At 61.6% G+C, this 66,393-nt stretch overlaps 5 protein-coding genes and 1 long non-coding RNA gene across 10 annotated transcripts; all 6 read right to left on the bottom strand.

The window, feature by feature from the left end:
- Positions 1-7,069: 7,069 nt before the first annotated feature.
- Positions 7,070-10,530, bottom strand: LOC125628682 (thialysine N-epsilon-acetyltransferase). Of its 2 annotated transcripts, XM_048833940.2 has the most exons (6): positions 10,219-10,511; positions 9,477-9,528; positions 9,148-9,231; positions 8,373-8,474; positions 7,983-8,023; positions 7,070-7,609 (listed from the first exon to the last, which is right to left on the bottom strand). In XM_048833940.2, exons 1-6 carry the CDS (start codon positions 10,279-10,281, stop codon positions 7,256-7,258), a joined length of 696 nt encoding a protein of 231 aa, XP_048689897.1. In that variant the 5' UTR covers positions 10,282-10,511; the 3' UTR covers positions 7,070-7,255. The 2 variants fall into 2 exon arrangements, with proteins under 2 accessions (XP_048689897.1, XP_048689899.1); XM_048833942.2 differs by lacking the exon at positions 9,148-9,231 and having other exon boundaries at positions 10,219-10,530.
- Positions 10,531-11,215: 685 nt separating this feature from the next.
- Positions 11,216-12,890, bottom strand: LOC125628678 (thialysine N-epsilon-acetyltransferase-like). Its single transcript, XM_048833936.2, has 3 exons — positions 12,420-12,890; positions 11,896-11,936; positions 11,216-11,678 (listed from the first exon to the last, which is right to left on the bottom strand). Exons 1-3 carry the CDS (start codon positions 12,862-12,864, stop codon positions 11,508-11,510), a joined length of 657 nt encoding a protein of 218 aa, XP_048689893.2. The 5' UTR covers positions 12,865-12,890; the 3' UTR covers positions 11,216-11,507.
- Positions 12,891-12,986: 96 nt separating this feature from the next.
- LOC125628661 (uncharacterized) lies at positions 12,987-14,069 on the bottom strand. The gene is made up of 3 exons (XR_012666235.1): positions 13,745-14,069; positions 13,215-13,266; positions 12,987-13,070 (listed from the first exon to the last, which is right to left on the bottom strand). It is a non-coding gene; the product is annotated as an uncharacterized LOC125628661 (long non-coding RNA).
- Positions 14,070-17,919: 3,850 nt separating this feature from the next.
- On the bottom strand, positions 17,920-25,319 carry LOC125628692 (thialysine N-epsilon-acetyltransferase-like). Of its 3 annotated transcripts, XM_048833955.2 has the most exons (6): positions 25,199-25,319; positions 24,807-24,861; positions 24,414-24,497; positions 19,655-19,753; positions 19,237-19,277; positions 17,920-18,129 (listed from the first exon to the last, which is right to left on the bottom strand). In XM_048833955.2, the coding sequence occupies exons 1-6, from the start codon at positions 25,259-25,261 to the stop codon at positions 17,959-17,961; spliced, it is 513 nt and encodes a 170-aa protein (XP_048689912.1). In that variant the 5' UTR covers positions 25,262-25,319; the 3' UTR covers positions 17,920-17,958. The 3 variants fall into 3 exon arrangements, with proteins under 3 accessions (XP_048689912.1, XP_074979978.1, XP_048689913.1); XM_075123877.1 differs by lacking the exon at positions 24,414-24,497; XM_048833956.2 differs by lacking the exon at positions 19,655-19,753.
- Positions 25,320-27,127: 1,808 nt separating this feature from the next.
- CHRNB1 (cholinergic receptor nicotinic beta 1 subunit) lies at positions 27,128-40,053 on the bottom strand. 2 transcript variants are annotated; one of them, XM_075123870.1, is made up of 11 exons: positions 39,473-40,053; positions 37,266-37,405; positions 36,334-36,378; positions 35,589-35,698; positions 34,630-34,738; positions 33,101-33,221; positions 31,000-31,191; positions 29,573-29,796; positions 29,299-29,471; positions 28,795-28,942; positions 27,128-27,468 (listed from the first exon to the last, which is right to left on the bottom strand). In XM_075123870.1, exons 1-11 carry the CDS (start codon positions 39,600-39,602, stop codon positions 27,328-27,330), a joined length of 1,533 nt encoding a protein of 510 aa, XP_074979971.1. In that variant the 5' UTR covers positions 39,603-40,053; the 3' UTR covers positions 27,128-27,327. The 2 variants fall into 2 exon arrangements, with proteins under 2 accessions (XP_074979971.1, XP_074979970.1); XM_075123869.1 differs by having other exon boundaries at positions 33,101-33,248.
- A 4,235-nt stretch (positions 40,054-44,288) lies between these two features.
- On the bottom strand, positions 44,289-60,128 carry FGF11 (fibroblast growth factor 11). The gene is made up of 5 exons (XM_048833935.2): positions 57,958-60,128; positions 50,594-50,704; positions 49,611-49,714; positions 46,788-46,986; positions 44,289-46,483 (listed from the first exon to the last, which is right to left on the bottom strand). The coding sequence occupies exons 1-5, from the start codon at positions 58,148-58,150 to the stop codon at positions 46,368-46,370; spliced, it is 723 nt and encodes a 240-aa protein (XP_048689892.2). The 5' UTR covers positions 58,151-60,128; the 3' UTR covers positions 44,289-46,367.
- Between the last annotated feature and the right edge of the window lie 6,265 nt (positions 60,129-66,393).

Consider the following 66,393-nt stretch of genomic DNA (forward strand, 5'->3'; position numbering starts at 1 on the left):
GGCATCATGGGACACTAGGCTGCCTCGGGGCACTGTGGGAGAGGAGCCCACCCCCGGGGCATTGTGGGACAGAAGGCCGCTTGGCACGATGGGTTGGGGCACGAGGCCACGTCCTGTCACGGAGGGCTGGCAGAGCCCTGCACATTTTTCTGGGAAGGCAGCCTCCCCACCCCCCCAGTGCCTCAAGGCATCGTCTAACAGCTGCCACGTGCTGAGGCTGAGAGGGGTGACCAATGACTCCCTTCTGGGCCCTGCCCCCGGCCTGTACAAGACCAACGGCCCCAGCCCAGCCCTTGCGCTGCAGCCGGGCTTGGAGATGAGGTCCGCTCTGCCTCTGCCTCCCCACGTACTGCGGCTGGGACTCGGCCTTCCACGGCACTGCACGTGATTTGTTGGAGGAAGAGGCAACACAGCTGCTGGAAAGGGAAATCACGCCTCGCTGATCTACTACAATTCTTTCAGGGGCATCAACAAACACGTGGACAGTGCATCTGGCATACCTGGACTTTCCGAAAGCCTTTGACAAGGTCCCTCACCGAAGGCTCTTAAGCAAAGCAGTCACAGGATAAAAGGGAAGCTTGTCTCATGGGTCAGAAACTGGCTAAAAGATGGGAACAACGGGTAGGAATAAACAGTCAGTTTTCAGAACGGAGAGCGATAAACCGCAGGGTCCCTCAAGGATCTGTACTGGGACTGTGCTGGCTGGAGTATGGAAGAGCTTCTGTACGAGGAGAGATTAAAAAGACGGAACTGTTTGGCTTGGAAAAGAGGATTACGGAGAAGGAGATGATACTGGTCTATCAAATCATGAATGGTGTGGAGAAAGTGTATTTATTTTCCCTTTCACATAACACAAGAACCAGGGTGACATACTCAAGTTAATAAGCCGCAGCTTTAAAACCAAACCAAAGGAAGTACTTGACCCAACCTGGGGAACTCCTTGCCAGGGGATGTTGTGAAGGCCAAAAGTATAACATGGTTAAAAAAAAGAATTAGTTACGTTCCCGGAGGATAGGTCCACCAGTGGCTATTAGCCAAGATGGTCAGGGGGACAACCCCATGCTCCGGGTGGCCCCAAACCTCTGACTGCCAGAAGCTGGGATTGGACAACAGGGCAACTTTCCATTGATCCAGCCCCTGTTCAGTTCCTTCCCTTGGAAGCACCTGGCACCAGCTCCTGTCAGAAGACGGGATACTGGGCTAGATGGACCTTTGGTCTGACCTTCTATGGCCATTCTGATGTGCCAGTCAAGCCATTTTAGAGTGGTCAACCCCTTCCACGGTAGAGTCCTTTAGAGAGGCTAACAAAGGAACCTTCAACCCAGCCCCTTCCCCGTAGCTGGATGCCCGTCTCCAACCTGCTAACAGGACTCTGATCTGCCCACCATCCAGTCCCCTCCCACCACATTTGTTTGTTTGTTTGTTTGTTTTTTTTGGGGGGGGGTCAGCTTTTTGTCCAAATCTGTTTCTTGCCCCCCTTCAGGGTGTGACTTTCCCGTAGACCTTCCACACCAGTTCCCAACCCATTCCAATGTGAACCCCCCCTCCAAAGAATCTATGGAAATCTGACATCTCCTCACTCTTTATTGCACAGAAAGACAGAAATTGCATGCCCAGTTGCGGGGCCGAGTGGCCACAGCTTTTGACCACGAAGACGACACCCAGGGCGGAGAGAGCCACGACGACAGCCAATGCCAGCAGCAAAATCAATACCAGCACCGTCTCAGGCAGATCTTCACTACCTGCAAGAGGAAGAAGGGGGAATAGAGCCAGACACAGTGGAGTCTTGGATCCACAGACCCTCATTACAGCTCATGGCTGTGCCCAGTGGTGTTTCAGGCTCAGAAGGAGCAATTAAGCCCCTTTAAGGTGTGAGAGCACGAAAGAACTTGGGGAAGATGACCGCCCAAGGCAGCCTGCTGCTTGGAGGTTGCCTCCAACAGGCTCAGCCTGTAATCAGAGAACGCCAGGAGAATGAATTTAATACCTAGCTCTTTTCATCTATAGATCTCCAGGTGCTTTAGAGAAGGTCAATATACTCTCCATTTTACAGATGGGAAAATGGAAGCGCGTTAAAGGGACTTGGAAGATCTGGGTGACCTTGCCCGTGTCCCCGTTCAGTGCTCTGTTCACTAGCCCACACTGCCTTTTGGGCACTCCAGGCCAGAAAGCCAGAGCACTGGTTGCTCTTTCTGCGTTCAGGGAAGCAGGACTTTGTAGATGGTATAAACAAGGGTACACCTGACTTATGTCACCCCATCTCCTCATAAAGGCACCTCGGAAAGGCCCAAAATATCTGCTAGCCCCTGGGGCCAGCAGCAGATTCACAGCCAAAGGCCAAAGGAGCCACTATGACCTCAGACATCCTTGATAACATAGGCTGATGAAATTCACCCACCAGGCGCTCCAGCCAGATCTAGGAGAGCTAGTTGAAACCTCAGTATTTTGTTTGAGAAATCCCAATATTTATGTAGGACTGGAAAGGTTCCTGGGTCATCCAGTCCAGGCAATCGCATCATATAACCCCGGTCATAAATTTATCAAGATCCATCTGAAGTCTCGTTAGGTTTCTCTCTGATCTCCTTGTTACTTCTATTAGGAGTTATTCTAGTACCCCCACTCGGATTGTTAGAAACCTTCCAATTTAAGATTATTCATGGACGTTTTTGTTCCAATTTGGAACAGAAACAGAGAAGTTTGAAAGTCCCCCCGCAACACACAGTGTCCAAAATTTTTGTTCTGGATCCTTGATTTTATAATCCCCCCCCCCCGGCCACACACAAAAAATGGTCTGTTCTACCAAGGTCGAAATGGAACGTCCTTGTGGAGTTGTGCTGGAAGATGCTATGGGAAACACGTTGCGTCTTAATAGGGCATGGAGAGATGTTCTGTTGGATGACTAAAGTGAGAGCTTTAGTCGCAACTGGTCACACTTTCCGATGGCCATTTTGAGGACCCCAAGTGCTGGGAGAATTCACCCTGATTCGGTCCTTAGCGTTGGCCAAGATGGCCGCTATCCTGAGGTCATGACGCTTGTTAACTAACCCACACAGGGGTTGTGACTCCTTGCATGAAAGAACAAGGCGTTATAAAGCTAGGACAGACAGGGAACAAGAGGGGGTCCTTGGGAAATGTGGAGAGGCGTGCATGCACCCCAGGATGTGTGGGGAGACAGAGGTTCACTGCTCGGGATCATAGAAGATTAGGGTTGGAAGAGACCTCAGGAGGTCATCTAGTCCAATCCCCTGCTCAAAGCAGGACCAACCCCAACTAAATTATCCCAGCCAGGGCTTTGTCAAGCGGGGCCTTGAAAACCTCTAAGGATGGAGATTCCACCACCGCCCTGGGGAACCCATTCCAGGATCACAAGTCCTGCGGTGCGTCACAGCTGCCCTGCTCTTGCCCAGCTAGATGGTTCGAGGGTTCACTGTCCAGCAGTAGTGGGAAGATATTCCATGGCCTACAATGGTCGGAGATGATTTCCAGATTTTTGCGTGCACACTGGGAAGCTTTCGGCACATGCAGCTTGTACCTGAAACGACCGCCGTTAGGAGCTAGCAGCTTTCCCTCCAGAAGCTCCAATAAATCAGAAGGCAAATAGCCCCGCCTCCAATTTGTCAGCACTTCAGGAGCTGGGGTTCTTGACTCACAATCTTCGTACAGAAGAGGGACCGGCAGGGCGCGGTTCTCTTCCCCTGGGCCGCCATCTTCCCAGCCTCCCTTTGTCTTCCCATGACATCGGCAGACACTTCGTCCGCTTCTGGAATGAGATGGGGTCTGGAAAGATCGTCCGCTTGGAATGCCACCGCTGGGTCCCTGTCAAGGTTCCTCCCCCACTCTGAACTCTAGGGTACAGATGTGGGGACCTGCATGAAAAACCTCCTAAGCTTATCTTTACCAGCTTAGGTCAAAACTTCCCCAAGGTACAAAATATTCCACCCTTTGTCCTTGGATTGGCCGCTACCACCACCAAACTAATACTGGTTACTGGGGAAGAGCTGTTTGGACGCGTCTTTCCCCCCAAAATACTTCCCAAAACCTTGCACCCCACTTCCTGGACAAGGTTTGGTAAAAAGCCTCACCAATTTGCCAAGGTGACTACAGACCCAGACCCTTGGATCTTAAGAACAATGAACAATCCTCCCAACACTTGCACCCCCCCTTTCCTGGGAAATGTTGGATAAAAAGCCTCACCAATTTGCATAAGTGACCACAGACCCGAACCCTTGGATCTGAGAACAATGAAAAAGCATTCAGTTTTCTTACAAGAAGACTTTTAATAAAAATAGAAGTAAATAGAAATAAAGAAATCCCCCCTGTAAAATCAGGATGGTAGATATCTTACAGGGTAATTAGATTCAAAAACATAGAGAACCCCTCTAGGCAAAACCTTAAGTTACAAAAAAGACAGACAGAAATAGTTATTCTATTCAGCACAATTCTTTTCTCAGCCATTTAAAGAAATCATAATCGAACACATACCTAGCTAGATTACTTACTAAAAGTTCTAAGACTCCATTCCTGGTCTATCCCCGGCCGAAACCAGCATATAGACAGACTATAGACAGACACACAGACCCTTTGTTTCTCTCCCTCCTCCCAGCTTTTGAAAGTATCTTGTCTCCTCATTGGTCATTTTGGTCAGGTGCCAGCGAGGTTACCTTTAGCTTCTTAACCCTTTACAGGTGAGAGGAGCTTTCCCCTGGCCAGGAGGGATTTCAAAGGGGTTTATCCTTCCCTTTATATTTATGACAGTCCCCATCCGCATAGGAAGGGGGGAAAAATACATCAGTTATGCCAGCATCTAGACACCTTGCTGTGCTTCTCTGTAGGCTCTTCTCTGTGGGTCCTTCTCTTCTCTGTGGGTCCTTCTGTATCGGCTGTTTTCTTCTCTGAGGGTCCTTCTGTCTGGGCTCTTTTCTTCTCTATGGGTCCTGCTCTTCTCCATTGGTTCTTCTCTTCTCTATGGGTCCTTCTGTCTAGCTCTTTTCTTCTCTGTGGGTCCTTCTCTATGGGTCCTTCTGTCTGGGCTCTTTTCTTCTCTGTGGGTCCTGCTCTTCTCCATTGGTTCTTCTCTTCTCTATGGGTCCCTCTGTCTAGCTCTTTTCTTCTCTGTGGGTCCTTCTGTCTGGGCTCTTTTCTTCTCTGAGGGTCCTGCTCTTCTCTATTGGTTCCTCTCTTCTCTACAGGTTCTTCTCTGTGGGCTCTTCTCTATGGATCCTTCTCTATGGGCCTTTCTCTTCTCTATGGGTCCTTCTGTCTAGCTCTTTTCTTCTCTGTGGGTCCTTCTCTTCTCTGTAGGCTCTTCTCTGTGGGTCCTTCTGTATCGGCTGTTTTCTTCTCTGAGGGTCCTTCTGTCTAGCTCTTTTCTTCTCTGTGGGTCCTTCTCTATGGGTCCTTCTGTCTGGGCTCTTTTCTTCTCTGTGGGTCCTGCTCTTCTCCATTGGTTCTTCTCTTCTCTATGGGTCCCTCTGTCTAGCTCTTTTCTTCTCTGTGGGTCCTTCTGTCTGGGCTCTTTTCTTCTCTGAGGGTCCTGCTCTTCTCTATTGGTTCCTCTCTTCTCTACAGGTTCTTCTCTGTGGGCTCTTCTCTATGGGTCCTTCTGTCTAGCTCTTTTCTTCTCTGTGGGTCCTTCTCTTCTCTGTAGGCTCTTCTCTGTGGGTCCTTCTGTATCGGCTGTTTTCTTCTCTGAGGGTCCTTCTGTCTGGGCTCTTCTCTTCTCTATGGGTCCTTCTGTCTAGCTCTTTTCTTCTCTGTGGGTCCTTCTCTATGGGTCCTTCTGTCTGGGCTCTTTTCTTCTCTGTGGGTCCTGCTCTTCTCCATTGGTTCTTCTCTTCTCTATAGGTCCCTCTGTCTAGCTCTTTTCTTCTCTGTGGGTCCTTCTGTCTGGGCTCTTTTCTTCTCTGAGGGTCCTGCTCTTCTCTATTGGTTCCTCTCTTCTCTACAGGTTCTTCTCTGTGGGCTCTTCTCTATGGATCCTTCTCTATGGGTCCTTCTGTCTAGCTCTTTTCTTCTCTATATGTTCTTCTCTTCGGGCTCTCTTCTCTTCTCTATAGGCTCTTCTCTATGGGCTCTTTTCTCTATGGGTCCTTCTCATCTCTATGGGCTGTTCTCTATGGCCTCGTCTCATCTCTATAGGTTCTTCTCTTCTCCATGGGCTCTTCTCTGTGGGTCCTTCTCTATAGGTTTTTCTCTTCTCTATGGTTTCTTCTGTATAGGCACTTTTCTATGGGTTCTTTTCTTTTCTATAGGCTCTTCTCCTCTCTATGGGTTATTCTACCGTGCCCCCCGATGTATACATTCTAAGGTCACCATCTGTGGTCATGTAGGGGCCATGGGACTTGCCGCCTGGTTGATCCCAGGAGTATCTGAGCTCCATCCCCCAAGCCATTAAGCAACTGGGCCCCGTATCGGGCACGCGATTGTCCTCTCCCGGAGAAAGAGGGGCGTGGGTTGGAGGGGCTTATTTTGGTAGGGTTTTATTTTATAAATAAATGGGTAGATTTCTAGATACTACAGCCAGGACAGATCATTGTGATCTCCCTGCCCAGGTCTCCTGGAAGGAGGGTCTAGTGCGGGGAGGGCGGGGGCTGGGAGCCAGGACACCTGGGTTCTATCCCTGGCTCTGGGAGGGGAATGGAGGTCTGCTGGGTTAGAGCAGGGGGGGGCTGGGAGCCAGGACTCCTGGGTTCTATCCCTGGCTCCCCCAGGAGCTCCTTTTCTCAGGACTAGCTCACGACCGAGATCAGGGTGACGCCCAGACCTCCCCGACCGAGATAGCCAAGCCCACAGAGGGATGATTTGGACACTGTGTGTCATACTCCCTCTACTGCGACCTCCCCATGGGTGATTCCCCTACTATTCAACGGATATTTCAGCACAGGGGAGTTAGGCTCGCTCGCTCCCTACTCCTGCCCCAGGGAATTGGGTCATGCAGAAATCCCTCACCCCCTACCCTGCAGCTCTCCCCGCACACTTCCCACCCACCCCCCGCTGATTGCCACCTGAATATCCCCCCCACTCCGACCCCAACATTCCTGGGGGTGAGTGATTTGGACACAGACAAATATTTGTTTGCCATGGTTTTATTCCATGCACGAGACGCTGGGGCCTGTTGGAACACGGGACCCCAGTGGATCTAGAGACCCCCTCCCCCTACTATCCTCATTCACACAGTCTTGCCTGACCCCCAAACCGCCCTGCCTCCACCAAATTGAGCAGAGGAAAGGGGTTTTACAGGAGCATCTATGAAGGTTTACAGCAGAGGAGTGGGAGGCAGGACTCCTGGGTTCTCTCCCCGGCTCTGGGAGGGGAGTTGGGGCTGGGAGCCAGGACTCCTGGGTTCTCTCCCCGGCTCTGGGAGGGGAGTTGGGGCTGGGAGCCAGGACTCCTGGGTTCTCTCCCCGGCTCTGGGAGGGGAGTTGGGGCTGGTGGCCACGTCACTGGCCTGCGCCAGCTGCTCCAGGGCATCTCCTTCGAAGTGGAAGAAGTGCCAGCCCTCCGCGGCCGTGAGGTCCACCGCCCCCTGGCCCTGGTAGAAGTCGATGGCCGCTTGATTCCAGTCCAGCACCACAAACTTCATCTGGGTGCATCTGTTCTCCACACCAATCTGAGAAGGATCAACGGGGGGTGGCTGGGAGTCAGGACTCCTGGGTTCTCTCCGCAGCTCTGGGAGGGGAGTGGGGGCTGTTGGGTTAGAGCGGGGGGGAGGAGGGGGGCCTGGTAGCCAGGACGCCTGGGTTCTCTCCCCAGCTCTGGGAAGGGAGTGGGGGCTGGGAGCCAGGACTCCTGGGTTCTCTCCCCAGCTCCGGGAGGGGAGTGGGGTCTGGTGGCTAGAGCAGGAGAGGCTGGGAGCCAGGCCAGTGCCTCAGTTTCCCCCATGGTAGAAGTGGGAACAATGATCCCCCTAGGGGGCTGGCTTGCAATCTGAGAGCAAGGAAAGGAAGGGATCAGAAAGGGCAAAGGGTCCAATGTCCTGTTACCTCTGCAATTTTACTCATAAGCTTCTTGCCAATGCCTTTACCTGTGTGGGGAGAGAAATCAGCAATTTAAGAGCAGGGTCTAGTGGTTAGAGCTGGGGTGGGGCTGGGAGCCAGGACTCCTGGGTTCTCTCCCCGGCTCTGGGAAGGGAGTGGGGGCTGGGGAATTAGAGCAGGGGGGCTGGGAGCCAGGACTCCTGGGTTCTCTCTCCATCTCTGGGAGGGGAGTGCGGGCTGGGGAGTTAGAGCGGGGGGGCTGGGAGCCAGGACTCCTGGGTTCTGCTCCACTTTTCCGTGTCCTAGCTCTTCCCCTGGGGTGACTGCCTTGCAAGCATCATTGGGGCTGTCTATGTTGGGGACCCCAAATAATGCCACTCTCCCCCAGTTCCGTACCTCTGAACTCAGGCATGACGTACAGGTCTTCCATGTAGATGTTTCTGCCTTTCCAGGTACTGTAGGTGAAGAAATAGAGGCCGTACCCCACGACGGTGTGTCCTGGGGCGGGGAACAAAATTCACCAGCTGCCCCCACCTCAGGCACCCCCAAATTCCTCATACTCTTCCAGTCCCCCCAAACCCTTCCCCCAGCCTCTGAGAAATCCCTTCTTCACCCAGCCCCCAATTCCCCATCTCCCAGCCCCTGAAATTCTTTTCCCTGCTCCCAGCCCCCCATTCTCCACCCCCAAAGCTCTCCAGGCACCCCCCATTCTATCCCTGGCTCTGGGAGGGGAGTGGGGGGCTGGTGGGTTAGAGCGGGGGGGGGGGGGGGGCTGGGAGCCAGGACTCCTGGGTTCTATTCCTGGCTGAGGGGGGGCCTGGGAGCTATTTTAGGGGGGTCCCCTCCATGGAAAAAGTGAATCAGACAGAAGGAAAAAGAGACAAAGATTTGGATCTTCCCCCCAAACTCAGCCCCTCAGCCACCTCCTCCCAAATCCTCACTGCTGGACCCCCGACCTCCACTTCTGAGCCACCGGGACACAGAGCTGGGGTCAGGGATGGCCCGGGGTGGGAGAGCTAAGTCTATCAGGGAAAACTGGGGTAGCTAGTTGGGGGGGGGGGGAGGCGGCGGCGGTGGGCTGTCTTTGGCCTCTTGGGGTCCCCCGAATTATTACTGTGCCGGGTGTCGGGGGTACCCCCCCCCAGGCATTATGGGGCGGGGGGTGCATTACCGTCTCGACTCCGGTGTTCGGGCGGGACCTCTGCCACCAGACATCTGTAGAAAGGGTCGTTGGCGAAACCATCTTCCCTGAGCACTGGGGAGGATATTGGGGGGTGAGGGGGAGACATGGGGGGACAGGGAGGAAAGAGAACCCCCATCTCCCTGAACCCCCCCCTCACAGCCCCCCTCCCAAATTGGGGCAGCTTCAAACCCCACTCCATGCGCCCCACCCGCCCCGCACCTGCCTCTCTCCCCACCTGCCCCGGAAGAGGGGGTGTGCACCCAGATCCCAAGTGGGGAGGGTGGCGTCGGCGGGGGGGGAGGAAGGGCAGAGCTCACCTTGGTCATTAATTTGTACCTGGTCCGGGAGCTTCTCAAACTCTGCCAGCTCCTGGGGGGCAGAAAGGGAGCCCGTGGATCAGCACCCCCCAACTCCTTTCTCCCCCAACCAGCACCACCGGGATCTCCCCTCAATTCCCCTCTCAGTCGGCCCCCCCTCCAATTCCCCTCTCAGCCTCCCCAACCCTCCCTCCAGCCTCTGAGAAATCCTGTCTCCACCCAGCCCCGCCGTTTCTCCCCAGCCCCAATTCCCCTCCCCCTAGCCCCCCCAATTTCCTTCCCTCTTCCCAGGCCCTCCATTCTGCACCCCCAAAGCTCTCCAGGCACCCCCTTCTCTCCCCGGCTAGGGGAGGGGAGTGTGGGCTGGTGGGTTAGACCAGTCGGGGCTGGGAGCCAGGACTCCTGGGTTCTCTCCCCGACTCGGGGAGGGGAGTGGGGGCCGCTGGGTTAGAGCAGGCTGGACTGGGAGCCAGGACTCCTGGGTTCTCTCCCCGGCTCGGGGAGGGGAGTGGGGGCCGCTGGGTTAGAGCAGGCTGGACTGGGAGCCAGGACTCCTGGGTTCTCTCCCCGGCTCTGGGAGGGGAGTGGGGGCCGCTGGGTTAGAGCAGGCTGGACTGGGAACCAGGACTCCTGGGTTCTCTCCCCGGCTCTGGGAGGGGAGTGGGAGCCGGTGGTTAGAGAGCGCGCGCGCGGGGGGGGGGGCGCTGGGAGCCCGGACGCCTGGGTTCTGTCCCCATCCAACCTTTATCATCCGCACAACCTCCACACAGTCTTCAGCCCTGCAGGGCCGGACAACGCACTCCATGCCCCCTCCCTCGCCGATCGCCTGGGTTCAAAGTCCCGGGGGTGGGGGCGAGGCTCTGGGAGCTCAGAGTGGGGAGCCGCCGACTGGAGAGAGAGTACTGTATTTCCCAGCATGCATTTGGCTCTGCCCCACAACCGCTGCCCCGTCCAACTGTCCGTGGGGCAGAATCCTCCTCCCCCCCCACCCGCGCCCATGAAAGAGACTCAATCTCACGCTCTCAACACGGAAATAACTAATGGAACCCAGGAGTCCTGGCTCCCAGCCCCCACTCCCCTCCCAGAGATGGAGAGAGAACCCAGGAGTCCTGGCTCCCAGCCCCCGCTGCTCTCACCCCCCAGCGATGGAGAGAGAACCCAGGAGTCCTGGCTCCCAGCCCCCGCTGCTCTCACCCCCCAGCCCTCACTCCCCTCCCAGAGATGGAGAGAGAACCCAGGAGTCCTGGCTCCCACCCACCCCTGCTCTAACCCACCAGCCCCCACTCCCCTCCCAGAGCCGGGGAGAGAACCCAGGAGTCCTGGCTCCCAGCCCGCCCTGCTCTAACCCACCGGTCCCCACTCCCCTCCCCGAGCCGGGGAGAGAACCCAGGAGTCCTGGCTCCTAGCCCCCACTAGTCTAACCCACCAGCCCACACTCCCCTCCCAGAGCCGGGGAGAGAACCCAGGAGTCCTGGCTCCCAGCCCCCACTGGTCTACCCACCAGCCCCCACTCCCCTCCCAGAGCCGGGGAGAGAACCCAGGAGTCCTGGCTCCCAGCCCCCCCTGCTCTAACCCACCAGCCCCCACTCCCCTCCCAGAGCCGGGGAGAGAACCCAGGAGTCCTGGCTCCCAGCCCCCCTGCTCTAACCCACCAGCCCCCACAGCTCCACCTCCTAAAGCAGCCCTGAAGGGATTGAAAGATATAACCCCCCCCCCCCGGCACAGAATCATGCACAAGCGAGTTGACACCGTTGTTTATTGGCAAGGGTCCCGAGCCGCGCGGGGTCCCTGCCCCGAGGAGCCCCCCGAGGAGCCCCCCTGTGACACCCCCCGATGGCGCTGTCTCTCGCCAGCGCATTGAGCTGCGGCCGGATCTGGATTCTGGGCCGAAATCCAGGCGGCGGCAGGATTGAACCCGCAGGACGCCTGGGTTCTCTCCCCAGCTCTGGGAAGGGAGTGGGGGCTGGAAGGTGAGAGCCGGAGGGGGGCCGGGAGCCAGGACTCCTGAGTTCTCTCCCCAGCTAGAGCTCTTCACTGTGTCTCCCGCTTCGCCATCTCCCCCTGCCCCTCGATGTGCCAGACGAACCAGTTGTCCCTCGCTGTCATGTCCACGGCCCCCAGTTTCTCGTACAGCGCCGTGGCCGGCTGGTTCCAGTTGGCCGACATGAACCGGAACTGGGTGCAGCCGCGGGCCAGCGCGAGCTGCGGGAGAGACGGAAGGGCAGAGCTGTTTTACTGACTCACCCATCGGCGTGGGACCAGCAGCGTCCTATCTGCTCTGATGCCAGAAAGCAAGGCTTGGCCCCAGAGGAGTTACCTGGGGGTCTGGCCCCACAGACGGAGCAATGGCCCATTGACCCCAGATTTGGCCCACACAGTCCGGGGAGGAAGAGAGACGGAATTTCGGAGCGAATCTCACCTTGGCCACTTGGCTCAGTAAACTGGTGCCAATCCCTTGGCCTGCAGAGAAGAACATAAATCACTTAGCTCTGAGCTTCGTACATCCCAGGGCTGCTGTGACACCCTGGCTAGGGACCCAGGGACCCCTCGCCCGGCGCTGAGATGCGGCCACCTCTGGGGCGGGGCGTCTGGTGACCCAGGGACCCCTTGCTCACTGATGATATGTGGGTTCAAACCCTGACCCATGCAGGTCTTGCATAAACAGGCCTTAATATTGTTTCCATGAAAGGCAGAACAGTATTAGTTTGGTGCCTGGAGAGAGTGCCCGCTGCCGAGCCCCCTGCCCTGCTCCCTGCCCCACAGCGCCCCCTATCGCCACCCTGGGGCCAGCCCCCCCTGCTGGGGGAGAGCCCCCCCTGCTGAGCCCCCCTCCCTGCCCCCCCAGTGCCCATAAGAGCCACCCTGGTGCCAGCAGTGCCCTGCCAGGGGAGAGCGCCCCCTGTTGAGCCCCCCGCCCCGCCCCCTGCCCCACAGCGCCCCTACCTCTGAACTCCGGCATGACGTACAGATCCTCCCCGAAAACGATCCGCCCTTGCCAGGTGCAGTATCTGAAATAATGGAACTGGTACCCGACGACGGTGTGCCCTGGAGAAACCAGCCTCGAAGGCAGAGACAAGGATTGCAGCCGGCAAAGATTTAGCCCCTTGGATGGCTTGCTATGTGCCCACCTCTGGGGCGGGGCGGCGGGTGACCCGGGGACCCCTCGCCCGGCACCGAGATGCGCCCACCTCTGGGGCGGGGCGGCGGGTGACCTGGGGACCCCTCGCCCGGCACCAAGATGCGCCCACCTCTGGGGTGGGGCGTGACATAAGCTGCACCCTATGGAGTCAAACACCTCACTCTGTGCAGAACAGCGCCCCCCGCTGAGACCCCGCCCTGCTGCCAGCGGGCACGTGAGTCTCGCATCCAAACACTGCCCAGCCCCCATACCATTTGCCCTCCCCCTCCCCACATATTCCCACGCCTCACCGTCTTTGCTCCTGTGGTCACGGGAAACTTCGGCTACCAGACAGCCAAACTTGGGGTGCCTCCCGAAGCCGTCCTCCCTGAGCGCTGCAGGCAGAGAGAGTAAACAGAAACTGGCTGGATCCAGGCAGGGCTGGGAGCCAGGACTCCTGGGTTCTCTCCTTGGCTCTGGGAGGGGAGTGGGGACTAGTGGTTAGAGCGGAGGGGGGGAGGAATTTCATCAAGGAGTGGGGTGAAGAAACTCCCATCTGCCCCCCTGGCACAGAAATCCAACCCTGAACGTCGCTCATGGGTAAAGCCCCACTAACTTACCTTCGGGGGTAGTTTTGACCTGATCCAAAGCCTTGTGAAACTTTGCCCCTTCCTGTTGAGAGATGACAGACCCTGTGTAACCAGCCGCCCCGCCCCAGAGGTGGCCGCATCTCAGCGCCGGGAGAGGGGGTCCCTGTGTAACCCGCTGCCCCGCCCCATAGGTGGTCGTTTCTCCATGCCGGGCGAGGGGTCCCTGGGTCACCAGCCGCCCCGCCGCAGAGGTGGCCGCATCTCAGTGTCAGGTGAGGGGTCCCTGGGTAACCAGCTGCCCCGCCCCAGAGGTGGCTGCATCTCAACACCCCTTGTTGATGTGCCCACATCCCTGCTACCCTGGGAATAGGGAACTTTCCAGCTGAATCCAGGACTCCTGGGTTCTATCCTGGCTTGGGTAGGGGAAGGGAGGGGAAACTAGCAGTCAGAGCAGGGGAGGCTGGGAGCCAGGACACCTGGGTTCTATTTCCACCCGTTGCTACCACCGCTGGGCAGCTCCATTCCCTTGGGGTGCGATTACGCTTCCCTCCGCTGCTCACCCGAATCAGCTGCATGACGTCCTTGAGGTCCCTCAGGGCCCAGGGTCGGACAACATAGTTCATGGCTGCTGGCATCTCTTCTCCTCTCTCCCCCTTCTCTGCTCTTGGACTTTTGGCCTTTCGGTCACATATCCAGGAGGAGGAGTCCCAGCCACATGGAGAGCCCTCCGTGTCTGCAGTTCCCTATGGAGCCAGGAGGGGGCGCCAAGTAGAAGGCAACCCCACCACTAACACCAACCAGATGGGATCCCACTGCTCACACCAATTGGAATCCAAGACACGTTAGCCATGGTACCTCTCCCTCCGAGCCAGAGGGGCAGGGGTAGCCACGTAAAAGGAGCCACGTAAAAGGAGCCAGTGTCCCCAGCTACAGACACTCCTAGCTCAAAGACCAGTGTGCATCCATAGGGACAGGCTGTGGTGAGCATGGAACTGAGCCCTTGGGGTGAAGATGGGGGGGGGGGCCAGGAGAAGCTGTGTGCTATACCCATGGGGGAGGATGGATCCAGCGAGAGAGAGAGAGGTGTATAGGGAGGGTTGGATAGAGGGCTGTGTGTATGGATGGACGGATTGATGGATAGATAGATAGGTGAGCGTGCATGGGGATGGCTCGGTAGATAGGAGGGGGGATGGATGGATGGACAGAGGTATGTGGATTTGGTTGGAGAGATGGTAGAAGTGGATGGATGGATGGATGAGTATGGATGGATGGGTAGATATACGGATGGACAGAGGTGTGTGGGGTTGGACAGATGGATGGGTATGGATGGATGCATAGATGGATGGATGGACAGAGGTGCATGGGGGATGGATGGCCATATGGGAGAGGTGGGTGGGTGGATGGATGGATAGATAGAGATGGTTAGATGGGTGGATGGAAGGATGGACAGAGGTACATGGGGTTGGATGGACAGATGGATGGGTGGACAGATAGGTAGGTAGATATGGATGGACGGACAGGTGGTTGGATGGGTAGATGAGTGGATGGATAGCTGGACATGGGGATGGATGGATGGGTAGGTAGATATGGATGGACGGATGGATGGATAGATAGATATGGATGGATGGATGGACAGCTGGACATGGGGATGGATGGACAGATGGATGGACAGATAGATAGACATGGATGGATGGAGGGATGGTGTCACGGAGTCCCCGGGCGATGCTGTGGAATTGCTCCCCATGAAGCCAGTCAGGACTCTGGGGCAGTCTCCTCTCGGGGAGCAGCCTGTCTGCAGGACACACAGCTCACACATTTTCCCCCTTCCTGGGTCTGACCTCGGAGCATTCAGCCTCCTCTGCCCCTCCGTGCGCTTCCCCCAGCGAGTCCACCCAGGCGGGGTCCTCGGGAAGCCAGAGGGTCCTGCCCCGCAACTCCGCAGTCAGACGGGACTCTCAGCCAGCCAGTAAAACAGAAGGTTTATTAGACGACAGGAACATGGTCTAACACAGAGCTTGTAGGTGCAGAGACCGGGACCCCTCAGCTAGGTCCATTTTGGGGGGCAGTGAGCCAGACAACCCCGTCTGCCCTTCACTCCATGTCTCCAGCCAGACCCCAACTGAAACTCTCTCTAGACCCCCACCCCCCCCGGGCTTTGTCCCTATCCCGGGCCAGATGGTCACCGGATTCCTTTGTTCTCCAACCCTTCAGCTCTCACCTTGCAGGGGGGGAAGGGCCCAGGCCATCAGGTGCCAGGAAACAGGGTGTCGGCCATTCTCTGTGTCCAGACCCCTGCACACACCTGCCCTCTAGGGCTCTGCAAGGATCATACACCCTCATCCCCCACCTAGATACTTAAGAACTGCCTAGGGGAAACTGAGGCACCCCCCACTATTCAGAGGAAACATTAAGAACAGTCCCGCTTCGTCACAGATGGCTGGCTGGACGGGTAGATAGATATGGATGGAGATGGGTGGATGGACAGCCAGACAGGTGTGCATGGGGCTGGCTGCACAGACGGGCTCAAAGCGGGTACCCGGTACCCTGATGGACAGCCAGGCCTGGCCCTGGGCGGTGGAGGCTCACTGGTGCCCCGGGCTAGCTCTGCCTGGTCTCAGGCTCAGCCCTGCAGCAGGTGGGCTAATGCCAGGCCGCCTGCTGGGCTCCTCCGTGGGCTGGTTCAGGGCCACGGGGTGGGGGTGGGTGGGATCTGCTCAGTCTGGTCGGCCTCAGTCCCCTGGCTAGGGGCCCCACAGATGGGCAGAGAGGGGCAGGCCCCTGTGCAGGGCAGGGGGCCCCTCAGGGAACCTAATCACTAAGCTGGGGGTCGAGGTCCATCGCTGCTCAGCTGACAAGCCTCTCAGGGGGCATCGGGGGGGTCGCCCTCCGCCCCACTCACTGATCACATGCTGAGGGGAAGGGATCGACGTGGCACAAAGATCTCATGGAGGGGGCAGCGGCGGGCTGGAAAGGAAGGTAAAAATTATCCAGCCCCAAAACTAGGTGGTTTAATGGTTAAGGGCTGGGAATGCAGGGGGCAGGACGCCTGGGTTCTCCCCCGGGCTCTGGCAGGAGAGTGAGGGCAGGTGGGTTAGAGCGGGGGGTGGGGGCGGCTGGGAGCCAGGACTCCTGGGTTCTCCCCCCGGCTCTGGCAGGGGAGCGGGATGAAGGCTGGGAAGTTCTCTCAGGCCGAGGGTGGAATTTGGGGTCACATCCAGGGCCCCCGAGCCGCTCGCTGGCCCGGTTCGGAGCAGGGAGATGAACGTGGGGCGCCCGGCTGCCTGGCATCTTGGCCCTACGTCCTGCCAGTCTCTTCCTTGGCACAGCACCACTGTCCCGCCCCCCCCAGCCTCTGTGCCCCCCCATTTCATCTCGGTTTTCCTGGCCACGGAGCAGGTGCCCCCGGCCGGTCGGGGGAGCTCAGGATGGGGCCCAGAGGCCGTCAGATGGACCCTCTCGGGTTCTCGAACCGTCCCCGAGTCCTTGGGTCAGAGAGGTCTCAGGTCCCACTGGGCTCTGCCTTCCTGTGCGGGCCCCAACCGCCCCCCCGGGATCCCACCGGCCCCCGGGACCCCACTGCCAGCTTGATACGGCACCGATAATCCATGGCAGGGAACGGCAAATCCACCACCGCCCTGTCCCCCGCCCTAACCAACAGCCCCCTACTCCCCTCCCAGAGCCGGGGAGAGAACCCAGGAGTCCTGGATCCCAGCTCCCCGCCCTAACCCACCAGCCCCCACCCCCATCCCAGAGCCAGGGAGAGAACCCAGGAGTCCTGACTCCCAGCCTCCCAGTTCTAACCCACCAGACCCCACTCCCCTCCCGGAGCTGGGGAGAGAACCCAGGAGTCCTGACTCCCAGACCCCCTGCTCTAACCCATCAGACCCCACTCCCCTCCCAGAGCCGGGGAGAGAACCCAGGAGTCCTGGCCTGGGACCAAAACCCCCCTCCCAGGGCAGCCCAGTGCCTCTGCCCAGTTCCCAACCCCCCCCCCCCCCCCCCGCCTGGCCCCCTCCCAGAAGGACGACACATCGGGCATGGCTCAGAGAGAAGGTGTATTTGTCTGCCACGCGGCCGCTGGCCTCCGACGAGCCCCACTCCCCTCCTGGCTGGGGCAGAGCCGAGCCATCGGTGACTGGGCCCAGGTACCCAACATTGAGAGTCCTGGCTCCCAGCCCCCCCCCCACCACTAGACCCCACTCCCCTCCCAGAGCTGGGAAAGAACCCAGGAGTCCTGACTCCCAGGCCCCCCTGCTCTGACCCCCCAGCCCCCACTCCCCTCCCAGAGCTGGGGAGAGAACCCAGGAGTCCTGGCTCCCAGTCCCCTCTCCTGTAACCCACCAGCCCCCACTCCCCTCCCAGAGCCAGGGAGAGAACCCAGGTGTCCTGGCTTTACTTCCCCATGTCCATTAAAGCATTTATTTTTAGGGCCTTCCAGCAAGAATCACCCTGACGTCACCAGCCAGGCCCACACCAGCCGCCCGGTAATTTTTTTTTGGGGGGGGCGGGGGTTGGGGCACTGGGAAAACCAGCTCCTCACGTCCCACCAGGGCTAGGGCTAACCCCATCCCCATCAGACCCCCATCCCCATCAGACCCCCCCTCTTTAACCCCCTCCCCCTCTCTGCGGACCCGCCCATCCCTTGGGAGTTATGGAGACAACCCCCTCCTCCCACCCCACTGGGGAATCCCCCCGCCCCCGGAGATGCTCACTCCCTCGGGAGAACCCCCAGCCCCCCCCAACCCATCTGGGCTCTGCCCCGCCCCCCAGGCCCCTAAAATTTGCTCCGGGCCGCCAGTCTCCGCAGGGCGTCCTCTTTGAAGTGGAAGAGGCTCCAGCCCTCCTTGGCTGTCAGATCCTGGCCGCCCTGCCTGGCCAGGAAGCCCATTTCGTTGGTCTTGGCTATATGCATGCGGAGCTGGCCACAGCCCTTGGCCACGGCTGCCTGCAGGGGGCAGCAAAGAGAGAGGGGTTAGACCCGCTGCTGCTGGGGGAATCTTCGCTACCGGGGGCAGTGTGGGGCATAGGACACACAGAGGAGCAGAGAGAGGGGTTAGACCATCGCTGTGTGGGGAATCTCCACTACCAGAGGTCAGTGCAGGGCATTGGACACATGGAGGAGCAGAGAAAGGGGTTAGACCAGCTGCTGTGGGGGGAATCTTTGCTGCTGAGGGGCAGTGCGGGGCATAGGACACATGGAGGAGCAGAAACAGGTTAGACCCACTGCTGGGTGGGCTGGTGGAATCTCTGCTATTGGGCAGCAGTGTGGGCCATAGGACACGTGGGAGAGCAGAAAAAGAATTTAGATTTGGTGTTGTGGTGGGGGGGAATCTCGGCTACCTGGGGGGAATATGGGGCATAGGACACACTGAGGAGCAGAGAAAGAGGTTAAATGGACTGCTGTGGGGGAATCTCTGCTACCTGGCAGCAGTGCGGGGCATAGGACACATGGAGGATCAGAGAGAGGAGTTAGACCCACTGTTGCAGGGAGGAATCTCCACTACTGGGTGGCAGTCTGGGGCACAGGATACATGGAGGAGCAGAGAAAGGGGTTAGACTCATTTCTTCAGGGGGAATCTCCGCTACCAGAGAGCAATGTGGGGCATAGGACACATGGAGGAGTAGAGAGAAGGGTTAGATCCACTGTTGTGGGGGGGAATCTCTGCTATTGGGGGCAGTGTGGGGCACAGGACTGACACAGAGGAACACAGACAGGGGTTAGACTCGTTTCTGCAGGGGTAATCTCTGCTACCTGGTAGCAGTGCAGGGCATAGGACACACAGGGAGGTGTGTGCGATGGCGGGTGGCAAAGGGCTGGGGTGTCTCTCACACACACAGGTTAGTCGCCCCAATCCTGGCCCATTGCTGTGATGAAGTACGAGGTCTCAGATGACACGGGTTGGGGCCGGTCAGACAGGTGGGGGGTGGGGCTGGTGACCCCAACAAAGAGGGGTTTGTTCCTTAGGGCAGATTTGGGGGGCTCAGGGTGGGGTGTGGGGGTTAGAGTTGAGCAGCCCCCTACCCCCCCGCACCGCCAGTGACCGAAACTCACCTGGGCAGCCTTCTCGATCAGCCGCTTCCCGATCTGCTGGCCTGTGGGAGGAACACAACTGAGCCCGGACTCCTGGGTTCTCTCCCCGGCTCTGGGAGGGGAGTGGGGGCTGGTGGGTTAGAACAGGGGGGAGCTGGGACCCAGGACGCCTGGGTTCTCTCCCCGGCTCTGGGAGGGGAGCGGGGGCTGGTGGGTTAGAACAGGGGGGAGCTGGGAGCCAGGACGCCTGGGTTCTCTCCCCGGCTCTGGGAGGGGAGCGGGGGCTGGTGGGTTAGAACAGGGGGGAGCTGGGAGCCAGGACGCCTGGGTTCTCTCCCCGGCTCTCGGAGGGGAGCGGGGGCTGGTGGGTCAGAGCGGGGGAGGGGGGGCAGGGAGCCCGGACTCCTGGGTCCTCGCCCTGGCCCTGGCCCGGCCGTACCTCTGAACTGTGGCTGAACGTAGAGATTGTCCACGTAGAGGTTCCTGCCCTTCCAGGTGCTGTACGTGAAGCTGGACAGGACGTAGCCCACGATGCCACCTGTGGGGGAACCCTGCAGCTTCGGGCTGGGGCAGGATCCGTGGGCGTCACCCCGGGGCCGGGGTCGCCCCTCGACCCCCCCCCCACCTCCGCAGCGACAGCGGCCGATAGCTGTACGGAGACCATGACACACAGGGAGCCGCTCGGCATCCCCGCCAGCGTGAGGCAGACACGTGCACACCAGCAGGGGGCGGCGTCGCACGAGCAGTCACACACCAGCAGGGGGCGGCGTCGCACTAGCGATCACACACCACCAGGGGGTGGCGTCGCACGAGCGGTCACACACCACCAGGGGGCGGCGTCGCACGAGCGGTCACACACCAGCAGGGGGCGGCGTCGCACGAGCGGTCACACACCAGCAGAGGGCGGCGTCGCACGAGCGATCACGCACCACCGGGGGGGCGGCGTCGCACGAGCGATCACACACACCAGGGGGTGGCGTCGCACAAGCGATCACACACCACCGGGGGGGCGGCGTCGCACGAGCGATCACGCACCAGCAGGGGGCGGCATGGCACGAGCGATCACGCACCACCAGGGGGCGGCGTCGCACGAGCGATCACACACCACCGGGGGGGCGGCGTCGCACGAGTGATCACGCACCAGCAGGGGGCGGCATGGCACGAGCGATCACGCACCACCAGGGGGTGGCGTCGCACGAGCGATCACGCACCAGCAGGGGGCGGCATGGCACGAGCGATCACGCACCACCAGGGGGCGGCGTCGCACGAGCGATCACACACCACCGGGGGGGCGGCGTCGCACGAGTGATCACGCACCAGCAGGGGGCGGCATGGCACGAGCGATCACGCACCACCAGGGGGTGGCGTCGCACAAGCGGTCACACACCACCAGGGGGCGGCGTCGCACGAGCGGTCACACACCACCTGGGGGCGTCGTCGCACGAGCAATCACACACCAGCAGGGGGCGGCGTCGCACGAGCGGTCACACACCACCAGGGGATGGCGTCGCACGAGCGATCACACACCACCAGGGGGCGGCGTCGCACAAGCGATCACGCACCACCAGGGGGCGGCGTCGCACGAGCGATCACGCACCACCAGGGGGCGGCGTCGCACGAGCGATCACGCACCACCAGGGGGCGGCGTCGCACGAGCGGTCACGCACCACCAGGGGGCGGCGTCGCACGAGCGATCACACACCACCAGGGGGCGGCGTCGCACGAGCGATCACGCACCAACAGGGGGCGGCGTCGCACGAGCGATCACGCACCAGCAGGGGGCGGCGTCGCACGAGCGATCACGCACCACCAGGGGGCAGCGTCGCACGAGCGATCACACACCACCAGGGGGCGGCGTCGCACGAGCGATCACACACTAGCAGGGGGCGGCATCGCACAAGCGATTACACACCACCAGGGGGCAGCGTCACACAAGCGGTCACACACCACCAGGGGGCGGCGTCGCACGAGCGATCACACACCAGCAGGGGGCGGCATCGCACGAGCGATCACACACCACCGGGGGGGCGGCGTTGCACGAGCGATCACACACACCGGGGGGCAGCGTCGCACGAGCGATCACACACCACCGGGGCGGCATCGCACGAGCGATCAGGCATCACCAGGGGGCGTCGTCGCACGAGCGATCACGCATCACCAGGGGGCGGCGTCGCACGAGCGATTACACACCAGCAGGGGGCAGCATCGCACAAGCAATTACACACCAGCAGGGGGCAGCGTCGCACAAGCGGTCACACACCAGCAGGGGGCGGCATCACACGAGCGATCACGCACCACCAGGGGGCGGCGTCGCACGAGCGATCACACACCACCAGGGGGCGGCGTCGCACGAGCGGTCACACACCACCAGGGGGCGGCGTCGCACGAGCGGTCACACACCACCAGGGGGCGGCGTCGCACGAGCGATCACGCACCAACAGGGGGCGGCGTCGCACGAGCGATCACACACCAGCAGGGGGCGGCATCGCACGAGCGATCACGCACCACCAGGGGGCGGCGTCGCACGAGCGATCACACACTAGCAGGGGGCGGCATCGCACGAGCGATTACACACCACCAGGGGGCAGCGTCGCACAAGCGGTCACACACCACCAGGGAGCGGCATCGCACGAGCGATCACACACCACCGGGGGGGCGGCGTTGCATGAGCGATCACACACACCGGGGGGCGGCGTCGCACAAGCGATCACGCACCACCAGGGGGCGGCATCGCACGAGCGATCACGCACCACCAGGGGGCGGCGTCGCACGAGCGATCACACACTAGCAGGGGGCGGCATCGCACGAGCGATTACACACCACCAGGGGGCAGCGTCGCACAAGCGGTCACACACCAGCAGGGGGCGGCGTCGCACGAGCGGTCACACACCACCAGGGGATGGCGTCGCACGAGCGATCACACACCACCAGGGGGCGGCGTCGCACAAGCGATCACGCACCACCAGGGGGCGGCGTCGCACGAGCGATCACGCACCACCAGGGGGCGGCGTCGCACGAGCGGTCACGCACCACCAGGGGGCGGCGTCGCACGAGCGATCACACACCACCAGGGGGCGGCGTCGCACGAGCGATCACGCACCAACAGGGGGCGGCGTCGCACGAGCGATCACGCACCAGCAGGGGGCGGCGTCGCACGAGCGATCACGCACCACCAGGGGGCGGCGTCGCACGAGCGATCACACACCACCAGGGGGCGGCGTCGCACGAGCGATCACACACCACCAGGGGGCGGCATCGCACAAGCGATTACACACCACCAGGGGGCAGCGTCACACAAGCGGTCACACACCACCAGGGGGCGGCGTTGCACGAGCGATCACACACCAGCAGGGGGCGGCATCGCACGAGCGATCACACACCACCGGGGGGGCGGCGTTGCACGAGCGATCACACACACCGGGGGGCAGCGTCGCACGAGCGATCACACACCACCGGGGCGGCATCGCACGAGCGATCAGGCATCACCAGGGGGCGTCGTCGCACGAGCGATCACGCATCACCAGGGGGCGGCGTCGCACGAGCGATTACACACCAGCAGGGGGCAGCATCGCACAAGCAATTACACACCAGCAGGGGGCAGCGTCGCACAAGCGGTCACACACCAGCAGGGGGCGGCATCACACGAGCGATCACGCACCACCAGGGGGCGGCGTCGCACGAGCGATCACACACCACCAGGGGGCGGCGTCGCACGAGCGGTCACACACCACCAGGGGGCGGCGTCGCATGAGCGGTCACACACCACCAGGGGGCGGCGTCGCACGAGCGATCACGCACCAACAGGGGGCGGCGTCGCACGAGCGATCACACACCAGCAGGGGGCGGCATCGCACGAGCGATCACGCACCACCAGGGGGCGGCGTCGCACGAGCGATCACACACTAGCAGGGGGCGGCATCGCACGAGCGATTACACACCACCAGGGGGCAGCGTCGCACAAGCGGTCACACACCACCAGGGGGCGGCATCGCACGAGCGATCACACACCACCGGGGGGGCGGCGTTGCATGAGCGATCACACACACCGGGGGGCGGCGTCGCACGAGCGATCACACACACCGGGGGGCGGCGTCGCACGAGCGATCACACACCACCGGGGCGGCATCGCACGAGCGATCACGCATCACCAGGGGGCGTCGTCGCATGAGCGATCACGCATCACCAGGGGGCGGCGTCGCACGAGCGATCACACACCACCGGGGGGGCGGCGTCACACGAGCGATCACACACCACCGGGGGGGGCGGCGTCGCACGAGCGATCACACACACCAGGGGGTGGCGTCGCACGAGCGATCACACACCAGCAGGGGGCGGCATCGCACGAGCGATCACACACCAGCAGGGGGCGGCGTCGCACGAGCGATCACGCACCACCAGGGGGCGGCGTCGCACTAGCGATCACACACCAGCAGGGGGCGGCGTCGCATGAGCGATCACACACCACCAGGGGGCGGCGTCGCACTAACGATCACACACCAGCAGGGGTCGGCGTCGCACGAGCGATCACACACCACCAGAGGGCGGCGTCGCACTAGCGATCAGACACCAGCAGGGGGCGGCGTCGCACGAGCGATCACACACCACTGGGGGCCGCGTTGCACGAGCGATCACACACCGCCGGGGGGCGGCGTCGCACGAGCGATCACACACCACCAGGGGGCGGCATCGCACGAGCAATTACACACCACCAGGGGGCGGCGTTGCACGAGCGATCACACACCACCAGGGCGCGGTGTCGCACGAGCGATCACACACCACCAGGGGGCGGCGTCGCACGAGCGATCACACACCACCGGGGGGGCGGCGTTGCACGAGCGATCACACACACCAGGGGGTGGCATCGCACGAGCGATCACACACCACCGGGGGGGCGGCGTTGCACGAGCGATCACACACACCGGGGGGCGGCGTCGCACGAGCGATCACGCATCACCAGGGGGCGTCGTCGCACGAGCGATCACGCATCACCAGGGGGCGGCGTCGCACGAGCGATTACACACCATCGGGGGGCGGCGTCGCATGAGCGATCACACACCACCGGGGGGCGGCGTTGCACGAGTGATTACACACACCGGGGGGGCGGCGTTGCACGAGTGATCACACACCACCAGGGGGCATTGTCGCACTAGTGATCACACACCACCAGGGGGCGGCGTTGCACGAGCGATCACACCTACCCTCCTTGTTCGTCTGCCGGGGGGGCAGCTCCGCCACGTAGCAGTCGTACTGGGGTTGTGCCCCGAACCCGTCCTCTCTCAGCACTGGGCAGGGGAAGCAGAGACACGTGTCAGGGCCCAGCGCCCCCCCCCCCCCGCCAGGGTGTGAGAAAGGGGCACGCCGGAGTGGGGCACCGGTGGGGGGCACTGCCGAATGGGAGGGAGCCAGAGCTGTGGAGCAAGGGGTGTGCAGAGCCAGAGACACCCCCCGAGCACCCCTCACTGCTAGGACTACCCTCCCCGGGCCCCCTCCCCCTCTGCCCCCCATCCCTCCCTCTCTGCTAGGACCCCTCCCCCTCTGCCCGGGCTTCCTCCCCCTCCGCCAGAGCCCCCCAACCCCCTGAGGGCTCTTACCTTCCAGGGTGACTTTCACTTCGGTAGGGGGCACCCTGTAATGGACGGCAATCTCCTGCAACAGACAGCCCCCCCTCTGAGTGCCCCAGAGCCACCGCTGTCCCCTGGGCCCCAGCCCCCTGCCCCCAAGGGCCAGCCCCCTGCCACCCCCATCCTGAGCCTCTCTCTGCTACAGCAGGATCGTAGGGGGGTGGGGGGCGACCTCTGGACGCCTGGGTTCTCTCCCCAGCTGTGGGGAGGCAGCGGGGGCTGGTGGGTTAAAGCAGGGGGGGAGGCTGGGAGCCAGGACTCCTGGGTTCTCTCCCTGGGTTTGGGAGGGGAGTGGGGGCTGGTGGATTAGAGCGGGGGGAGGGGGCGGGGGGCTGGGAACCAGGACCCCTCCCTTCCCTGACCTTGATGAACTGCAGGATGACCTTGCAGTCCTTCACCGTGCACGGTCGGATGATGCAGTTCATGGTTCCGGGTCCCTCCTCTGCCTTTTTCCCTCCTGGCCCTTGGACTCCCTCTGCCCCTTTAAGAGCAGCTGCCGGGGGGGGGGAGGTGGGGGTGGGGCTACACAGTCAGAGGGAGGAGTTTTGTCCAACCTTTGAGTCTCAAATGGCTGCGAACCAGTTCCCTCCAGCGCCAGGAGGGGGTGCCAGGCAGGAAGGAGCCATCCCACCATTTACACCAAACAGAGGGGATCCCACCTCTCACACCAAACAGAGGGGATCCCACTGCTGACACCAAACAGAGGGGATCCCACCGCTGACACCAAACAGAGGGGATCCCACCACTTACACCAAACAGAGGGGATCCCACCTCTCACACCAAACAGAGGGGATCCCACCTCTGACACCAAACAGAGGGGATCCCACCACTTACACCAAACAGAGGGGATCCCACCGCTGACACCAAACAGAGGGGATCCCACCTCTCACACCAAACAGAGGGGATCCCACCGCTGACACCAAACAGAGGGGATCCCACCTCTGACACCAAGCAACTTCTGATTGCAAAGGAGCTTGGGACCAGAGGGGTGGTGACTCCATCTCCCCGCGTAGGGAGCAATAGGGGACCTGGGGAGTGGGGGGTGGGACTGCAGCCACAGCTGGGTTTCGGGTGGAGGAAATAGGGCCAGGTTTGAGGGTGGCTCTGGGGAGTGGGGAGTGAGGATAGTGAGCGTGTGTGAACAGATGGGGAACTAAAATGGAGTGGGGGCTTCTGGGTTATGGGCTGAGATCTGGGAGGGGAGTAGGGTGGGATTCAGGACTCCTGGGTTCTCTGCCCACCTGTGGGAGGGGAGGGGGTGTTTAGTAGGTCGGTGGGGGGGCTGGAATTCAAGACACACAATCTGAAAGCTGGGGACAGAGCCCAGGAGTCCTGGCTCCCAGCCCCCTCCTGCTCTAACCCACCAGCCCCCCATCCCAGAGCCAGGGAGAGAACCCAGGAGTCCCGGCGTCCCTTGGCCATGAGCCGGAGAGACCCCGAATGGGGGCCAAGGGTGAGTCTCAGGGAATCCAGAGCTGTTGAGAATCACAGGACATGTCAGGCCCGTACCCTGACCCCTCTGCCCCATGGGCAAGGGACCCACGGTGGCTAGGGCAGCCGCTGACGATTCCTACCCCCTGCCCCACCCCCTACTGAGCGACACAGCCCCCCAGAGGCAGCGGCCTCTAGAGCGGACTCGCCCTGTGCCCCATTCCCTGCCCCCCCCGAGCCAGCCAGTCCCTGCCCTGGGGCCAGAGGGGAGCCGGCGCCCCCCAGAGCAGACAGGCCCCTGCCCCGTCCCCCGCCCCCCTGAGCCAGCCAGTCCCCCCCCACGCGGGTCTTTTTCATTTAAGAGTCAGCAGATTCTGATGTAAAACTTGAGCTGATGATTAACATGAAAGGACCAAATCTCGGGGCAAACGTGCGAGGAACGCAGGGGGAGGGGGGCATGGGAGATGATCCCCTAATTTAGGTCTCCCTGCCAGACCCAACTACCTGCCCCTGCTCTAACCACTAGCCCCCACTCCCCTCCCGGAGCTGGGGATAGAACCCAGGAGTCCTGGCTCCCAGCCCCCTCCTGCTCGAACCCACCAGCCCCCCCCTCCCCGAGCCACGGAGAGAACCCAGGAGTCCTGGCTCCCAGCACCCCGTGCTCTAACCACTAGCCCCCGCTCCCCTCCCGGAGCTGGGGTTAGAACCCAGGAGTCCTGGCTCCCAGCACCCTCCTGCTCGAACCCACCAGCCCCCCCTCCCCGAGCCACAGAGAGAACCCAGGAGTCCTGGCTCCCAGCAGTGCCCCCCGACAACTCTAACCCACTAGACACCGGATTAAATGAAGCCAAAGGATCCGGTTTCACTGTAAACCAAACTGGGATTTATTCAGCCCCAGAAAACAGCCATCAGCACCTCACAGCGCCCTCTGGAGATCACAGGCAGAACTGACGCCATCAATCTCCCCAGGGGCGCAGATCCGGAGTCACTCCCAATCGCGTTCACACGCCCGCTGGCGATCAGCGGAGTGACTCCGGATTCACAGTGGAAGCAGTGGGGCTCACGGGAAGGGGTGCGCGGGGGGCAGGTTGTAGCTGGCGTCGAGGAAGATGGTGAGGGTCCCGACGCTGGTGAAGGTGATGAACGTCCAGAGGAAGAGGCGGTCGACGACCATGGCCACATACTGCCAGTCCTCCTTGAGCTGGGGGGAGATGGGGGGCAGGGGGAGTGAGGTGGGGGGCTGCTCCTTGCTGCCCCCTGTCTGCTGAGTAGGTGCGGCTCGTGACCCCTAACCTCGCCCCACTGACCCTCCTTAAACCATCCCACCACCCCCTAAGTCTGTGCCATTGGCTGCCCCCAACCCTGCCCCATTGTGGCCCCCAACCCCGCCCCACCAACCCCCATAAACCTCCCCGACCCCCCAAGACTGCCCCACTGGCCCACATAAACCTCCCCACCACCCCCTAAGTCTGTGCCATTGGCTGCCCCCAACCCTGCCCCATTGTGGCCCCCAACCCCGCCCCACCAACCCCCATAAACCTCCCCCGACCCCCAAGACTGCCCCACTGGCCCACATAAACCTCCCCACCACCCCCTAAGTCTGTGCCATTGGCTGCCCCCAACCCTGCCCCATTGTGGCCCCCAACCCTGCTCCACTGGCCCACATAAACCTCCCCACTACTCCCTAAGTCTGCCCCATTGGCTGCCCCCAACCCTGCCCCATTGTGGCCCCCAACCCCACCCCACCAAACCCCATAAACCTCCCCCAACCCCCCAGGACTGCCCCATTGGCCCCCTCTTAACCTGGCCCCATTGTGCCCCCCAACCCTGCCCCACTAACCCCCATAAACCTCCCCGAACCCCCCAAGACTGCCCCATTGGCCCCCCCTTAATCCTAATCCATAGGGGCCCCCAACCCTAGCCCTCAGATCCCCTAAACCTGACCCATTGACCCCCCCCAAAACTTGACCCACTGGCCTCTACCCCTGCCCCACCAGTCCCCTAATCCTGCCTCACGACCCCCTCAATTTGACCCTTTGGCCCCTAAACTTGCCCCACAGATCTCCCCACACCTACCCCATTGGCCCAAGCCTGCCCCACTGGACCCCTAACTCTGCCTCACCAACCCCCACAAATCTTCCCCACCACCCCAAGACTGCCCCATTGGCCCCCCCTTAACCCTGACTCATAAGGGCCCCCAACCCTGCCCCACTGATCCCCTAAACCTGACCCATGGACTCCCTTAAACTTGACTTGCTGGCTGCTAACTCTGCCCCACCAACCCCCAACCCTGCCCCACAACCCCTAAACTTGCCCCACCGACCCTCCCAAACCTGCCCCACTGAGCCCCCCCCCAAAACCTGCCCCATTGTGCTCCTCATTCCACCCTCCAGGGGTATGAGCAAAGCCCCCCACCGCGCTCAGCGCTGGACAGAGAGACAAGCTCCGATCCCGGGGAGTGGGGGGCGTTGGCTGGGGCTGGAGTCAGAGTCCACGGATGATGGGCAGCCGGCCGGCCCCCACTCACCGTGTCGTAGTCCTCCTGGTCCTGCAGCTGCCGGGCGATGTAGGTGACGGCGTCCATGGCGGACTTGAGGTCGGGCGGCAGGACGAGGCATTCGCTCGGCCCATCCATGAACCGCCTCAGGTCCTGCGAGAAGGGGTCCTGGTAGAACCTGAAGGGTTAACCGGAAAGAGCTGGGAAGACCTCCACGGGGGCCCAAGAGATGCGGCCACTTCTGGGGTGGGGCGGCCGATGACCCGGGGACCCCTCGCCCTGCGCCGAGATGCGGCCACCTCTGGGGCAGGGCGGCTGGTTGTGACCCAGGGACCCCTTGCCCGGCGCCGAGATGCGGCCACCTCTGGGGCAGGGCGGCCGGTGACATGGAGACCCCTCGCCCGGCGCCGAGATGCGCCCACCTCTGGGGTGGGGTGTAACATAAGCTGCACCCTATGGAGTCAAGCACCTCACTCTGTGCAGAACAGCGCCCCCCGCTGAGCCTCCCCTGCCCCACACCGCCCCCCCCCTGACCTGCTGGGTTTGGGGAAGAGGAAGTCGCAGTTGGGTTTGCGGATGAAATACTCGTCTGTGCCCCGGTTGCTCTTCACCTCCAGTTCCCGTCGGGGGGCCGGGGGAGGTTTCAGGACGGGCTCTGGTTTCGGCCTCTGCAGCCCCAGGTACCGGGGGAGCCGGTGAATGAAAATCTGCCCGGGAGAGAGAATGCAGAGCCCCCCATGAGCCCCCGCCCTGGGGCCGGAGGGGAGCCGGGGGCGAGGAGGGGAAGGGGGTGCAAGGGGAGCGTTACCTGCTTGACCCAGAAGGGCATGTCGTGGGTGTTGGGCGAGCGGTGGTGCAGGTTGAGGACCACCACGCTGAGGATGACGGAGAAGGTCACCAGGATCATGGTGAACATGAGGTACTTGACGATGATGGGCACGGCCAGCGAGGTCTCTGGCACCTTGTCCGCCAGCAGCAGCAGGAAGACGGTGAGGGTGAGCAGGGCGAAGATGGACAGAGTGATCTTTTCCCCTGGGTAGAGACCGCGGAGGGAGCATCAGCCAGGCCCGGGGAGGACTGGGAGACCTGTGCCCACCTAGCCTGGCCTCTGGGCTCTCCCCAGTGACAGAGGGCCCATCTCACATGGCCTCTGGTCTCTCTCCTGGCACAGGGGATTCTGGTGCTCATCTGACGTGGCCTCTGGTCTCTCCCCAGCAACAGGGGGTTGTGGGGCCCATCTAGCATGGCCTCTGGTCTCTCCCCACTGACAGGTGGTTGCGGGGCCCATCTATCATGTTGTCTGGGCTCTCCCCAGTGACAGGGGATTCTGGTGCCCATCTAACATGGCCTCTGGTCTCTCCCCAATGACAGGGGATTGTGAGGCCCATCTAGCATGGCCTCTGGTCTCTCTCCTGGCACAGGAGATTCTGGTGCCCATCTAACATGGCCACTGGTCTCTCCCCAGTGACAGGGGATTGTGGGGCCCATCTAGCATGGCCTCTGGTCTCTCTCCTGGCACAGGAGATTCTGGTGCCCATCTAACATGGCCACTGGTCTCTCCCCAGTGACAGGGGATTGTGGGGCCCATCTAGCATGGCCTCTGGTCTCTCTCCTGGCACAGGAGATTCTGGTGCCCATCTAACATGGCCACTGGTCTCTCCCCAGTGACAGGGGATTGTGGGGCCCATCTAGCATGGCCTCTGGTCTCTCTCCTGGCACAGGAGATTCTGGTGCCCATCTAACATGGCCACTGGTCTCTCCCCAGCAACAGGGGGTTGTGGGACTCATCTAACCTGGCCTCTGGTCTCACCCAGGGACAGGGAATCCAGTGCCCATCTTGCATGGCCTCTGGTCTCTCCCCAGGCACAGGGGATTCTGGTGCCCATCTGACATGGCCTCTGGTCTCTCCCCACTGACAGGTGGTTGCGGGGCCCATCTAGCATGGTCTCTGGCATCTCCCCAGCAACAGGGGGTTGTGGGGCCCATCTAACCTGGCCTCTGGTCTCACCCAGGGACAGGGAATCCAGTGCCCATCTTGCATGGCCTCTGGTCTGCCAAGGCGCCCATCTAGGATGGACTCAGGCCTGCTGAGGGAGACCAGAGTCCCGGCACCAGATTCCTCAGCCCTCCGGAAAGGGGGCGGTTCCTGGGAGGAGAGGGAAGCCTGGCACCGGATTCCTGTCCCCCCCCGCCATTGCACCAGGGGCAGCCCGTGCCCGTCTGCCCGGCACCCACCGGCGTCGGGGGGCAGGTAGAAGACGAAGATGGCCAGGATGGTGATGAGGATGCAGGGGATGATGACGTTGATGATGTAGAAGAGCGGCTTGCGGCGGATGATGAGGTAGAAGGTCAGGTCCTCGTGTTGTGGATCCCCGGGCAGTGTGTTGTGCCGTGCTGGCTTGTGCCGGATCTCCCACTGCCCGTTGTCTGGAGGGCAGAGAGGCGGGTTAGGGGCCAAGGGGTGCCAATCTGGAGTCACCCCACTAGGAGTTGCAGGGGAGTGGGGCTCAAAGACAATTGGTGGGAGCGGTGGGATCACTACCCAGAATACGCAGGGATTGGTTGTGTCTGTGCGTCAAGTAACTCGGTGTGCGCCCGCGGATGTGTGCGTGTGTGGGCTCTGTGTGTGTCACATTGTGTGTGTGTTGCGGCTTTGTGGGTCACTGTGTTTGTGGTGTGGCTGTGTGTCCTTCTGCCTGTGTGTGTTGTGGCTCTGGGTGTGTTTTGCTGGGTGCATCACGGCTGTGTGTGTGTGTGTTGCGGTCCTTGTGTGTGACACTCTGCATGTGTGTGTAGCGGTGTGTTTGTTCCCGTGTGCGTCGCTCTGTGGTTGTCAATGTGCGTGTGTAGCTCTGTTTGGGGGGGGTGTTGCTCTGTGTGTTGGGCCGGCGTGTGAGATATGGCTCTGTGTGTGTACCTCTCTCCGTGTGTGTGTGACAGAGGGAGAGGGCTGTGTGTTGTGTGCTTGGCTGTGCGTGTGTGTGGGGGGGTGTAACTGTATTTGTGCGCAGCTGTGTGTGTGGTGTGGTTGTGTATGGGGGGCTTTGTGGGTGTGTGGCTCTGTGGGTAGGTGTGTGTGCTTTGATTGTGCATTTGTGACTGTGTGTGTCTGTAGCTCTGTGTGTGTTGTGATTGTCCACGTTTTGGCTCTGTGCTGTGTGGAGCTCTGTGTGTGTGTCTCTCTCTGTAGCTGTGTGTGTGGGTGTGTGATTTTGCATGCGTGGCTCTGTGTTTTGTGTGTGTTTAGCGCTCTCTGTGCGTGTGGCTCTGTGTGTAGCTGTGAGTAGCACTGTGGGTGTGTGGAGTGCTGTGTGTCACTGTGGGTGTCTCTGTGTGTAGCTGTGTGTGCGTGCGTAGTGCTGTGTGTCTCTCTGTTGTCTCTGTGTGTGTCTCTGTGTGTATCTGTGCGTGTGTGTCTCCCTGTGTGTGTGTCTCTGTGGGTGTCACTGTGGGTGTGTGTGTCTCTCTGTGTCTCTGTGGGTGTCTCCCTGTATGGGTGTCTCTGTGTGTCTCTCTGTGTCACTGTGGGTGTGTGTTGCTATGTGTGTCTCCCTGTGTGTCTCTGTGGGTGTCTCCCTGTGTGTGTGTCTCTGTGTGTCGCTGTGGGTGTGTGTCGCTGTGTGTGTCTCTGTGGGTGTCTCTGTGTGTCTCCCTGTGTGGGTGTCTCTGTGTGGGTAGCTGTGTGTGTCTCTGTGTGTGTCACTGTGGGTGTGTGTGTCTCTGTGTGTGTCTCCCTGTGTGTGTGTCTCTGTGTGTGTCACTGTGTGTGTATCCCTGTATGGGTGTCTCTGTGTGTCTCTCTGTGTCACTGTGGGTGTGTGTCTCTGTGTGTGTCTCCCTGTGTGTGTGTCTCTGTGGGTGTCTCCCTGTGTGTCACTGTGGGTGTGTGTCTCTGTGTGTGTCTCTGTGGTTGTCACTGTGTGTGTGTCTCTGTGGGTGTGTGTTGCTGTGTGTCACTGTGGGTGTCTCCCTGTATGGGTGTCTCTGTGTGTCTCTGTGTGTCACTGTGGGTGTGTGTCTCTGTGTGTCTCCCTGTGTGTGTGTCTCTGCGGGTGTCTCTGTGTGTCACTGTGGGTGTGTGTCTCTGTGTGTGTCTCTGTGGTTGTCACTGTGTGTGTGTCTCTGTGGGTGTGTGTTGCTGTGTGTCACTGTGGGTGTCTCCCTGTATGGGTGTCTCTGTGTGTCTCTGTGTGTCACTGTGGGTGTGTGTCTCTGTGTGTCTCCCTGTCTGTGTGTCTCTGCGGGTGTCTCTGTGTGTCACTGTGGGTGTCACTGTGTGTCTCTGCGGGTGTCTCCCCGGGGGGGTGGGCTGCGGGGGGGGCGGCGCCCGGCTCACCCACGAAGGCGTTCTGGGAGATGACGACCTCCCGCACCTCGCGCCCCTCCTCGTCCAGGGGGTGCAGCAGGCCCAGCTCGGCCGCCCCGTAGGCGTAGGACTGGAACACCATGGAGCAGTTCTGCCAGTCGAAGGGGAAGTAGGTCACCTGGGGAGGGGGGAGAGCGTGGACACAGCGCCCCCTGCTGGCCCCCTCGGCCGGCGCCCCCTGCTGGCCCCCTCAGCACAGCGCCCCCTGCTGGCCCCCCTCAGCACAGCGCCCCCTGCTGGCCCCCTCTGTACAGCGCCCCCTGCTGGCCCCCTCAGCACAGCGCCCCCTGCTGGCCCCCCTCAGCCAGCGCCCCCTGCTGGCCCCCTCAGCACAGCGCCCCCTGCTGGCCCCCTCGGCCGGCGCCCCCTGCTGGCCCCCTCTGTACAGCGCCCCCTGCTGGCCCCCCTCAGCCAGCGCCCCCTGCTGGCCCCCTCTGTACAGCGCCCCCTGCTGGCCCCCTCAGCCAGCGCCCCCTACTGGCCCCCCTCTGTGCAGCGCCCCCTGCTGGCCCCCCTCAGCCAGCGCCCCCTGCTGGCCCCCTCTGTACAGCGCCCCCTGCTGGCCCCCTCAGCCAGCGCCCCCTGCTGGCCCCCCTCTGTACAGCGCCCCCTGCTGGCCCCCTCAGCACAGCGCCCCCTGCTGGCCCCCTCAGCCAGCGCCCCCTGCTGGCCCCCCTCGGCCATCGCCCCCTGCTGGCCCCCTCAGCCAGCGCCCCCTGCTGGCCCCCCTCTGTACAGCGCCCCCTGCTGGCCCCCTCAGCCATCGCCCCCTGCTGGCCCCCCTCTGTACAGCACCCCCTGCTGGCCCCCCTCAGCCAGCACCCCCTGCTGGCCCCCCTCTGTACAGCGCCCCCTGCTGGCCCTCTCAGCCAGCGCCCCCTGCTGGGCCCCCTCTGTACAGCGCCCCCTGCTGGCCCCCTCAGCCAGTGCCCCCTGCTGGCCCCCCTCAGCCAGCGCCCCCTGCTGGGCCCCATCTGTACAGTGCCCCCCGCTGGCCCCCTCAGCCAGCGCCCCCTGCTGGCCCCCCTCTGTACAGCGCCCCCTGCTGGCCCCCCTCAGCTAGCGCCCCCTGCTGGCCCCCCTCTGGGCAGCACCCCCTGCTGGCCCCCCTCAGCCAGCGCCCCCTGCTGGCCCCCCTCTGTACAGCGCCCCCTGCTGGCCCCCTCAGCCAGCGCCCCCTGCTGGCCCCCCTCTGTACAGCGCCCCCTGCTGGCCCCCCTCAGCCAGCGCCCCCTGCTGGCCCCCCTCTGTACAGCGCCCCCTGCTGGCCCCCTCAGCCAGCGCCCCCTGCTGGCCCCCCTCTGTACAGCGCCCCCTGCTGGCCCCCTCAGCCAGCGCCCCCTGCTGGCCCCCCTCTGTACAGCGCCCCCTGCTGGGCCCCCTCAGCCAGCGCCCCCTGGTGGGCCCCCCTTGCTGCACAGCGCCCCCTGCTGGGCCCCCTCAGCCAGCGCCCCCTGCTGGGCCCCACTCTGTCCCCTGCAGCACGGGGCCCCCCTCACCTGGATACTGCAGCTGCTGCGGTAGAGGGCTGGGGGAAGCCAGCGAACGGTCCCAACGTGAGAGACCAAAACGTTCACAGGCAAGGCGATGTCGAAATTCCCATCGTTACTGAAAGAAAGAAAGAAAGAAAGAAAGAAAGAAAGAAAGAAAGAAAGAAGGGATGAGTGAGAAAGAAAGAAAGAAAGAAAGAAAGGATGAGTATGAAAGAAAGAAAAAAAGGATGAGTATGAAAAAGTGAGTGTGAAAGAAAGAAAGAAAGAAAGAAAGAAAGAATGTGTGAAAGAAAAAGAAAGAAAGAAAGGATGAGTAAGAAAAAAGGGATGAGTGAGAACGAAAGAAAGGATGAGTATGAAAGAAAGAAAAAAAGGATGAGTATGAAAAAGTGAGTGTGAAAGAAAGAAAGAAAGAAAAAGAAAGAAAGAAAAAAGGGATGAGTGAGAAAGAAAGAAAGAAAGAAAGAACGAAAGAAAGGATGAGTATGAAAGAAAGAAAAAAAGGATGAGTATGAAAAAGTGAGTGTGAAAGAAAGAAAGAAAGGAAGAAAGAAAGAATGAGTAAGAAAAAAGGGATGAGTGAGAACGAAAGAAAGGATGAGTATGAAAGAAATAAAAAAGGATGAGTATGAAAAAGTGAGTGTGAAAGAAAGAAAGAAAGAAAGAAAGAAAGAAAAGGAAAAGAGTGTGAAAGAAAGAGAGAATGGATGAGTGTGAAAGAAAAAAGAAAGAAAGAAAGAATGAAAGAAAGGATGAGTATGAAAGAAAGAAAAAAAGGATGAGTATGAAAGAGTGAGTGTGAAAGAAAGAAAGAAAGAAAGAAAGAAGGGGCGTCACATGGGCGAAGGACGCCAGCTTGTACTATTCACACTCCCTGGCCACCTTGTCCTAGGGCCTCTGTCTGCTCCCTCCTTGGGGCCCCCCACAGCCCCCGGCCCCCCGCAGCCCCCCGGCCCCCCACTCACTTGTTCATGAGGGAGATGTCCGGGAGCCAGACTTTGTCGGAGGACGTCCGGATGGCCGTGATGTCGTCGAAGTCGGACAGGTTCCAGCTCAGGCGATAGTCGGTCCACTCCTGGGGACGGCCGAGAGAGAGGGATGGACGGAGAGGGGAAAGAGACGGGGGTGAGTGGGAAAGAAGGAAAGAAAAAGGGAATAGTGTGAAGAAAAAGAAAGAAAGAAAGAAAGAAAGAAAGAAAGAAAGAAAGAAAGAAAAGGAAAAGAGTGTGAAAGAAAGAGAGAATGGATGAGTGTGAAAGAAAGAAAGGATGGATGAGTGTGAAAGAAAGAAAGAAAGAAAGAAAGAAAGAGCTCCTCCCCCTGTGTTCGTCCGTCCAGCCCCACCCCACCCTGTGAGGCCAGGCAGGGCTGTTTGCAGCATGGCACACATGGGGAAACTGAGGCACGCCATGACCTGCCCGCCGTCTGTGGCTGAGCTGGGAATGGACCAGCCCCCACCGGCTCCTGTTATAAATCAGGAAGCAGAGCTGGGGCACATTTCCCCATTGGCCCCCCCCCTTTTACAACCCACCGAACTCCCCCCTCCCCCGCAAACCAGACATCTTCCCCCTGCTCTTCCTCCCAGCAGCCATCAGGTGGCGCCAGCTACCTGCCCAGGTGTGAAGAGGTAGCTGGGGGAATGCAGACCCCAGGTGGGGGATGGGCAGTAGGCATGGAAATGTTTTGGGGTGGGGGGGGGATGGTACCCACCAGGTCCATATACACCTTCGTGGTCAGCTCCTCATCCTTTTCGTTCTGGGGGGGGGAGAAAGGGTTAAAAAGTCAGGCGGGGGGGCGGGGGGGAGCGGGGGGGGATACCCCCTCACCTCCAGAATCCTGCCCCCCCTGCAGGATCGGTGCCTCCCCGCCGTGTAACCCCCTTGAGAAGGCCCCTCCCGGTGGGGGGGATCTTGGGAGGGATAGATGGGACGGGGGGGTGGGTTTATGGGGGGGTAGATGGGGCTGAGATGGACTCCCACCTGGGGTGCCAACCCCATGCACATAGCCAGCTGCCCCTCCCCCCCAGCCCCATTTCCGCCCCCCCTTCCCCGTCCGCTGCTATTTATAACCCGCCCGGGATGGGCCTCCGGGACAGCTGCTGTCTCTGTCCGCGGGCCAAGGGGGGTGGAGGGGGACGGGGCCTTAACCCTCTCCCTGCCAGGGCCGGGGGTCCTGCTCCCCCCCCGCCTGACGAAAGAAATCTAGAACGAGAGGCCCAGGGGTCACAGCCGAGGCCACCGGGTTCTAGGCCGCTCTAGCGTGGCTGCGGCCCCTGGCCCGGGAAGCTAGCCTAGAACACAGTCCCCGCAGCCCGGGGGGCCGGGGCGAGCGAGGCCGCTCTAGAACGTCACTGGGGAGAACATCCCGGGCCCGGCGCCCTGGTCTAGAGCACGGTATAGACGGGCCCGGGGGTGACTGGGTCTAGGCTGCCGCCAGGGCGGTACTCTAGATCGCAGTCCCATCAAGGACCAGGAGCCACGGGCACGAGACCAGGGTCTAGAACAGTCGGCGCCGATCTAGAACGTGCCCCCCATTTTGGCCAGCCGAAGACCGGGGGCGCTGGCCCAGGAGGCCGACCTAGAACCTGCTCTAGACCAGAGCGGGGGCGGGGGCCCGGCTGCTCTAGAACCCAGGTTCCTCACCAGGCTGATGAGTTGGGACAGCGACATGCCCACCCGGACGAAGACCTTGTCGGTGAGGGTGCGGGCGGGGCGCACGTTGGGGTTATAGCTCCCAAAGAGCTTCTCCAGGAGCCGCTCCTCCGCCTCCAGGCCGCCCGCGGCTGCCGGGAGAGAGAACGGGTCCGTCCGACTGTCTGTGTGTGGGGCGGGGGGTCAGGGTCCCCATCGCGCCCCCCTGCAGCCTGGTGCTGCCCCATGGGACTCAGCTAACGGCTGAGCCGGCTCTCCACCCATCCCTCCCTCCCCTTCCATCCACCCACCCCCACACCCCTCTATCCATCCATCCACCCCTCCCTCCACCCATCCCTCCCTCCCCTTCCATCCACCCACCCCCACACCCCTCTATCCATCCATCCACCCCTCCCTCCATCCCCACGCCTCTCTATCCATCCATCCACCCACCCCACACCTCCCTCCACCCATCCCCACACCCCTCTATCCATCCATCCCCACGCCCCTCTATCCATCCATCCACCCCTTCCTCCATCCCCATGCCCCTCTATCCACCCCTCCATCCATCCTCACACCTCTCTATCCATCCATCCCCACACCCCTCTATCCATCCATCCCCACGTCCCTCTATCCATCCATCCACCCCTCCCTCCATCCCCACGCCTCTCTATCCATCCATCCACCCACCCCACACCTCCCTCCACCCATCCCCACACCCCTCTATCCATCCATCCCCACGCCCCTCTATCCATCCATCCACCCACCCCACTCCTCCCTCCACCCACCCCCACACCCCTCTATCCATCCATCCACCCCTCCCTCCATCCCCACGCCTCTCTATCCATCCATCCACCCACCCCACACCTCCCTCCACCCATCCCCACACCCCTCTATCCATCCATCCCCATGCCCCTCTATCCATCCATCCACCCACCCCACTCCTCCCTCCACCCATCCCCACACCCCTCTATCCATCCATCCCCACGCCCCTCTATCCATCCATCCACCCACCCCACACCTCCCTCCACCCATCCCCACACCCCTCTATCCATCCATCCCCACGCCTCTCTATCTATCCATTCACCCACCCCACACCTCCCTCCACCCATCCCCACACCCCTCTATCCATCCATCCCCACGCCTCTCTATCCATCCATCCACCCACCCCACACCTCCCTCCACCCATCCCCACACCCCTCTATCCATCCATCCCCACGCCCCTCTATCCATCCATCCACCCACCCCACACCTCCCTCCACCCATCCCCACACCCCTCTATCCATCCATCCCCACGCCCCTCTATCCATCCATCCACCCACCCCACACCTCCCTCCACCCATCCCCACACCCCTCTATCCATCCATCCCCACGCCTCTCTATCTATCCATTCACCCACCCCACACCTCCCTCCACCCATCCCCACACCCCTCTATCCATCCATCCCCACGCCCCTCTATCCATCCATCCACCCACCCCACTCCTCCCTCCACCCATCCCCACACCCCTCTATCCATCCATCCCCACACCCCTCTATCCATCCATCCACCCACCCCACACCTCCCTCCACCCATCCCCACACCCCTCTATCCATCCATCCCCACGCCTCTCTATCTATCCATTCACCCACCCCACACCTCCCTCCACCCATCCCCACACCCCTCTATCCATCCATCCCCACACCCCTCCATCCATCCATCCACTTCCACACCCCTCTATCCACCCATTCATCCCCATCCACCCCATCCATTCACCCCCACACCGCCCTCCATCCATCCATCCCCACACCCCCTCCATCCACCCCACACCGCCTCCATCCATCCCCACACCCATCTATCCATCCATCCATCCATCCATCCACCCACCTCACTCCATCCATCCCCACACCCCTCTATCTATCCACCCATTCATCCCCATCCACCCCATCCATTCACCCCCACACCCTCCTCTATCCATCCCCACACACCCCCATCCACCCACCCCACACCCCCCTCCATCCATCCATCCCCACACACCCCCCTCCACCCACCCCACACTCCTCTATCCATCCATCCCCCCCCACACCCCCATCTATCCCTCCACTGCCCCACATCTACATCCAATCTCTGTCCCCATATCGTACCCCAGTGCCCATGGCTCTATCTGCTTGACCTGCCCCCTCTGGCCCCCCACCCTGTTCTCTAGCTGGGGCCTGGCTTGGGGTGGGGGTCTGAGCTTACCCACTGCCGGGAGAAGCCAGAGGGTCACCAGCAATGGGGCCGCCCGCGCCATGGCTGCGTCCGTGTGTCCGTCTCTCTCCTTGAGGCCCGGCTGCCACCCAGGCCCCCCGCCCCCCACCAGCCACCCCATTGGTCCCACCAGCTGTCACTGGAGTGGGCGTGGGGGGGGCTGGTGGGTTCCGGGGGGGGGCATTTTCCACAGCTGCCACAGGAAATCTGGTGGCACCACCTGTTCTGGACTGAGGGGGGGTGGGGAGGGGGTGAGAGCCAGGATCTGTAACCCCTTGGGCCCCAGAGACTGCGAGGGGAGGGGAAGGGTCCCCAGCGGGATTCGAACCCACGATAGATAGATAGAGGGGGCGTCTGGGGATAGATAGACAGACAGACAGATAGATAGAGGGGGTGGATGGGGATGGATGGGGTAGGTAGAGGGGTGGATGGGGGCAGATTGGTAGAGGGGTGGATGGGGTAGGTAGAGGGGGGTGGATGGGGGGAGACAGATTGATACAGATGGATGGAGGGGTGTGAATGCGGACAGATAGATGGGGTGTGAATGCAGGTGGATGGATAAATGGAGGAGAGGGGGGTGGATGGGGTAGATAGAGGGGTGGATGGGGGGAGATAGACAGAGGGGGTGGATGGGGTAGGTAGAGGGGGGTGGATGGGGGGAGACAGATCGATACAGATGGATGGAGGGGTGTGAATGCGGACAGATAGATGGGGTGTGAATGCAGGTGGATGGATAAATGGAGGAGGGGGGGATGGCGGGGGGGGCGGGGGGGATGGGGGACAGGCAGAGGGGTGGGGGGCGGATGTCTGGGGCTGAGGCCGCCCGGAGATGGGGAAGACCCGGAACCAGATTCCCCCGTGGCCTGGAATGGCCCCTGGGGCAGGTTCTCCGTGGGGCTGAGGTAAACCGGGCGGGGGGCGGGGGGCACCGTGCCCCCCCCGCCGGCGAGATGGAAGGCCTGGAACGGGGCCTGGAATGGAGTTAAGCGGCAGGCGCTTGGCCGGGAGCCGGGTAAATCCCGGATCTGGATTCCAGCACCCCCTGGATCGGAGCGGGGGGGTAGCTGCCCCCTCCCACCGGGACACAGAGCCGGATAGGAGCCCCCACAGCCCCTCCCCCCGGGACACAGGTAAATCCCGGAGCCGGATCCCAGCCTGGAGTCCCCCCCAGCCCCCCCCAGGACACAGGTAAATCCCGGAGCCGGATCCCAGCCTGGAGTCCCCCCCAGCCCCCCCCAGGACACAGGTAAATCCCAGAGCCGGATCCCAGCCTGGAGTCCCCCACAGCCGCCCCCCAGGACACGGGTAAATCCCGGAGCCGGATCCCAGCCTGGAGTCCCCCCCAGCCCCCCCCAGGACACAGGTAAATCCCAGAGCCGGATCCCAGCCTGGAGTCCCCCCCAGCCGCCCCCCAGGACACGGGTAAATCCCGGAGCCGGATCCCAGCCCGGAGTCCCCCCCAGCCCCCCCAGGACACAGGTAAATCCCGGAGCCGGATCCCAGCCTGGAGTCCCCCACAGCCCCTCCCCCCAGGACGCGGGTAAATCCCGGAGCCGGATCCCAGCCCGGAGTCCCCCCCAGCCCCTCCCCCCAGGACACGGGTAAATCCCGGAGCCGGATCCCAGCCCGGAGTCCCCCCCAGCCCCCCCAGGACACAGGTAAATCCCAGAGCCGGATCCCAGCCCGGAGTCCCCCACAGTCCCCCAGGACACAGGTAAATCCCGGAGCCGGATCCCAGCCTGGAGTCCCCCACAGCCCCTCCCCCCAGGACGCGGGTAAATCCCGGAGCCGGATCCCAGCCCGGAGTCCCCCCCAGCCCCTCCCCCCAGGACACGGGTAAATCCCGGAGCCGGATCCCAGCCCGGAGTCCCCCACAGTCCCCCAGGACACGGGTAAATCCTGGAACCGGATCCCAGCCTGGAGTCCCCCATAGCCCCTCCCCCCAGGACACGGGTAAATCCTGGAGCTGGATCCAGGCCCGGAGCCCCCCACAGCCACAAGGAGCCAGGTAGAATCATAGAAATGTGGTTTATTCCCTTGGTTGTGCAGGTCGAAGGGGGGCCCTGGCCCCTTTGTACTGAGGGGAGAGAAGGTGGGGGGGGGTTTATTGCAGAGGGAGGGGCTGTCATTCATGCAGGGACCCCAGGGTGCGGGCCAGGGCCTGGCCCTTATTGCTATCTGTTCAGAGAGAGGGTGGGGGAGGGGCAGGAAGGAGGAGGAGCTACAAAGGGGTGGGAAGTAAGGGGCGGGGCCAAAGAGGGGCGGAGCCAGGGGGCAGTAGGGGGAGGGGCAGGCAGGCAGGGGGCAGGGAGGGAGTAGGGGGTAGGAAAGGAGGGGGAGGGGCAGTAAGAGGGACGAGGGAAGGGCCAATCGGGGTGGGGAAGGGAGCAGGGGAATGGGGGGAGGCCTAGGGGCTATGGATAGAGGAAAGGGGGGGCCCATGAGGGTCCTGTGTTCCCCTCCCCCACCCGCTCCACGTGGTTGGGGGCAGGTTGGGGCCCAGGGGTGGGGGGTCAGAGCTGTACAGAGATATACACAGTGTTGGCTTGTACAAAATACACACGAGAGAGAGAGACGTAGAAACCCCCCTCCCTGATCACAGGAGCCCCCCAATCCAGATTCTCCCCCCCCACCATGCACGTGACCTGAGTCCCCCGCCCCATGTGGCAGGATTCAGTGGGGCCAGCCCAGCCTGCCTGGGGAGAGCGCCCCCTGCTGAGCCCCCCCCGCCCCCGCTCCCTGCCCCACAGCGCCCCCTAGCGCCACCCTGCCTGCCTGGGGAGAGCGCCCCCTGCTGAGCGCCCCCCAGCCCTGCTCCCTGCCCCACAGCGCCCCCTAGCGCCACCCTGCCTGCCAGGGGAGAGCGCCCCCTGCTGAGCGCCCCCCAGCCCCGCTCCCTGCCCCACAGCACCCCCTAGCGCCACCATGCCTGCCGGGGAGAGCGCCCCCTGCTGAGCCCCCCCGCCCCCGCTCCCTGCCCCACAGCGCCCCCTAGCGCCACCCTGCCTGCCAGGGGAGAGCGCCCCCTGCTGAGCCCCCCCGCCCCCGCTCCCTGCCCCACAGCGCCCCCTAGCGCCACCCTGCCTGCCAGGGGAGAGCGCCCCCTGCTGAGCCCCCCCGCCCCCGCTCCCTGCCCCACAGCGCCCCCTAGTGCCGCTCTGGGGCCAGCCCTGCCTGCCGGGGGAGAGCGCCCCCCCGTGAACCCCCCAAGACACATCCCAAAGAGTGAAAACCGTGTGTGTGGGCGTGAGTGTGAGTGTGAGTTCGCATTTACTGCCCCCTGCTGGCCGCTCCACCCCCCCCCCCATTCCCTCTCACCTGCGAGAGGGACTCACAACCGCTCCTGTGTGTCATGGGCCCCCCATCGCCACCTTGTGGCCTCCCTGCAGACCCCTCCCCCCTCCCTGCGGACCTTCAACCCTGCCCTCAAGAGGGGCAGTTACCCGGGGGGGGCAGAGGGGCCCCCCCAATATTCCTGAGTTCTTCCACACCCCTGTTATTGCCTGTCATGGGGAGAGGGGAGGGGATGGGAGACCCCCCCCTCCGCAGCTAGTTATGGCTCTCTCCTCTGCCCCCCCATTCAGGGGGGGGCTCTGTAGGTATTTATCCCGGATATGGCTGGAGGCCAGACTGGCTAGCGGGGTGTAGCCAGGTGACTCTCCTCCCATCATGGCTGGGAAAATATCAAACCGGGGAGGGAACCCAGGAGTCCTGGCTCCCAGCCCCGCCCCCCCGACCCACCAGACCCCACTCCCCTCCCAGAGCTGGGGTGGGAACCCAGGTGTCCTGGCTCCCTGCCCCCGGGCTCTAAAGCACCAGCCCCCACTCCCTTCCCAGAGCTGGGGAGAGGACCCAGGAGTCCTGACATTAGGAAGGGAATGGGGTGGAGTGGGTTATAGCAGGAGTGGGGGATGGGTGGGCTGGGAATCCGGACTCCTGGGTTCCGTCACCAACACTGGGAGGAGTGCAGGATCTGTTGATTAGAGGCGGGGTGGGGCCAGGGAGAATTGGGAGCCAGGACTCCTGGGTTCTCTCCCTGGCTCTGGGAGGGGAGTGGGGTCTGGTGGTGAGAGCAGGGGGAGGGGGAACTGGGAGGCAGGACTCCTGGGTTCCATTCCCGGCTCTGGGAGGGGAGTGGGGCTGATGGGTTAGAGTGGGCGGGGTGGGGGCGCTGGAAACCCGGACTCCTGGGTTCTCTCCCTGGCTCTGGGAGGTAGGCAACACACATGCCAGGGGACCCAATTCAGATAATTAAAAGTCTCCTAGGCCAAGGCCTGCCCTAAGGGGAACAGAAAATGGCTTTGACCCCCCCTGCAATATTCCCCCCACCAGTAAGCAATAAAATACAACAGGTGTCCATCAAGCATAGAACCCGCCCCCCACATATACCCTCCCCCCCGCCCAGATTGTCCTGGAGTCTGGATCCAGATTCCTCTTGACTGGCTTTGTCTCCTGTTATTGCAGGGCTGCATCGGACAGAATTTGGCATGTTGGAGGGGGAGGGGCTGGTGGGGAAAAGGGGCGGAGTTTCCTGTTGCCTCTCCCTTCCCCTCCCCCGGATTGGCTTCTCATTTCCATCGAAACGGCGAAGAAATCCGGCATGGATGGCTCTCTTCCCCCGCCCCTGGTGACAATGTCACCCCCCGGTGGTCGAAGAAGGTACGACGCCCTGGCGTGTGCCGGAGAAGGTGCTGTCTAGAACACTCTCTCCTGCTGTGACAATGTTGCCACCTAGTGGGGAGAAAGGGTATCAGCTAGAGGGTGGAACCGTCTTTTCCCCCTGGGGTGACAACATCACCACCTGCTGGTGGGAAAGAGGAACATGCTGTCTTTTTATTGCAAGGGAAAATGGCGTATATAATAGTCTCTCCCAAGGTGACCGTGTCACCACTCGGTGGTCTCAAGCCCGGGGGCGATTTCCCAACGTCGCCCTCGGCTGGCGGGAAAAGGCATCGCGCCCTTATTGCGGCAATCCGACACTTTCCCAACGTCGCCCTCCGCTGGCGGAAAAAGGCATCGCGCCCTTATTGCGGCAATCCGACGCTTTCCCAACGTCGCCCTCAGCTGGTCGAAAAAGGCATCGCGCCCTTATTGCGGCAATCCGACGCTTTCCCAACGTCGCCCTCCGCTGGCGGAAAAAGGCATCGCGCCCTTATTGCGGCAATCCGACGCTTTCCCAACGTCGCCCTCGGCTGGCGGGAAAAGGCATCGCGCCCTTATTGCGGCAATCCGACGCTTTCCCAACGTCGCCCTCGGCTGGCGGAAAAAGGCATCGCGCCCTTATTGCGGCAATCCGACGCTTTCCCAACGTCGCCCTCGGCTGGCGGAAAAAGGCATCGCGCCCTTATTGCGGCAATCCGACGCTTTCCCAACGTCGCCCTCCGCTGGCGGAAAAAGGCATCGCGCCCTTATTGCGGCAATCCGACGCTTTCCCAACGTCGCCCTCGGCTGGCGGAAAAAGGCATCGCGCCCTTATTGCGGCAATCCGACGCTTTCCCAACGTCGCCCTCCGCTGGCGGAAAAAGGCATCGCGCCCTTATTGCGGCAATCCGACGCTTTCCCAACGTCGCCCTCGGCTGGCGGAAAAAGGCATCGCGCCCTTATTGCGGCAATCCGACGCTTTCCCAACGTCGCCCTCGGCTGGCGGAAAAAGGCATCGCGCCCTTATTGCGGCAATCCGACGCTTTCCCAACGTCGCCCTCAGCTGGTCGAAAAAGGCATCGCGCCCTTATTGCGGCAATCCGACGCTTTCCCAACGTCGCCCTCAGCTGGTCGAAAAAGGCATCGCGCCCTTATTGCGGCAATCCGACGCTTTCCCAACGTCGCCCTCCGCTGGCGGAAAAAGGCATCGCGCCCTTATTGCGGCAATCCGACGCTTTCCCAACGTCGCCCTCGGCTGGCGGAAAAAGGCATCGCGCCCTTATTGCGGCAATCCGACGCTTTCCCAACGTCGCCCTCGGCTGGCGGAAAAAGGCATCGCGCCCTTATTGCGGCAATCCGACGCTTTCCCAACGTCGCCCTCCGCTGGCGGAAAAAGGCATCGCGCCCTTATTGCGGCAATCCGACGCTTTCCCAACGACGCCCTCCGCTGGCGGGAAAAGGCATCGCGCCCTTATTGCGGCAATCCGACGCTTTCCCAACGTCGCCCTCCGCTGGCGGAAAAAGGCATCGCGCCCTTATTGCGGCAATCCGACGCTTTCCCAACGTCGCCCTCCGCTGGCGGAAAAAGGCATCGCGCCCTTATTGCGGCAATCCGACGCTTTCCCAACGACGCCCTCCGCTGGCGGGAAAAGGCATCGCGCCCTTATTGCGGCAATCCGACGCTTTCCCAACGTCGCCCTCCGCTGGCGGAAAAAGGCATCGCGCCCTTATTGCGGCAATCCGACACTTTCCCAACGTCGCCCTTTGCTGGTCGAAAAAGGCATTGCGCCCTTATTGCGGCAATCCGACGCTTTCCCAACGTCGCCCTCCGCTGGCGGAAAAAGGCATCGCGCCCTTATTGCGGCAATCCGACGCTTTCCCAACGTCGCCCTTTGCTGGTCGAAAAAGGCATCGCGCCCTTATTGCTCCAAAGGAAGGTGGCATAGATCAGAACCTTTCCCAATGTCACCACCTGTCGGCCAAACAGGGAATCATGCTCTCAGCTGGCATGGAAGACCATATATATATATATACACACACACACACAAACCCCTAAATATTTCTCCAGCAGGGCAACGTCGTCCCCCGGTGATGGCAAAGGGTATCACACCCTCGATGGCATTTTTTCTTCTTCTGAGGTCCAGAGGTTGAATGTAGGTAGGCAGGCGTCCTGAGCAGAAGGGGGCAGACATGCAAGGGAGGGGCGTGGCTGGAGCGGTGCCGAAACCCCTCCCCGACCTTGGGGTTACGTCGCCTTGCAGGGCTTGGCTGTCTCTTTGCTGGGGGCCCCGGCCTCGTCTGATTTCTGGGGTGCCGAGGGGTCCACCACGTTATGGAGCGACGGTTCACGGTACATGGCCACTGTGAGGAAGGAGAGAGAGACACACAGAGGAGGAGGAAGTGAGGGATAGCACGGGATTGGCTGCCCCAGCCACCCTACCACCCCAGAAAGACGGGTCACATGGGGGTGGCAGAAGTTTGCACAGCACAGAACAGTTGGGAAGGGAGGGGTTGTGTATCCGGGGCAGCGTGCCCGGGCCAGAGGTGGGAAGGAGGATCCATGTGCCTGGTTGGAGGGGCACCGGGGTGGCGGGGGGTGTCTGTATTTTACATCCCCAATTGCTTCCTCTAGACACCACCCCATCGTCCCTGCTGCCCTGCTCACCTTCCAATAGCTTGGGCAGGAAGTGGGCAGCGGCTTTGGTCTTCTTGACTCGGTTTCCCTTCATGGGCTGGCCTTCTTTGTTGATGCCCAGATACCAGGAGCGGCCGGATTCGCGCTGGCGGTACAGGGTGGAGGAATACATGACGTAGTAGTTCTCGAAGACACACTCCTTAAACCGGCACTCGGCGGTGAAGTGAGCCTGGGAGAGGAAGGGAGGGAGAGAAAAGGGGTGAGCGAGAAAGGAAGGAAGGAAGGTCTCTGTGGGGTGTAATTACCAACTGTGGGCAGTAGAGGGCAGTGCCCGCTCTGGTCTTTCAGCCGGGAGGCGACAGGGCTCGGACGCCTGGGTTCCCAGTCCCGAATCCCGGGAAAGGAGCCAGGGGCGTTTTAATAGTCAAGACCGGCCTGGGTGGCAACTTGAGACGGGGGCTGAGTCACCAGGGACTCCTGCTGAGCCCCCTCCCCGCTCTCTGCCCCACAGCGCCTCCGAGCGCCACCCTGTCTGCCAAGGGAGAGCGCCCCCTGCGGAGTCCCCCACCCCGTTCCCTCCAGCACAGCGCCCCCTAGTGCCCCAAGGGGCCAGCCCCGCCTGCCAGTGGAGTGCGCCCCCTGCTGAGCCCCCCCGCCTGGCTCCCTGCCCCACAGCACCCCTTAGTGCCCCATGGGGCCAGCCCTACCTGCCAGGGGAGTGGGCCCCCTGCTGAGCCCCCCGCCCTGCTCCCTGACCCACAGCTGCCCTGGGGCCAGCCCTGTCCTGCCAGGGGAGAGCACCCCCTGCTGAGCCCCCCGCCCCACTCCCTGCCCCACAGTGCCGCCCTGGGGCATTGGGCCCAGCACTGACTTCCAGAGGAGAGCGCCCCCTGCTGCCCTCAAAAGCAAGCTCTGGGCTACTCTGACCCCAGCTAGGGGCATTAGGCCTGGGGCCAGGGTCCAAGTGTCTTGGCTGAGTTGGGGTGCCCGGGCTGCAGTGGGGGGCTGCCGTGTGTGTGTGCGGGGGGGGCAGGTCGGGGGCAGTGACATGAATATTCCACGGGCTGGAGAGAGGGCTCGAGCTGGCTGCCCCCAACCTGGGGGGCAGCCGGTCGGGAGCCACTGAGGGTGGCCGGATTTGAGGGGTTGTGAATTACACAGTCTGTCTGTGCGTGAGAGAGACGCAGGAGGAAGGGGGAGCGATTTCAGAGAAAGAAAGAAAGAAAGAAAGAAAGAAAGAAAGAAAGAAAGAAAGAAAGAAAGAAAGAGGGGTGTATGGGGAGAGAGAAAGAACAGATGAATGGACGGGGAGGGCATGTATGGGCCCGGACGGATAATTAGGTAGATGGGGTGTATGGGACTGGCTGGCTGGATAGAAGCGGTGTTTTGGGGATGGACGTTATTTTCCCTGTCAGTGTCACGGTGCCACGTTCACCATTATGTTCACTACCATGGCCACGTTCACCGTTATTTTCACGATCAGCACCGCATTCACCATTATTTTCCCTGTCAGCACCACGTTCACTGTTATTTTCACTATCAGCACTGCGTTCACCATTATTTTCCCTGTCAGCACCACGTTCACCGTCATTTTCACGATCAGCACCGCGTTCACCATTATTTTCACTATCAGCACCGCGTTCACCATTATTTTCACTATCAGCACCGTGTTCACCATTATTTTCCCTGTCAGCACCACGTTCACCGTTATTTTCACAATCAGCACCGCGTTCACCATCATTTTCCCTGTCAGCACCACGTTCACCGTTATTTTCACGATCAGCACCGCGTTCACCGCTATTTTCACGATCAGCACCGCATTCACCATTATTTTCACGATCAGCACCGCATTCACCATTATTTTCACGATCAGCACCACGTTCACCATTATTTTCATGATCAGCGCCGCGTCCACCGTTACTTTCCCTGTCGGCGTCATGGCGCCCCGGTCACCATCGCTTTCCCTCACCTCACGTTATTCCCTGCCCACAACGAAAGCTCAGCGCGGGCCCTGGCCCCCTCCCCAGCTTTTGCCGCCCTCCACAGCGTGTCGTGGCTGGGGAGAGGCAGGGGCGTGGTCGGAGAAACGCGATGGAGAGCGACAGGGAAAGCGTGTCAGAAAGACACGGCCAGACAGACATGCTCCGGGGGATGGACAGACAGAACAGCGTAGGGGGGAGGCTGGTGGCGTAAGCCCTCTCTCTTCCCGGTCGCAGGTGGGGATTTTCTTGGTCTCTCCCAGGGGTTCCCTAAAAATCAGACCAGCTGCTAAATTTAACACAGCATGGGGGGGGGGGGGGAAGGATACTTCAAGGGGAGGAAGGGCCCAGGTACCATGGGGCCTGAAGAAGAGGATTGTGTGGGGCAGAGTTAGGAGGGGGCATTGCTATCCCAGAGCACCCCACGTGGGGCAAAGTGGGGGGCTGTTCCGCGGGGGCGGGGATAGCTGGCATGCCAGGTTCTGCGTCCCCCCACCTGCCCCCAGCACAGTGGGACTCTCTGTTTGGGAGACAGGGGTTCAGACTGGGGGGGGCAGGGGTGGCCCCCCTACTGGCAGAGAGAGGATACTACACCCCTATTAGCCCTGACCAGCCCGCTCCTCCAGGGCTCACCCAGAGATCCCACTGCTCACACCAATGGATCTCCGAGCTGCCTCCCTGGGGATGCACTGTCACGACCCACCACTAGCCCCACCCTGAAAGCAGCACCCCCTGCTGGAAGAGAGATGATCATGCCCCCTGTTGGCAACTCCACCCCTCTGGGACCCAGGGCACATACACAACCCTGAGATCCCACCGCTCACACCAACGGTCGGTTTAGTCAAGAGGGAGGGCCGGGGGGAATGACACTCACGGAGGTATAGAGGTAGCCCTCTGCGTTCATGGCGATATACTGCCCCGACTTGGTGCCCTGGATGGCGACCACGCGCAGTCCCACGGGGATCAGGTTAAAGAGAGCTGGGGGAGACGAGACAGATAGCAAGGCATCAGCCCTGGCACAAACAGCAGATGGGAATGGGACACGGGGCCTGTCCCCTCTCGGGGGCACCAGCTCCCATCTGGCCCCAGGGCGGGGACTGGCTGGCTCACAGGGGGCGGGGAATGGGGCAGGGGCCCATCCCCTCTAGGGGACGCCGACTCCGATCCCCACTGCCCGATTTTGCAGAAGCTCTGCCTGGAGCCTGGACTCCTGGGTTCTTCTCCACGACTCCTCCCCCTCCCTCATTCCTCTTTAGAGACGGATTTATTTTTCCTCCCCTGTCATCCCTTCTCGACGTTAATCCCCTTCTTTGCAATCCCAGATGAATATTCAGGACTCTCCCTGATTGGAGACAGCTGGAGCCGGAGGGGGGTGGGTGGGATTAGGTCAAGGCAGGATTTACCCATCTCCTCTATGCACACAATGTGCTGCCCTCTAGCGGGGACAGGCCCCGGGCCCCATTCCCCGACCCCCTGAGCCAGCCAGTCCCCACCCTGGGGCCAGATGGGACCTGGCGCCCCCTAGAGGGGACAGGCCCCATGTCCCATTCCCTGCCCCCCTGAGCCAGCCAGTCCCCACCCTGGGGCCGGATGGGACCTGGCGCCCCCTAGAGGGGTCAGGCCCCTGCCCCATTCCCGGCCTCCCTGAGCCAGCCAGTCCCCATCCCGGTGCTCCCTAGAGGGGAAAGGTGGTGTGGGAGGGCTGGGAAATAGGGATCCCCCTCTGCCCTCCGCAGTACAGTGCTCCCTGCAGTACAGCTCCCCCCCAAGCACCCCACTCCATTCCCTGCCACTTGGGAGGTCCCCCAACTGGCCTAGCCCTGCATAACCCCTCGGCCTTGCCTGGGCATCACTCACTGAAGCTGTTGGTGTCTTCCTTTGTCCCGTCGATGGCGCCGTCTGGGTGCATCCGGAGGTAGAAACCATGTCTGCAGAGAAGCTTGGTCACGATGCCCTTCAGCTGCGGCTCTGTGCCGCCCGCAGGATGGATGGAGGGATGCGGAGGCGGGGGACCGAAGGGAGGACAGAGAATAGATTATCCACTGGCTAGGAGGAAGCCCTCCCTGATTACCTTCCTTAAGGCTAAACAAAAGCACCAGGAACTTTTAACTCTGGACATACCGAATTTTGTATAAAAAAACCGAAAGCAACTCCCAAACAAATCTTCGGCAAGACTGCGAAAGTATCAGTAATTTCAAAGCAATAAAGAGATTGTTATAAAAAAATCCAAGGAAATTCCCAAACAAAAACTTTGCGAGGATGGAGAAAGTATCCGTAGTTTCAAATCAATAAATACAGTCTTTTGCATGAAAAAACTAAAGCAATTATAAGAAAGAACTCTTTGGTAAGACGGAGAAAGTATCTATAAAGAGAGTTTCATAAGAAAATCTAAGACAATATTCAAACTAAAGCTTTGCTAAGAGTCCGAAAGTGTCTGTAGTTTTTAATCAATAAATACAATCTTTTCTCAGACACGCTGGTGCCAAATCATAAACCCCTGTGAATGTTGCCTAAATATCAGTGACTATAAAATTTCACAGGAAAAGCAAAGAAAATCCCCAGAGAAAACCACGTTGTTGGAAAATAGCAGTAATTTAAAATCAATAAATACAGATGCTCAGAAGAAAAAGAAAGGAAATTCAACAACACACTTTGTTAAGGCTGAGGAAGTACCACTATCAATAAATATAAACTTCTATACGAAAAACTAAGGCAATTCCGAACCAAAAACTTTGTGAATGTTGACAAAATATCGGTCACAATAAATCACTACATCAAAACAAGGAGTGTCACACAAAAACTGAGGAAATGCCCAGGCAAAACCAAACCAAAACCTTTGTGAAGGCCGGGAAATTATCAGCCATTTTACATCGTTTGCATATGAAAAAAACCAAACAAAAAACTTCCTGACGAAAAAATGGGGATATCCTGAGCTTTACATCTGTTAAATGTGAGAAACTAAAGATATTCCAGATGAAAAAGTTTGTTAGAGAAAGTCTCTGTAGCTATCAGACAGGAAATATAAACTCTTATCTGAAAAGCTGAGCAAATTCCCCGGTCAAAAAGAGGAGGTGTCTGGGGATAGATAGATAGATAGACAGATAGAGGGGGTGGATGGGGATAGTTAGATAGATAGATAGATAGATAGAGGGGGTGGATGGGGATAGTTAGATAGATAGATAGATAGAGGGGGTGGATGGGGATAGGTAGATAGATAGATAGGTGGGGTGTATGGGGATAGATAGATAGATAGAGGGGGTGGATGGGGATAGGTAGATAGATAGATAGATAGATAGATAGAGGGGGTGGATGGGGATAGGTAGATAGATAGATAGGTGGGGTGTATGGGGATAGATAGATAGATAGATAGATAGATAGATAGATAGATAGATAGATAGAGGGGGTGGATGGGGATGGATAGATAGACAGACAGGGGGGTGGATGGGGATGGATAGACAGACAGACAGGGGGGTGGATGGGGATAGATAGATAGACAGACAGAGGGGGTGGATGGGGATGGATAGATAGATAGACAGACAGAGGGGATGGATGGGGATAGATAGATAGATAGATAGATAGATAGATAGACAGACAGACAGAGGGGGTGGATGGGGATAGATAGATAGATAGATAGACAGACAGACAGACAGAGGGGGTGGACGGGGATAGATAGATAGATAGATAGACAGACAGAGGGGGTGGACGGGGATAGATAGATAGATAGACAGACAGACAGAGGGGGTGGACGGGGATAGATAGATAGATAGACAGACAGACAGAGGGGGTGGACGGGGATAGATAGATAGATAGACAGACAGACAGAGGGGGTGGACGGGGATAGATAGATAGATAGACAGACAGACAGAGGGGGTGGATGGGGATGGATAGATAGATAGACAGACAGACAGAGGGGGTGGACGGGGATAGATAGATAGATAGACAGACAGACAGAGGGGGTGGACGGGGATAGATAGATAGATAGACAGACAGACAGAGGGGGTGGATGGGGATGGATAGATAGATAGACAGACAGACAGAGGGGGTGGATGGGGATGGATAGATAGATAGACAGACAGAGGGGGTGGATGGGGATAGATAGGGAGACAGAGAGACAGAGAGAGCGGGTGGATGGGGATAGATAGATAGATAGATAGATAGACAGAGGGGGTGGATGGGGATAGATAGATAGATAGATAGATAGATAGACAGAGGGGGTAGATGGGGATAGATAGGGAGACAGACAGACAGACAGAGCGGGTGGATGGGGATAGATAGATAGACACATAGATAGACAGACAGACAGACAGACAGAGCGGGTGGATGGGGATGGATGGATGGATAGATAGATAGATAGATAGATAGATAGATAGAGGGGGTGTCTGGGGATAGATAGACAGACAGACAGATAGATAGATAGAGGGGGTAGATGGGGATAGATAGGGAGACAGACAGACAGACAGAGCGGGTGGATGGGGATAGATAGATAGATAGATAGATAGAGGGGGTGTCTGGGGATAGATAGACAGACAGACAGATAGATAGATAGAGGGGGTATCTGGGGATAGTAGAAATGAAACAAGCGCCTAGATACGGGGGTGGGAGGCGATAGACCAACAGTGAAATACAATAATTTTTCTTCATACTCTGTAGGAATTTTGGCTGTCAGATGCTGCTTTTGGGGGGAGGCCGTTCTCTGAACGCACATCAGGAGGGGGAAGCTGAGGCATGGGGACCTGATGTGACTTGCTCAGGGTCACACAGAGGGTTTGGGACAGAGCCAGGGCGAGAACCCAGGAGTCCTGGCTCCCAGCCCCCCCTGCTCTAACCCACCAGCCCCCACTCCCCTCCCAGAGCCAGGGAGGGAACCCAGGAGTCCTGACTGGCAGCTTGCCCTGCTCTCACCACTAGGCCCCACTCCACCACCGCCCCCAGTCCCTGGCAGAGGCTGCGTGCGCTGGGAGGTGGATTGTTTGTGTTTCTTTGAAGTGAAATTAGCTCTGACAGGGCCCCCCGTGGGACCCAGACAGGCAGCGGCTGGCAGAAAAATGAAAAATGCATCATAGTTTGTTGCCTCTCTCCTGCCCCTCTTAGCCCAGAATCCCGCAGGCCTCCACTGACCCTCACCTCGCAAGGGCCAGAGCCCGGGAGAGAACCCAGGAGTCCTGGCTCCCAGCCCCCTGCCCTGACCCACTAGACCCCAGTCCCCTCCCAGAGTCAGAGAGAGAACCCAGGAGTCCTGGCTCCCAGCCCCCCCTGCTCTGACCCACCAGCCCCCACTCCCCTCCCCGAGCTGGGGAGAGAACCCAGGAGTCCTGGCTCCCAGCCCCTGCCCTGACCCACTAGACCCCAGTCCCCTCCCAGAGTCAGAGAGAGAACCCAGGAGTCCTGGCTCCCCCCCCCTCGCTGGGTCAGACTTGTGTTGTGTGTATGTCGCAGAGGCTTTGTGTGTAGCTGTGCGTCTGGCTGTTGGTCGTTCTGTGTGCGTCTGTGCGGGGTCGAGGCGTGCAGTGGGTGGGGTTGCGTGGTTTGGCGAGCGCGGACGGGCGTGTGTGTACCCGTGAGGCCCGCGGACGGCCGCCTGGGGGGGGTGTATGGGGCCGCGGGCCGGTGTGACTCTGAGCGTGTGTGTGTGTGTACACACAGCAGGGGAGGGGTGTCTTTGGCACATACGAGGAACATGCAGCCTGCGTGTGTGTGCATCTGCGGGCTGCGTGGTGCGCTCCAGCGCCCGGGTGTCGATACCCCAGGGCGCGTTACCGGGTTGCGTTTAGTTCAGACACAGCCCACACCCGCCTCAGCTTCTCTCCCCCAGCCCCCTTCCCGTCTCTTCCCAGCTGACCCCCTGGTGCCCCTGCCGGGTTGATTTATGGCAACACATTACACGGTGGATGCAGCACAAATGATTTGCCTCCTGGCAGCGAGCAAAGGGTCGATGGCGCTGCGTGTGTGTGTGGGGGGTCCCTGAGCGAGGGACTGGTGCGGGAAGCCCCGCCCAATGGGGGAGCTGGCAGGAGGCTCACGAGAAGACACCCCCGTGCAAGGCGGGGACGTGGGGCGGGGAATCACCAGGAGACCTGGGAGGACTGATTTGGGTTTCACCGGCACAGCCCCTCCCCTCCGGGGCAGGTTATGCCAGGATGATGGTGGAAACCGGCCCACCGAATCCCCTGCCCCCATCTGGGCTCCCACCACAGACTCCTGCCCCACAGGGGGGCGTGCACGAGACCCTCCCACTGGCCTTTCGCCAGCTGGGAAACAGGAACATGGAGCGTTGGGCCTGGCTTGTCTCATGCCTGGGGAGAGAACCCAGGAGTCCTGGCTCCCAGCACCCCCCTGCTGTAACCCACCAGCCCCCATTCCCCTCCCAGAGTTGGGGACAGAACCCAGGTGTCCTGGCCCCGAGCCCCCACGGGCCGCTGGAGTGAGTCAAACGCAAAGGGACGTCTTAATGGGCTGGGTTTATATAATTCATAACCCAGCACCTGGCCTAAATGGAAGCGCTCTGGCCCATCCTGCAACGCAGCCGGTTGTGTGTGTGGCATGCTTGTCCATGTGTGTTCTCCGTGTGTGCACGCCTGTCCGCATGTGCTTGCTGTGTGGGCCCGCCCGTCCACATGCTCTGTGCACACACGTGTGTGTGTGTGTATTCCCCCCCTTCCTTTCTCTTCCCCCCCCCGCCCCCGCAATGCCCGATTGCACCCGGCCACGCTGTAATTCCACTAAGTGCTCACGTCACCTTGGCCGCCCCAGGGCCTGGCCCTGCTCCAGGCCCCCCCTCGCCCTCCCAGCCTCGCCCCAGTGCCCCGGCCTCTGCCCCCAGGAGCTGTGGGGCTGCGGGCCAGGAGTGAGGGGCACTGACAAGGCTGGGGGGGCAGGGCTGGGCTAGCAGGGGGCTGCGGGTTGGGAGTGAGGGGCACCGGCAGTGAATTTCCCTGGATAATGATCCATCCTCTCATTTCATAGCAGCGGGCTCCTAACCCCCTTGAGCAACTTTGCTCCCCCATCCAGCTGCGCTCCCACAATGCCCTGCGCCCCTTAATGAATGCAAATTTATGTAAATGACTTTAATTTATTTTAATGTGCCCACGCTGCCTGGCAGTGCAAAGGGTTAGTGCCTGGGAGAGGGGGAGAAAAATCACTGGGGCTCCCACCGCCCAGCTCCGCAAATGGGATTCAGCGAGGGATAGAAATCACAGGAGGGGTGTGGGACCCCCCAGGTTGGGCTGGCAGGGGGCTGGGGGTCGGGAGTGGGGGGCACCGGCAGGGCTGGGGTGGGGGTGGGGCAGCTCCCGGACTCCTGGGTCACTGCGGACCACGTGGTGCTTGGCTAGTGGCCACAAACGCCTCCGTTGCCAGCAGCAAGGACGCCGGAGGAGAACGAGGTGCTGGCCCAAGGCCAAGGTGGCACCGGGCCCAGCAGGGCCTCATAGTAACCGCGGGGAGTGGGGGGGGGAGGGGGCGAAAGCAGAGGGGCGGGGGGGGTAAGAAATGCTGCGGATGCAGCAGGAGGATGGGGTGGGGGCGGGCGGGGAGGAGGCGGCTCTGGAATTGAAGCCGGGCCTCACGGTCCCAATATAGACCCTTCCCTGCGCCCTTTGCCCTCTAGGGGGCGCCGGCTCCCATCTGACCCCAGGGCAGCGACTGGCTGGCTCGGGGGGCCAGAGAATGGGGACTCGGGGTTCAGGGGGAGACGGTGCCCCCCCCGACAGGAAAGCGTGAACCTCCCAAGATATTTGGGGGGGGAGTCTCCCCTCGGGCCCTGAAAGCGAAATGAGGTCGACTTTGACCCAGGTGGAGGGCGGGGATGGCCGGAAAGGGGCTGGGGAAAGAGGGAACGGAAGAAGACAGGAAGAAAGAGAAAGAAAGGAAGAATGAGGCAATGGAGGGAAAGGCCGAAGGGCAGGGGAAGAGCGAGCGAGCGGGAGGGTTTTATTACACTTCTGCCCCCTGGGTCCCCGTCACCCGGACTCCTGGGTCCAATCCCTTGGGTTCGGGACCCCTCTCCCCTCCCCATCCTGGTCAGCCACGATGGGGCTTGGGCTGGTTCCCCGATATCACGGCAGCTCCCGCCCCTCATGGACCCCCCTGCCCGGAGAATCCCCAGGACTGGTCTAGCCAAGGGGAAATGGTGCATTGTGGGCAGCGGGGGGGGCGGGGGGGGCTAAAGCTCGATACAGACTGGTCCATATAAACGCCGCCAGGTTTGAAACCCAAATTACGGCCGAAATTGATTGATTTCATCGATTTCATCAGTGGCGGTTTCAACCAACAGGGGATTAGGGAGAGAAGCCAGGAGTTCTGCCTCCCAGCCCCCCCTGCTCTAACCATTAGCCTCCACTCCCCTCCCAGAGCCAGGGAGAGAACCCAGGCGTCCTGCCTCCCAGCCCCTGCTCCCATCAGATCCCAATCCCTTCCCAGAGCTGGGGAGTCCTGAGCTCCATTGACCCTGCTCTTGCAGGAGCAGAGAGAGGAACGGGGCCCGCTCTAGCCCCACATAGACCAGTCCATATAAAACATCAGTGTGACTGAAAACCAACAACACCACACAGCATGTACATCTCTGAGGGAATGGCATAACATCAATACATGTTTCATCCAATGGGGCGCAATAAAGTCCTATATGGACCAGTCCATATTGACCCTACTGTGGTTTTCAACCCAAGGATCAGTGGGGTTTATTTATCTGAGGAAGAGAACACTCTTTGTGCTCATTGGGGGGGTGGGGTGGGCAGGCATTATTACCCAATATTGACCAGTCCATATAAACATCTAACCTGGGCAAAACACCCCCCTTATCACCTCCCCTGAGTGGCGGTTCATAAATAATATTGGTTCATGGTGCCACTGCAAGGAAAGACGGTCAATATATGAAGCATATTGCATGACGGACCGGTCACAGTGACCCCTGCTGTTAGAACCAGGCATTGCAAGGAAAGATGGGCAATATATGCATTATAGTGCATGATCAGACCTGTTACACCGCCCCCTGCTGTTGGCACCCGGAACTGCAAGGAAAGCTGGACAATATAGGCCATATATTGCACAATCGACCTCTCACAGCGCCTCCTGCTGTTAGCACCAGGCATTGCAGCCTGGGCACGAGCAGGAAATAGCCCAAGCATTGTACCTCACCTGTAACCAGGCCGTTACAGCACTATAGGGCCCACGCTCCCCTCCCCAGCTCCTCGGGCGCCCACCCCCCCCTCCCAGATATCACTCACCGGGTGTTTTTTCCAGCCGGCCTTTCCGCCCGCCGCAGAGCCGGACTTTGGAGATTAAAATGAGCAGCTGCTTCTGGCAGAGGGACTTGGTGCCGCGGGGACAGACCTTCCTCTGGGCGGCCACGGGCCGGCTGGCGACGGGTTCCCGGATCTCCCGTTTCTGCCGGATCAAGGAGCTGGCCAGGGCCGCCATGGTCCCCCGCCAGTCGGTGTCCCGCTCGCAGGTTTCACGCCGTGCTCATCCCCCAGAAGAGCCAAGCCATCTGAGGGGGGGATTATACCCACCCCCCTCTCCCCACCGAGGTTAATCCGGCGAGGGGTGAATTTAGCCCCGGGGGGTCGCTGGTTTCTTTCTCCCCTTTCCAGCAGATCGGCCGAGGGCGTGCGGGAAGACGGGGGACACGGAGCGGGTAATAAATCCAAGTGTCTCCCCGCCTCCCTGCCCCAACCAGGGGTAGTCACTTCTTTTTTGGTCCCGGTGCAAATTTCTTGCTCAAGGTACAGTCAAGGTCCGGGGACGAGAGAACAGAACCCCGCTCGGCCTCGGCAAAATCGATTCCCTTCCAAAGCGACCGGCGGTCCGGATTTGGGCCCCCCCCCCGTCTCCCGCCGTCCAAACCTGCTGCCCCCCGCACAGAAATTTCCAGGAGCGCGGCAGCCCGGAGAAATCAGCGCGGACGCGGGCTCCGAAAATCACGCACCGTCCCGGAGCTGGGTCGGCACCAGAAATTAATGAGCTGGTGGAGAGAAAGACGGGGCGAGATTCCTGGAGATCGAACTTCTTTTATTCCTCCCTCCGCTGGGCTGCGGAGAAAGGGGGCTGGGGGGTGTCCCCCCCCCCAGACACAGACACACAGACACACACACACAGCGCGCTACACAATCCCGGTTGTCCTTCAGCCGGCGAGGTTAATTCGTGGATGGCTGTGTGTGTGGAGAAGCGGCGAAGCGTAGGGGAGGGATGGAGGGATGGGAGAAGGGCGGGGATGGAGAGAGAGAGAAAGGGATGGAGAAAGAAAACACACACACACATACACACACAATGTCACACGGGAACCTGTGGGTCCCCCCAAACACACTTGGGGAACCTACAGCTGGTGGGAGCAGGAGGGGAATTCCCCATGCCTTGCCTGCCCCAAGGAATGGCTCAATTCCAGGGCCCCCCCAGACGAGTTTAGCATTGGGGGACCCCATCCCCTAGTCTAGCTGAGTCCTGGGGACCCCCTGAGCTTCCCCCTCAAAGCTAGCTCAGTATTGGGGGACCCGCTTCCCACCACCCTAGTATTGGGGGATCCCTCCCCTAGTCTAGCTCAGTATTGGGGGACCCCCTTCCCACCACCCTAGTATTGGGGGATCCCCTCCCCTAGTCTAGCTCAGGATTGGGGCACCCCCCGTTTCTCCCCGTCAAAGCTAGCTCAGTTCCAGTCTAGAAGAGGGGGGCTGCTCGACCCCCCAGGCTGGCTGAGGCCAGGGGACTCCCTGTGGCCTCCCCCCAGAGATGAGAAGGGAAAGGGGTGTCTGAAGCGGGGTGATGCTGGACCCCCCAAACAGCCATGGCTCCCTGCCCCCCCAGTTCAGCAGGAAATGGCAGTAGAATGATTGGGGTTCCCGCTGCTCTAGGAAGCAGGAAGGGGGAGCTCCAGGTTTTGGGGAGTCTGCGTTCACCCCACAAAAAATAGCCAATGCACCCAAACAGCCTAGCAGAGGAATTTCGGGGCTGGGGGAATCCCTGAGCTCCCCCCACAACTGTAGGATCGGAAGCCAGTTACCCCCAAACCTTTCCCACCTGCTCATATTTGGGGGTGTTTGTCCCGCCCTGAAGGAGGCAGGACTGAGGGGGGCTGAGGTGCTAACCCAACCCTGCCACCCCCCAGCCCTGCCGGTGCCCCTCACTCCCAACTCGCAGCCCGCTGCTAGCCCAGCCCTGCCCCCCAGGCCTGCCGGTGCCCCTCACTCGCGACCCGCAGCCCCCCCCAGCCCAGATGTGGGCTGTGATGGGGGGGGGTCGCTCGCTCAAAGGGGACCCTGGGGCTTAGAGCAGGGCCAGGGAGCCCATCTCAGAAAGTACCCCAAAGGTGACGGGAGGAGGTGGGGGGCTGAAGCAGGGAGCCTCTGACAGACCCCCCCCCGGGGAAAGTTTTATCCAATCACTGGGTGGTGCCTCGAGATGGGGGGGGGAAATTATTCAGCCCCCCCCCCCGCACCTCCCCAACCCACCCCGCTCGCCTCTCCCACTCTTCCCTCCCCCGCTCATTAAATCTCCTCGCTCCAGCGGCCGGGGGGTGGGGGGGGCATGGCTGGTGACACAGGCCGGTCTCCCCCCCCCGCCCCCCGCCCGAGCCCCGGCGGCGAAGGGTGACATTTGCCGGGTTCGCTCGTCTGCTGCCTGGCTGGAAAAAAAACCCCAGGCGGCGGGAAGGGGGGGGGGGTGAGGGGGGGCCGGCTCACGCGTTTGTGGCAGGAGTTGGCCTCAGAGGCAGGGAGAGAACCCAGGAGTCCTGGCTCCCAGACCCCCTGCTCTAACCACCAGCCCCCGCTCCCCTCCCAGAGCCAAGGAGAGAACCCAGGAGTCCTGGCTCCCAGACCCCCTGCTCTAACCCACCAGCCCCCGCTCCCCTCCCAGAGCCAAGGAGAGAACCCAGGAGTCCTGGCTCCCAGACCCCCTGCTCTAACCCACCAGCCCCCGCTCCCCTCCCAGAGCCAAGGAGAGAACCCAGGAGTCCCGGCTCCCCGCCCCCCCTGCTCTAACCCACCAGCCCCCGCTCCCCTCCCAGAGCCGGGGAGAGAACCCAGGAGTCCTGGCTCCCCCCCGCCCTGCTCTAACCCACCAGCCCCCGCTCCCCTCCCAGAGCCAAGGAGAGAACCCAGGAGTCCTGGCTCCCCCCCCCCCCGCTCTAACCCACCAGCCCCTGCTCCCCTCCCAGAGCCAGGGAGAGAACCCAGGAGTCCTGGCTCCCAGCCCCCTCCACTGAGGCAGGATCTAGCATCTTGTTGAGCAGGGCTCCAGGGCCCGAGGAGGGATGCGGGGCGGGGGGGGGGGGGATCACGGAAAGACGGGGGAGGAGGAAGGAGCTGTGTGGGGGGGGCGCACATGGGGGGGAGGGGAAGAGGAATAGAGGGAGGTGGGAAACTGAGGGGAGGGGGGAGATCGGGCTGGCAGAGGGGGGGGGGAGGCGCAGAAGGGGGGGGCGCATCGCTCCGCTGGTTTGCGGGGACGGGCGCTCAAGGTTGTATTTTGCAGCGGTATTTTTAGCCACCTGCCGGCACGGGCAGCGCAGCGCGGGGGGGGGGGGGTTGCGGGGGGGCGGGCAGCGCCAGCTCGGTGCGGGAGGGGGGCGTCAGTCGGGGTGTCACAGCCTGAGAAAAGGGGGAACGAGACGTCGCAGCTGGGCTGCTAGGCCCCTGGGGGAAACCGAGTCACAGAGCAGCCAAAGAACCCAGGAGTCCTGGCTCCCAGCCCCCCCTGCTCTAAACCACCAGCCCCTGCTCCCTTCCCAGAGCCCGGGAGAGAACCCAGGAGTCCTGGCTCCCAGCCCCACCTCCTCTAACCCACCAGTCCCCGCTCCCCTCCCAGAACTGGGGAGAGAACCCAGGCGTCCGGGGCAGAGGCAATCGATGGGCGCACCCCTTGCATCAAATTTTCATCAGGCTCACTCTGCACCCCCAGGGCTCCCTGCCATTGCCAGCTGACCAGGGCCCCCCCCCAGAGGTGGCCGCATCTCGGCACTGGGCAAGGGGTCCTTGGGTCACCGGCCGCCCCGCCCCAGAGGTGGCCGCATCTCGGCACTGGGCAAGGGGTCCTTGGGTCACCGGCCGCCCCGCCCCAGAGGTGGCTGCATCTCGGCACTGGGCAAGGGGTCCTTGGGTCACCGGCCGCCCCGCCCCAGAGGTGGCCGCATCTCGGCACTGGGCAAGGGGTCCTTGGGTCACCAGCCGCCCCGCCCCAGAGGTGGCCGCATCTCGGCACTGGGCTAGGGGTCCTTGGGTCACCGGCCGCCCCGCCCCAGAGGTGGCCGCATCTCGGCACTGGGCAAGGGGTCCTTGGGTCACCGGCCGCCCCGCCCCAGAGGTGGCCGCATCTCGGCACTGGGCAAGGGGTCCTTGGGTCACCGGCCGCCCCGCCCCAGAGGTGGTCCCTCCCCTTGGCCCAACTGGCGGCCATGGGGGTAGATCGGGGTTAACTGTCCCACTAGGGGTGTCTGGGGCTGGATTGGTGCTGGGAAATGACACACACAACCCTGCCTTGTCACCACAGACAACACACACACGCTGAGATGCGGCCACCTCTGGGGCGGGGCGGCTGGTTACCCGGGGACCCCTTGCCCAGTGCCGAGATGCGGCCACCTCTGGGACAGGGCGGCCGGTGACCCAGGGATCCCTCGCCCGGCGCTGAGATGGAGCCAGCTCTGGGGCGGGGCGGCTGGTTACCTGGGGACCCCTCTTCCGGCGCTGAGATGCAGCCAGCTCTGGGGTGGGGCGGCCGGTGACCCGGGGACCCCTCGCCCGGCGCCAAGATGCGCCCACCTCTGGAGCTGGGTGGCTGGTGACCCAAGGGACCCCTCGCCCGGCGCCGAGATGCGCCCACCTCTGGGGAGCTGTTTAACAGCGATATTTGCCAAGTACAGGAACCGAAGCAGAACCGGGCCTGGGCCGGGCCAGGGATTTCAGGACAAATGGCGGCGTCGCCCCCGCGGAGATCCTGCCCAGACGCCGGGGATCAGGGCCCGACTTTCCGGAGAAAATCCAGATGGGCTTTAGCGATTATGGGTGAAAAGTGCGATTGAGGATGACAACTCAGCCAGACTCACCCCTGCCGGCCTGGGGGGTGTGTGTGTGTGTGTGGAAAGGCGGAGAGCACCCCCTGCCAGGCCCGTCCGTTGGGGGAGGAGGGGGAGCCTTGAAACCGACCTTTCTGGCTCCGTCTTGAAACCGGAGCTAATTGGTATTCTGATCTGCATATGCAAATTCGGCCGCTTCATTGGCCAAGCCGGAGAGAGGCAAGGCCAGAAGCTATAAGCGGATCAGGGTCGTAATCCACCCCGCACCCCGCCACTGGCTTCACCCTGATTGCCAGGCTATGGGCCCTGGGGCTCATGGGATAGTGGGAGACTCAGGGCTCTGCCGGTGCCCCTCACTCCCGACCCACAGCCCCTGCTAGCCCAGCCCAGCTCCCCCGCCCCCCACACCGGCAGGGGGGCAGCGTAATACACCGGCCCACCCAGTGCCTTCCAATTTACTTTTTATTATCTACAAAAAAGGAAACATCTCGTTCCCGCGCAGGCCTGGGGGGCCCAGATGTGCAGACGCCGCTGGCATCCCAATTCCCAGAGATACCCCCTCACGCCCGCCACCCATCGGCCCATCCCTTCCATCAGGGACAACACACACCCCGCTGTCCCCCAAAAGGACAGAGGGACGAAGAACTACCCGGAAAATCACTGGCCTTCCCGCAAGCCCCCTTCTACCAAATTGCTCTGGGCCCCCACATTTAACAGGAGGGGGGGCACTTGACCGGGGCCGCAGCCTAGCCTACGCCGCTAAACTCTAGAGAACCCCAAACTTTTCAGGGGCACAGCCCAGCTGTTCACCCCCACAGTACTGATTTTGGGGGCCCAGTGGAAAGATTCAATAGCCCCTCATTTGGGGTTCACTGCCCATCGGTACCCAATGCCCCAATTTTCCAGCCGCCAACGCTCCCCCACAAAACAGGGGATCAAACTCTCAGCGGAAATATCCAGCTGATATTTTGGGGCTCACAGGCCACTGAAAAGAACTGAATGCATCCAACCCCCTATAATTCTGGGGTCCCCGTCCAATTTCCCATGCCAGCTCCCGCAAAATATCGAGGTTCCCCCATCGGACAGCTCCCACATGTTACAAGACACCCCCCCCCCCGGGTCTGATACTCACCCCAAAAATGCTGTCACCCCTGCAATCAAATAGATCCAAAGGCCCCCGACAATACCTTCATTTTGGGGTTCTCTTGGATCAGTTCCCCCCTCCCCCCAATTCCGGACTCTTTTTGGCACATTTAAATGGTACCAAAATACATATATATATGTATGAGTAGCCCACGATAAAGTCTTAGTAGCCCTGAGCTGTCTGGGAAAAGTGGATTTTCATGACAGGAGGAATCAGGCAACCTCCAAACCCCGAAGAGAGTGGGAATACAGAAAACCCAGGAGTCCTGGCTCCCAGACCCGCTTCCCCTGCTCCCCTCCCAGAGCCAGGGAGAGAACCCAGGAGTCCTGGCTCCCAGTCCCCCACTGCTGTAACCACTAGACCTCAGTCCCCTCCCAGCGCCGGGGAGAGAACCCAGGAGTCCTGGCACCCAGCCCACCTGCTCTAACCCCTAGACCCCACTCCCCTTCCAGCGCTGGGGAGAGAACCCAGGAGTCCTGGCGCCCAGCCCACCTGCTCTAACCCCTAGACCCCACTCCCTTCCCAGAGCAGAGGGAGATGATATGACACCCCACCCCTACTCCTCAGCCTCGGCCCCCGCGTCCAGCCCCCTGCCCAACTTGGCGGCCATCTTGACCCTCTCCACCGCTTCCCGCAGGTGCCCCGCCGGATCCCCCCTGACGGCAGCCACCGCGCGGGCCAGGCCCGGCTCCGGGACCCCCGCCAGCCTGTCGTAGCCGGGCAGGAAGTAGTGGGGACCGGCCCCGGCCCCGAGGCCGGCGGCCATGTCGTCCAGCAGGCCCAGCAGGCAATGGGCCGCGTTCTCCTCCCGGCCCAGGTAGCGGGCAGGCAGGCGCTCGCAGGCCCAGAGCACTAGGGTCCAGAGGTGGTAGGGCCCCACCCGCCCGCCCCAGGCCCCGCCAAGGGCGGCCCGGGCGGCCCGGTAGGCCTGGAGCAGCGGGGGCGGCACGGCCTTCTTGAGATGGAGCTCGCTCCGGGAGAAGGACAGACGCCAAGCGAGGCCCGAGGCCTCCCGCCAAGCCGGGCCCGAGGCCTCCCGCCAAGCCGGGCCCGAGGCCTCCACCGGGCCCGAGGCCTCACGCCAAGCCGGGCCCGAGGCCTCACGTCCAGCCGGGCCCGAGGCCTCCACCGGGCCCGAGGCCTCACGCCAAGCCGGGACCGAGGCCTCACGCCAAGCCGGGACCGAGGCCTCACGTCCAGCCGGGCCCGAGGCCTCACGTCCAGCCGGGCCCGAGGCCTCCCGCCCAGCCGGGCCCGAGGCCTCCCGCCCAGCCGGGCCCGAGGCCTCACGTCCAGCCGGGCCCGAGGCCTCACGTCCAGCCGGGCCCGAGGCCTCACGTCCAGCCGGGCCCGAGGCCTCACGCCAAGCTGGGCCCGAGGCCTCCACCGGGCCCGAGGCCTCACGCCAAGCTGGGCCCGAGGCCTCCACCGGGCCCGAGGCCTCACGCCAAGCCGGGCCCGAGGCCTCCACCGGGCCCGAGGCCTCACGTCCAGCCGGGCCCGAGGCCTCACGTCCAGCCGGGCCCGAGGCGTCTACTGGGCCCGAAGCCTCACGCCAAGCCGGGCCCGAGGCCTCCACCGGGCCCGAGGCCTCACGCCAAGCCGGGCCCGAGGCCTCCACCGGGCCCGAGGCCTCACGTCCAGCCGGGCCCGAGGCCTCACGTCCAGCCGGGCCCGAGGCGTCTACTGGGCCCGAAGCCTCACGCCAAGCCGGGCCCGAGGCCTCCACCGGGCCCAAGGCCTCACGCCAAGCCGGGCCCGAGCCGGGCAGGAGGTAGAAGCCCCTGGCCACGTCCTCCTCCCTCAGCTTGCCGTCCCAGAAATGGCTGCGGCCCAGCCACTCCTGGGCCACCGCCGGCCACCCCTGGAAGGCCACCACGGGCACCACGTCGTACAGCGCCCGCACCGTGCCGTGGCTCAGGAGCAGGGTGACGAGGCCCCCGTGGCCGGCCACCCGCTCCATCACCGGCCCCCCTTGGCGCGGGGCAGCCCGGACCCTGTCGGCCACGGCGCCCAAGGCCTGGGAGAACCAGGCCGAGACCAGGCCTGGGGCCAGGTAGGCCTCGCCGCCATGGTCACGGCAGCAGTCGGCCCAGCGGTGGCAAGCCTCGGGCCCGAAGGGGCCTAGCGCCAGCCAGGCGTGGCCCGGCGGGCACCGGCACATGTCCAGAGTGACGGGGCAGCCGCGGGCCTGGAGGACAGGCACCAGGAGGGTGTAGTCGGCATCGTAGTCGGCCCCCGGGGCCGAGCGGCCCAGGACGCCTGGGTCCATGTCCACCGTGCCCTGGCGGGCCCCGCCGGAGAGGAGGAGGTACTCGTTGGCCAACGGGAGCCTCCCGTCCAGCTGCTGCACCAGACCTGGCGGGAGAAAGGACGAGGGGCTAGGAAAAAAAGGAACCCAGGAGTCCGGGTTGACTCATCTGCATCCAACCACCATAGCCTCAGAGTTCAGGAGAGAACCCAGGAGTCCTGGCTCCCAGCCCCACTTCCACTCTAACCCACCAGCCCCCACTC

The sequence above is a fragment of the Caretta caretta genome, chromosome 28, assembly GCF_965140235.1.
Source record: "Caretta caretta isolate rCarCar2 chromosome 28, rCarCar1.hap1, whole genome shotgun sequence".
Lineage (NCBI taxonomy): Eukaryota > Metazoa > Chordata > Testudines > Cheloniidae > Caretta > Caretta caretta.

Coding starts and splice junctions, on each gene's coding strand:
- LOC125628678 (XM_048833936.2), bottom strand. CDS start 12,864: ATGGGGGCTGGGCAGTGTTTGGATGCGAGACTCACGTGCCCGCTGGCA. Junction 11,937..12,419: donor CGTCATGCCGGAGTTCAGAG/GTAGGGGCGCTG, acceptor TCTTCTCTGCAG/GCCAAGGGATTGGCACCAGT. Junction 11,679..11,895: donor TACTGAGCCAAGTGGCCAAG/GTGAGATTCGCT, acceptor TCTCTCCCGCAG/CTCGCGCTGGCCCGCGGCTG.
- FGF11 (XM_048833935.2), bottom strand. CDS start 58,150: ATGGCGGCCCTGGCCAGCTCCTTGATCCGGCAGAAACGGGAGATCCGG. Junction 50,705..57,957: donor CCGGCTGGAAAAAACACCCG/GTGAGTGATATC, acceptor CGGGCGGCACAG/AGCCGCAGCTGAAGGGCATC. Junction 46,484..46,787: donor CCTGCCCAAGCTATTGGAAG/GTGAGCAGGGCA, acceptor CCTTCCTCACAG/TGGCCATGTACCGTGAACCG.
- LOC125628692 (XM_048833955.2), bottom strand. CDS start 25,261: ATGAACTGCATCATCCGACCGTGCACGGTGAAGGACTGCAAGGTCATC. Junction 24,498..24,806: donor AGTGAAAGTCACCCTGGAAG/GTAAGAGCCCTC, acceptor TCCCCTGCCCAG/TGCTGAGAGAGGACGGGTTC. Junction 19,754..24,413: donor CCGGCAGACGAACAAGGAGG/GTAGGTGTGATC, acceptor GTTCCCCCACAG/GTGGCATCGTGGGCTACGTC.
- LOC125628682 (XM_048833940.2), bottom strand. CDS start 10,281: ATGGAGTGCGTTGTCCGGCCCTGCAGGGCTGAAGACTGTGTGGAGGTT. Junction 9,529..10,218: donor AGGTTGTGCGGATGATAAAG/GTTGGATGGGGA, acceptor TCTGCCCCCCAG/GAGCTGGCAGAGTTTGAGAA. Junction 9,232..9,476: donor GGTACAAATTAATGACCAAG/GTGAGCTCTGCC, acceptor TATCCTCCCCAG/TGCTCAGGGAAGATGGTTTC.
- CHRNB1 (XM_075123869.1), bottom strand. CDS start 39,602: ATGGGGTGGCTGGTGGGGGGCGGGGGGCCTGGGTGGCAGCCGGGCCTC. Junction 29,472..29,572: donor TGCCCTTCTGGGTCAAGCAG/GTAACGCTCCCC, acceptor TCTCCCGGGCAG/ATTTTCATTCACCGGCTCCC. Junction 28,943..29,298: donor CTCTTCCCCAAACCCAGCAG/GTCAGGGGGGGG, acceptor TTAACCCTTCAG/GTTCTACCAGGACCCCTTCT.